This window comes from Amblyraja radiata, chromosome 19 (assembly GCF_010909765.2).
Source record: "Amblyraja radiata isolate CabotCenter1 chromosome 19, sAmbRad1.1.pri, whole genome shotgun sequence".
NCBI lineage: Eukaryota > Metazoa > Chordata > Chondrichthyes > Rajiformes > Rajidae > Amblyraja > Amblyraja radiata.
Genome location: NC_045974.1, coordinates 23,898,783 through 23,970,871, shown reverse-complemented (window position 1 = coordinate 23,970,871; position 72,089 = coordinate 23,898,783). Strand labels below are relative to the sequence as shown.

The following is a 72,089-nucleotide window of genomic DNA, read 5'->3' as shown; positions in this document are numbered from 1 at the left end:
TTCACGCACTGCCGAAGTCCTTGAGGGAGGAAGTGTGTTATCGTAATCAACCAATGAATCTGTTTGTAGAAAAACACAATGGTATTTTTTAACAATAACAACAAAGAAATTAAATTGCTCCCCTGGGCTTAAATTAAATATTTGCAGTCTGTAAAATCTTTTCTGCAAATAAAACAGGTTTTGCCAACGGCTTATTATAAAATTTCTGAACGGTCTTTCCCCCGACCATCCTGCTGTAGCCAGGATGTGGTCTATAGGCACGTCCATTCTTTTAGCCGTCGACGTGGATGCTGCCCTGGTGGACTGAGATTTGTACATGTTAGTGTTTATCCCAGCAGCTTTTAGCACCTGCTTGAGCCATCTCGCAATGGTTTGGCTCGTCACCCGACCATAAGGTTTTTTATGACTGACCCACAAGGCTTTTCATCTCCCTCGAATATTTTTGGTTGTGTCTATGTAGGATAGTAGGTGGGTCATGGCACATAACCGTGGTTCTGGCAGGTAAGCCCGGAATTCCACGACTGGATTAGGTGTTCCTGGTCTGCTCTGTTTGATCAGTCCCTGGATAACGACCGAGATCTGGTCTGGAGCTGTGAGCATGCTGTCCAGTCGCAATGGGTGTAGTGACTGGACCCTCTGTGCAGATACAAGTGCCATCAACATGAGTGTTTTGAGCATAGATGGTTCCAGGTTGAGGGATCTGGCTGGTGGCCATCCCCTGAGGTATGTCAGGACCACACTGACATCCCATATATGGGTGTACCTTGGTCTAGGGGGTTAGAGTTGTAAATACCCTTCATTAGTTTGACCACCAACGGGTGGGACCCCATGGCCTGTTGTCCTGGAGCTGGTTTTAAATAGACAGGCAGCGCACTTCTAGCTGTGTTGATGGCTCTGTAGCTGAGTCCTTCATCGTGGTGAAGGTTCGCCAGGAATTCCAGTACGTTGGTAACTGTAGCGGTTGAGTAGGTGGTCCCTGTATCCAAGCAGTACTTCTCCCATTTTTTTGATGCTGGACAAGTGCTGTTTTTTAGTGGATGTTCGGAGGGATGCTGACATGGTGTCGACGGTTTGTTATGATAATCCCAGTCCCAGAAGTGGTTTGTGCAGAATCTGCAACCCAGGAATTTGATTTTTTCATGGCACGGGTGGCTTGTGCCCGATACTGGGTATTAATAACTCTGGGTCACTGGGGAATACCATCGGAGTTTCAACAACCATGTCATGGAGTATTGGGAACCATGGCTGTGTAGGCCAGTCGGGTACTATCAAAATACCTGAAGCAGAGTCCATTTGTATTGTGCGCAGTCCCCAACTGATGAGGCAGAAGGGAGGAAATGCATAGAAGAAGAATTTCCCCAATCCAGCGCGAACGCATCTACCGCTGCTGCCTCAGGGTCTGGTTCCCAAGCGACATACATAGGTACCTGGTGATTTAGCCTTGATGCAAATAAATCGATATCTGGTGTGCCATATTGCTTGATAACTTTTGCAAATTTTTGGGGGTTTAACATCCATTCGATGTTGTCATTAAATTTACGTGACCTGGTCTCTGCCACTGTATTTAGCTTACCTGGCAAGTAAGTTGCTGATAGCCAAATATGTCTTTCGACACACCATTGCCAAATTGTGTTGGCCAACTTGTCGCATGATACCGATTTTATGCCACCCATATGGTTAATGTAGGCCACCACCGTAGTATTATCTATTTGTAACCGTACATGCAAGTGATGCATATTTGTGCATATGCTTTTAAACCATAAAAGTCACCCAACATCTCTAGATAATTAATGCCCAGTGTAAGTGGTAACGATGACTCTGGGTTAGTCCATCTACTACTTGTGCTGGATATAGAGTTAGTTGCTCCCCAGCCTTGAGCACTGGCATCTGTTTGGATAACTAACGTAGGGTTAGTGATGATAATAGGGCTGAAACTATGCCAAACGTTTTTTGCCCACCACTGTAGTTCTGATATTGCTTCAGTAGGTAACTTCATGACACGATCATAATGACCTGTATGTCGTTTTGGTGCCTGTACCTTTGCTCTTTGTAAGTTTTGACAGTGCAAAGGTCCGAATCATTAAATTGTTGCATGATTGTGCCAATTCAACTGTTTTGTCTCTTGGCAATGTTACAGTCACGTAGACTGAATTAATTGTGAAGCCCAAGTAGTCCATGATTGTGGATGGCTTCAACTTAGATTTATCTGGATGTAAGACAATCCCAGGGTTTCGAATAACTGTTTGGTAGCTGATACAGCTAACATAGTCAATTCCATGGTCTTGCCTATTATTTAAGATATCATCAAGATATGCCATGACAATATGTTTTTGTCTTCTGAATATTGCCAGAGCTGGTTTTAGTATCTTGGTGAATAATCTTGGGCTGATGTGAACCCATTGGGTAACGCTTTAAACTGGCATAGCTGCCCCATCCAGGTAAATTTCAGATATCTGCGATGATCCTTGTGAATGGTACTAAATAGTAAACATCTTTAAGATCAATGCTTGCCATGAAGTATCCTTTGGAAATTAGTTGTATGGCAGTAACAAGCGTTTCCATTTTGAAATGTATATACTTAACAAACATATTTAGTGAAGTTAAGTCAATGATGATGCGACATCCACCATCTTTTTTTGGGTTTAGTGACGAATATTTGATACGAATTCCAAGGGTTCATGTTTTCCCATGATACCCTTTGTAATTAGTCTCACCAGTTCAGCTTGTCCCTCTCGTTTCTTTAACGGAGAGGGAAAATAACCTCTTGGGTGAATGTTGAACAGGTGCCAATTTTTCTAGTATGAATTGTATTTTGTATCCACTAATGCCATTGAGTATATACTGATCACTCGTGATAGACTCCCGTGCTTCTTAAAACAGGTGTAATCTCCCCCTGTTAGTATTAAGCCCCTATTTTCTATATGCTGGTAGGAACCAGACCCACCTACCTCCATGGTTATGGGTATTGTTCTGTTTCCTGCCGGTCCAACGAGTCTTGCACGTCGTCTGACGTGGCGGTGATGTTGGGGGGTGGCGCATTTTCCATGGGGTCCGCTCTGGGCCCTGGTCTAAAGAAGACTTCCGGGGATAGAATGCGGACCCTGAGCTTTACACCAGTCCCATATGGTAGACGTCGACTGATGGACGCGATGGGGTGCTGCTGCTTAGGAATTATTGTTTTTGGTTTGCTCGTCCCGGGGCTTGCCCTCATGAGACCGAAAGTTTTTCAAAGCCTCTTCCATATCCTTCATATGCTTTGTGAGGTTTTTGCCAAAGAGCAGTGGGTCTGGCTCAGTGGCTGGGGTATGCACAACCCCGCAAATTTAGGATTTTATGGCAGGTTTTATGATTTGTTTACGAAGGTTGTGGTCATCTCCGTATTTGTCCACGGAACGAGCAAACGATGTGATGGCTGACGTCAGGAGCCTGAGGATCCGCTGCAGTTTTCTAAGGCCTTATTGACCACCTCTCCTGTAGGGGCCTGTTGGAGAGGTGGTTAGTTTGGCCTTTAACGGCCTCCTGCACGTGGGGTTGCCACGTAGCGGTCCACCTAGCGGTCCACCTAGCAGCTCTTCCTGTTCCTGCACCCCTTGCATACTCCTGAGATCTTCAGCCATTGTCCCCTCTTCTTGTCCAGCCCAGTCCTGGTCACCAAAGCTACCCTCGGGTAAGGAGGAAGCAATGGGCAGTGCACAAGGCACTGTGGAGGGAGTGCCTGAACTCCCCCTGCGAGAGCGCCCCTCACGAAGCGCGTCTCGCTGGAGCTCCTGCTCCAGGAGCCGCTCCAAGCGGCTCAGGCGGCTGTCTCTCCCCCGGGCGGGTGGAGAGACGTCCCCGTCCGACAAGTCGGAAGCCACCGGCCGGACGCCTCGTCCGTGGCTTTACTTCCAGCCCGCTGCTCAGGCGCTAGCGGGCTGGGCTCGGCACGGTGTCGGGGAATAGCGGAGCGCCCGGTAAGCGGTCCTACTGCCTTGTTGCTGCCCCCCCCCAGATGGAACGCTCCTCCGTGGAGTCGAGCGGGGAACAGGTCTTTTCAGGCGGCTGTCTCTCCCCCGGGCGGGTGGAGAGACGTCCCCGTCCGACAAGTCGGAAGCCACTGGCCGGATGCCCCTTCCGTGGCTTTACTTCCAGCCCGCTGCTCAGGCGCTAGCGGGCTGGGCTCGGCACGGTGTCGGAGAATAGCGGAGCGCCGGGTAAGCGGTCCTACCGCCTTGTTGCTGCCCCCCCCCAGATGGAACGCTCCTCCGTGGAGTCGAGCGGGGGACAGGTTTGTCCAAGAGCCTTTCTTCTCTGCCTGAAAGCAGAAGGCTCCCTGTGAAAGAAAACCCGACCTCAGAGCTTACCTGACGGTCCGTTCTTTCACCTGTAGCGGGAGCGCCTGACTCCCGATGCGGCCGCTGTTGCACTGCTGAACGTAATGCCGCGCATGCGTGCTGAGCGGGCTCTTCACGTAGTCACACGTGACTCCGAAGTAAAATCATGAGGGCACAGTCTTTTATGCAAGGTAGGGGAATCAATAACTAGAGGATATAGGTTTACGGTGAGAGGGGAAAGATTTAATATGAACCTAAAGGGCAACTTTTACACACAGATACTTTTTTTAGACTTTTAGAGACACAGTGTGGATACGGGCCCTTTGGCCAACTGAATCCCCGCCAATGAGCAACAACCCCGTACACGAGCACTATCCTACACACTAGGGACAATTTTTACAATTTACAGTCTAGTTAACCTACAAACCTGTACGCCTTTGGAGTGTGGGAGGAAACTGAAGCACCCGTAGGAAGCGTCCGATTTGGAAACTCCAAACTGCTGAGAGTGTTCTTCCGTTCGAAACATCAGGCCGCCGTTGCGGCGACTGCGGAGGCCTCAATAGGCCCCGACCACAGGTGAACAGAGGAAGAGGACTGAACTTTGGTGCCTTCCCTCACAGTGGGAAACGTTGATTCCGCTGTGGGGGGATGTTTATATGTTTTATTTTAAATTCTATAGTGTTGTGTTTATCGTATTTGTGTGCTGCATGGTAACTCAAATTTCACTGCACCAATTGGTGTATGTGACAATAAATGTCCTTTGTTCCTTTAAAACCCATGCGAACATACAAACACCGTACAGACAGAATCCATAATCCAGGATCGAACCCGGGTATCTGGCGCTGTAAGGCAGCAACTCTAAACCTGCACCACTGTGCTGCCCTGGTCGGTATTTGGAACGAGCTGCCAGAGGAGGTAGTTGAGGCAGATACTATAACAACTTTTAAAAAGGCATTTGGACAGGTGCATGGATAGGAAACGTTTGGAGGGATATGGGTCAAATGTGGGCAGATGGGACCGGCGTAGATGGGTCATCTTGGTCGTCATTGGCAAGCTTGGCCAAAGGGCCTGTTTCTGCACTGCATGATTCTATGACTCTCTGACTCACTAACTCTGTGATTTTACTTCGGAGTCACGTGAGTGACTACGTGAAGAACCCCGCCAGGACGCATGCGTGTCATATCGCTACACGCATTGCGAAACGTCAGGCGGGGTGGAACGACGTTCCCCCGCAGCGGCAGTTTAAAAAGCCGGAACCAGCAGGTAAGAGTTACTCTGCGGTCTTTTTGTGTGTTTCCTATACCAACTTACAGGTGGGAAGCATGGACAAGTCTAAGGAAGCAACAAGGGCTGCGACAAAGCTGGTGGGGGAGGACCGCGGAGTAGCGGGCAGCCAGCAGCGGCCAGCGGCACTTGAATCACCGATAATGGGATCAGCTGTGCCCGATGTCGCCTCCGCACCGGCCAGATCCACTCCGCGGCCGGGCGGTAAGGCAAGACAAAAAACTAACAAAGTCGTGGACTCAGAGGAGTCCGACTTTGAGCAACCGCGGGCGGCCAGCGACCGTGAGCGCTGGAGCCGGATGGAGCGGTGTGTGGAGCATTTGCTCCAACGTGACAGGCTCCGGGAGATGGAGTCGAGTCACTGTGGGCTCTATGGAAAACCCACAGCAGCTGCTCTTGTAGGGCTGCACAGTGCTTCTCCCTCATCAGAAGGGAGCACTGGGGGTCAGTACTGGGCTGATCCTGAAGAGGGGTTCGCAGAAGAAAAATCAAGTGTGCAGGGAATGCAGGAACGAGAAAATCTGCTGGACATGGTGTCCAACTTCATACAGCCAGACCAGACTGGCCAAAACCTGGAGCAAAAGCTTGCTGCCAGTGTAGACTATATGTCTTTTAACCAGCTACAAGAACAGGCTGTATTGGACACCACGTCAAGACACCTGGCACCGGGCAATTGTATATCCCTGAATGTTCCAGTAGTCAATACTTGTATATGGAAACATATTGGAATAGGAGTTAGAGGCATGGATGTCAAACTCCAAAAGGTATTAAAACTCCTAACAGCAGGGATAACAGCATTCGCCCGCACAGTGGATGAGAAGGACATGTCCCAGGACCAACAGGATGCACTGGCATTGCTTTGCAACACTCAATACGAGATAAATAGCATCAGGAAGAATGCCATCCGACCCACTTTAAATCCGAAATTCGCGGGTCTGTGCAAACCTGGGAACATAAAACCACCAATACTACTATTTGGAGGTAACCTATCGAAGCAAGTCAAGGAGCTCGATGAGGAAGCAAAAACCCTGGGACTCATAAAAGGGACTTCATCAAAAACCCACTACAGCCACAGACAGCATCCCTACCCACCCACCAGTAGAACAAGACCGACTGGTGAAAGCTCGAAGGTCCGGTACACCAAACATGAGTCTTTTTTAGGCCATGGCCCAGGCCGGCCTTCTTGGAAGATACGCGAACCTCCAACATCAACCAAACCACAAACCCAGACACCACCGCCTCAACATCAACGAAGGATTTACAAAAAGAAGTAAACCTGCCACTGGTAACTATGGAGGTAGGTGGGTCTGGTTCCCTACAAAATACAGGGAGCATGGAGGTTGGGGGGAGATTACACTCCTTTCTGGATGCATGGAGTATGTTAACTACCGATACTTATATTTTAAGCAGTATCCAGGGATATACAATAGAATTTATACACAAGTACAGCCCTCCAGTTCAACATATACCGAACCGAATGTTCGTACTTTCTGGTAAAGAGAAATCAGAAGCGCATGCTGAACTGGAGAGGCTTTACGCAAAAGGTGTAATTGAAAAATCCCAACACGAACCGCTAGAATTCGTGTCCAATATATTTACCAAAAACAAAAAAGATGGTGGTTGTCGCATCATCATAGATCTGACCAAATTGAATACATTTGTACAATATATTCATTTAAAAATGGAAACCTTTGTTACTGCTAAACAATTGATTTCCAAAGGTTACTTCATGGCTAGCATCGATTTAAAAGATGCTTACTATTCAGTGCCTATACGAGGTGACCACAGATGTTTCTTAAAATTCAACTGGATGGGACAACGTTGGCAGTATAGAGCGCTGCCAAATGGATTAACATCAGCCCCCAGACTGTTCACAAAAATTTTGAAACCAGCCCTAGCGTTTCTACGGAAACGAAAACACATGGTCATGGCATATCTAGATGACATACTTATTGTGGGCAAAACTTTAGGAATTGGCCAAACAAACTGTAACAGCCACAAAACAGTTATTTGAAAAACTGGGGTTTATTATCCATCCAGTTAAATCTAAATTAACGCCTTCCACTACAATGGACTATTTGGGGTTCACCATTGACTCAGTTCACATGTCGGTGACTTTGCCAAAGGGAAAGGCTATAGACTTAATAGAGGCTTGCAATAACCTCATTGACATCAGTAAACCATCCATCAGATTGGTAGCAAAAGTAATTGGCAAAATGGTGGCTGCCTTTCCAGCCACACAATTTGGACCTTTACATTACCAAAATTTACAGAGAGCAAAAATACAAGCACTCAAAATCAATGCTGGACCAATGAAGCTACCAATCAAAGCTATAATGGAACTAAAATGGTGGATAGATAACATTTGGCTTTGTTTCAATCCAATCATTATCAGCAACCCTTCAATGGTGCTACAAACTGATGCCAGTGCACTTGGTTGCGGTGCCACCAATTCCATCTCCAGCTGTGGAGGTAGATGGACTGCTCAGGAGGCATCATTATTACTCACACTGGGCATAAACTACCTGGAAATGTTGGGTGCATTCTATGGCCTAAAGTCATATTGTACTGGGTCATATCACCAGCATGTTAGACTACAGATTGACAATACCACCGTGGTAGCATATATCAACCACATGGGTGGAAACAAATCGACATCATGTGACAATCTGGCTAATACAATTTGGCAGTGGTGTATCCAGAGAGATATTTGGATATCAGCTACTTACCTACCAGGTAAACTAAATTTAGTGGCAGACACCAGGTCACGCAAATTTAATGAAAACACCGAATGGATGTTGAATAAAAAAGTATTTGCTGATATTACAGCACGATATGGAACACCAGATATCGATCTATTCGCATCCAGGCTTAATCACCAGTTATCAAATTATGTTTCATGGGAACCAGACCCTGGGGCAGCGGCGACAGATGCATTTTCGCTGCATTGGGGGGAAATTGTTTATTTACGCATTCCCTCCTTTCTGCCTCATCAGTCGGGTATTAAGGAAAATACAGCAGGACTGCGTCTGGTATTTTGGTAGTACCCGATTGGCCTACTCAACCATGGTTCCCAGTGATACTGAACATGGTATTAGAACCATGTATCACCATCCCGAATAGACCAGACTTGTTGGTTCATCCCGTAACAAGGGATTCAGATTCAGATTCAGATTCAGAAAACTTTATTGTCTGTCGTAACAGAAAATCTTCTTTGACGTGGCTCAACATACAACCAGGACAATGTACTGATAAGCAGTCATACAACACAGATTTCTGCGAGCACACACAGTGTGTATAGATCTTAAAAGCAAGTATAAAGATTAAAAACTGTAAATATAGACAAGATAAAAGTTGTGGATACGTGTAAAGTGACAGTGCGTCAGGGTTAATTTGTCCCTTGTTCATTTTTTATTTAAACTGTTTATGGCAATGGGTATGGATGAGTTTTTGTGGATGTTTTTCTTGGATAGGGGGACTTTATATCAGCGGCCTGATGGCAGAAGTTGGAAGGACTTGTGCAGGGGGTGGGTGGGATCCTGTGTAATGAGGTTGGCTTTCCTTTTAACTGCCTGGGTGTGGAGTACTGATAATTGATTTTGAGTTTTGCCAGTTATTTTGCTTGCTTGATTAATGATCCGGGAAAGCTTTGATTTGTCTTTGACAGAGGTGAGGGTGAACCAGGATGTGATGTTAAAGGTGAGTACAGATTCTATAAGTGATTTATAGACAGCTGTTAAAATGTGCTGTCTGACATCAAAGCTCCTGAGTTTCCTCAGCAGGAACAGGCGTTGCTGTGCCTTCTTGTACACAGAGTCTGTGTGCTGGGAGAAGGACAGGCGGGTGTCAATCTCTGTGCCCAGGTATCTAAAGGCCTCTACCTGCTCAACTGTCTGCCCATTCAGCCTCAGATGTTCAAAGAGAGGTTGGGGGGAAGATGTTCGCCTCCCCCCACAACACAGCTCCTTGGTCTTGTAGATGTTAAGCTCCAGAGAGCTCTCTTTGATCCACAGCATCAGGGTGTTGACCTGCTGATAGTAGGCAGCCAGAGAAGTGTGATCCTTGATGTGGGCCACCAGGGCCATATCGTCTGCATACTTAAAAAGGGAAATGTCACTGTTATTGTTTGTTATGTTGTTTGTGTAGATGGAAAATAAAATCGGTGATAAAACACAACCCTGGGGGACACCAGTGTTTAAAATCATGTTCTTGGATTTAAAACCATTTACCACCACATGCTGAGGCCGGTCCTGCAGGAAGTCTTTTATCCACAGGATAAGTGATGGGTTGACTTGTAGATCCAGATGGTGGTGACCGTGTTGACTGTGTTAAAAGCGGAAGAAAAGTCCATAAATAAAATCCGTGTGTGGGGGTGTGGGGAGTCCAGCTGTCTGCTAACTGTGTCCCGGAGAGTCAAACAGGCATCCTCCACCCCACGCCTTGCCTTATAGGCAAACTGGAGTGGGTCAAGCCTGTCCACCACCATAGCAGTGAGGTGATCACTTACCACCCTCTCCATACACTTGGAAAGAATGGATGTGAGTGCCACCGGTCTGAAGTCCTTCATCTCCCTGGCGTTAGATTTCTTCGGCACCGGTATAAGTGTGGACTCCTTCCACATCCGTGGGACACAGCTGGAGTCAAGGAGATGCTGGAATAGCTGAGTGATGACATCCATAGCCACCCATGCCATAACTATTTGAATTTATTAATTTGTAGAGTTTAAAAATACCTCTACTACAGCTGGGACTGACGGACCGAACAGTGAACATGATTTTGGCGGCCCAAAGACAGTCCACCAAAAAACAGTATCTGGTCTATATCAGGAAGTGGGAGATGTATTGTAACAAAAACAGCATCACCTACAGAGATATGAACATCCCGTCTGTTCTGGAATACCTGGCAGGCCTCCATTATGATGAGGGGCTCAGTTATAGTGCCATCAACTGCGCCAGAAGTGCCTTATCAACTTATCTATGGCAAGGAACAGAGCGTCACTCTGTTGGAACTCACCCACTGGTAACAAAACTTATGAGGGGAATTTTTAATACCAATCCCCCAAGAACCAGGTACTCCCAAATATGGGATGTGAGTATTGTCCTGAAGATGCTCAGGAATTGGTCTCCAGCAACAGCTCTGTCCTTACATAGACTGACATTAAAAACAGTCATGCTAATGGCATTGGTCACGGCACAAAGGGTACAGTCATTACATAAATTAAGACTGGACAACATGACTTCTTCATCTGAAAATATTACGTTTCATATTTATGAATTAGTGAAGCAGAACAGACAGGGATCAGCAGGCCTCAATATAGAATTTAGGTCTTACCCAACAGATGATCGTCTCTGTATAGTAAGACATTTGTCGTTATACATGGAGAAAACGAAAATCATCAGAGGCAATGAGAAGGCACTTTTAGTCAGCCATAAGCAACCACACAAAAAAGTGACGGTCCAGACCATCTCAAGATGGCTGAAACAGGTTCTAACACAGGCTGGGGTGGATACTAATATTTTTAAATCTCATTCCACCAGGGCTGCAGCTACATCGGCAGCTTGGCAGTTGGATGTACCAATGGACCAAATCCTCAAGGCAGCAGGATGGTCAGGGGAAAAAACATTCCAACTATTTTATAATAAACCAGTCATGAAACCTGGAACGTTTGCAGAAACAATTTTAAGTTCTGTAATTTAATTTACCCCATAAATAGGGGTTATAATTTGTGTTAATAAATTTCATGGATTTTAATGTCGGATTCATGTCTAAATTATGTTGACACAATTCCTCCTACAGTCATTAAGGCAGATGTGATGCATGGACTCGTTTCCACGGCATGAAATCACAGAGCTTTGAAATCTTCACGTAGTCACTCACGTGACTCCGAAGTAAAATAGTAAGATTAAACGAGAACTTACCAGTTCGAAGTTTGATCATTATTTTATGAGGAGTACGTTGAGGGAATACGTGCCCTCCGCTCCCACCCATGATCATATACTCAACTGGTATTTCTTTCTCTAATCTTACTATGTTTAAGTCATTACAGTTATCTGTGATTTCACACCGCTGCTTTGAAGAATGACACGCATGCGTCCTGGCGGCGTTCTTCACGTATTCCCTCAACGTACTCCTCATAAAATAATGATCAAACTTCGAACTGGTAAGTTCTCGTTTAATCTTACTATTCTATGACTCAATCACTCGATGACTATGACAACAATCCCTCCAAAGTGGATGCACAAATGGAGTTGGCATGATCGGACAACAGAATAAATGTCATTGGATCAGCCCTTCACAATATGACTCATCTAAGAGGCACAATCTAATTGGACCGTCCCTAAGGCTAATATGTCCTTGAATAAGGAGAGCATGAGGAAGGATTATCTTGCAAAGAAAGACTGAGTGGAGACAGAAGAAACTGCAGATGGTGGTATTTTGTTCAAAACACAATGTGCTGGAGATTTCAGCAGGTCAGGTAGCATCTGGGGAGCGAATAGACTGGCGACATTTCCAATTGGGACCATTCTTGAGTCTGAAGAAAAGTCCCGACCCAAAACGTCGCCTGTCCATTCCTTCCCCAGCCACTGCTTGGCCCGCTGAGTTCCTCCAGCACTTTGTGTTTTGTGGAAAGATTGAATGGTTTGCGCATACAATCTCTGGAGAGTGAGAGTTGATCTTGGGGAATTTTGATGGGTCTTGATGGTTTGTCTCATAAGTGAAGCTAGAACTGGAGCCCATGGTCTCAGAATAAAGTGTGATTTAGCACAGGCAAGGAATACTCTCAGAGGTCTATGAATCATAGGCATTCTCATTCTCATGCCCATTCCTGCCCCTCCTTCAACCTCTTTCACAACACAGTGGTGCAGCGGTAGAGTTGCTGCCTCACAGTGCCAGAGAACCCGGTTTGATCCTGACTACGGGTGCTGTCTGTGCAGTGTTTGCACGCTCTCCCTGTGACCGTGTAGGTTTCTTCGAGGTGCTCCGGTTCCCTCCCACAATCCAAAGACGTGCAGGTTTGTAGGTTATTTGTCTTCGGTAAAATTGTCCCTAGTGTGCAGGATAGAACTAGTGAATGGGTGATTGCTAGTTGGCATGGACCCGGCGGGCCAAAGGGCCTGTTTCCATACAGTATCATGACCATCTAAAGCCCAAAGTTTAAAACCATATGCAGTACACCATTCATGGTCTCACCATCACCCCTTAAATATTGAATCAAGTTTTCTTTAGTCCGGTACTTACTCACTATGCAATGAAGGCTAATGTTTAATTTGCCATTTTAATTACTTGCAAACAAAGAACTCACAGTTCTACCTACACACCAACTCATATTGCTTAATTAATAGGCTGCTTATTTATACAGTATTTCCTATCAAAGCATAATCTCTCACATTTCCCCTCATAATACACGATTTGAAATCTTTCTGCCCACTCATTTGAATGTAATGCTTCTTTTTGCAAATGTTCTGCATTCCTTTCGCAACTTCCTTTCCCACCAAAAGGACACAAAGTGCTGGAGTAACTCAGCAGGTCAGGCAGCATCCCTGGAGAATGGGGATTGGTGACATTTCGGGTCAGGACCCTTGGCTCGCCTGTCTATACTTGGAGGTAACCTTACGATCTCCTTGTATATTTTTGCTGGTTTATACATACCATATTTTTCCATCTTTGTCTGATCATCTTTGACTGTTTCTGAAGCTTTGAATTAGCCAACTATTCCTGTTCTTTGCAATCTTCCTTTAATTTTTTAATCTACCTTAACCTCCTAAATTTCATAGATGAATCACTTTTCCAGTGTAGTATGTTTCTCAGTACTATGTGTACTCTTAAAGATCTACCTTATCAACTATCTATATAGTGATACAGTAGATATGAATGAATGAACGAATGAATGAATGAATGAATGAATGAATGAATGAATGAATGAATGATTGAATGAATGAATGAATGAATGAATGCTACTTCATTATCACATGTAACATGCCACAGTGAAATTCTTTGTTTTGCATACCACACACAAGTATGTAAAGAGTCGCCACGTATAGGGCGCGGACAAGGTAACAAAGTGATCAATGTAGTCTCAATGGTCACTCCTTGTCGCGCCGGCACCCCACACCGGGCCCTTTTGTTCTCTTGGCAGCACTTCCTCCACCGACCTCCAGCACCCTAATAACTGGTTTCCTAATCTACATTAAGCAACCCATCTCTCAATTGATGTGCAAATAAATAGAGCCCCCCCATCCCCAGGGCACGAAGGGTGAAGGTGGCCGGGCGAGGAGAGGGACGACGGTTCGCGGGAGGATCCGGACGGAGGCGACGGCTGCAACGGGCCTTTATGGCCAGCTGTAGCTGGGACTGTAGAAATGGCGCCACAACCTGGCGACTCTTGTACATGGACTCAGTCGGCTGTTTCAATGCATTCAAGTTCAAGTTCAAGTGAGTTTATTGTCATGTGTCCCTGATAGGACAATGAAATTCTTGCTTTGCTTCAGCACACAGAACATAGTAGGCATTTACTACAAAACAGATCAGTGTGTCCATATACCATTGTATAAATATATACACACATGAATAAATAGACTGAATTTAATCTGGGATTGTACCTATTTAGAACAATAAAATCAGACTAGTTTGAAGAAGGGTCTCGACCCCAAACATCACCCATTCCTTCTCTCCAGATATGTTGCCTGTCCTGCTGAGTTACTCCAACTTTTTGTGTCCATCTTAGATTTAAAACAGCATCTGCAGTTTCATCCTACACCAAGAAATTCACTGTACCTTTGTACACATGATAATAAAAGAACCATTGAACCATTGAAGGTGGACAAAAATGGTGGAGAAACTCAGCGGGTGAGGCAGCATCTATGGAGAGAAGCAAATAGGCGACGCCTCGGGTCGAGACCCTTCTCCATAGATGCTGCTCACCCGCTGAGTTTCTCCAGCATTTTTGTCTATCTTCGATTTTTCCAGCATCTACAGTTCTTTCTTAAACATTGAACCATTGAAATGTCTTTAATTAAATATAGGATTTATATTTGGATTAAATATTGTCAATCTCAAAGTGAGTGCAAAATTCTGTCATATTATGATCATATTTCCCCAAATGACACAACAAATAATCACTTCTGATGACCATTAATCAGATGTAAAATGACTGAATTGGTTCCACAATGTTTGAACTTGTGAACCAATTCTAGCATCATCGAAGGATGGTTGGTTCTTTCCCAGAGATAACCCATCATTCTGCCTTCGCTGTCTTTCAACAGCCAGTGTTTCACACATTTGTAGGGCTCTACATCCACCAGAGTGTGGAAATGATCGCGCAGGAGTCACTCTGTGTTAATGAGTCAAGTGTTCCCACGGGTAATGTAGTTCCTCAGATGTGCGCCAACGCCAAATGGGAGAATTTGGATCCGATCCTCATTAAACCAACAAAACACCCCTTGAATTCATACACCACCACCTGGAGAAACCCAGGCTTCTCCAAATGGTACCAGAAGCTAACATGCTTATGTAAGATGTAACTAAGTGCGTATGTAGAGTGAAACCTGTACTGTACTCTATACAAAAGTGAATTTCAATGTACCTTGGTACATGTGACAATAAAGTCAAGTCACTTCAAGTCAAGTCACTTTTATTTATATAGCACATTTAAAAAACAACTCTCATTGGCCAAAGTGCTTTACATTGGTATAAGAATAGTATAACAAACAACAGTGGTTGTTGGTATCATTGAACCATTTGGGCTGGCACAGTGGTGCCAGCAGTGGAGTTGCTGCCTTACAGCGCCAGAGACCCAGGTTCAATCCAGACTATGGGTGCTGTCTGTATGGAGTTTCTACATTTTCTTCCCTGTGACCGTGTGGGTTTTCTCCGGGTGCTCCGGTTTCCTCCCACACTCCAAGGATGTACAGGTTGGTAGGTTAATTGACTTCCGTAAAATTGTAAATTGCCCCTGGTGTGTAGGATAGTGCTAGTGTACGGGGTGATTGCTGGTCGGCGCGGACTCGGTTGGCCATAGGGTGATGATGGGTGTACGGGTCGAGCTGCCGGAGGAGGTAGTTGAGGCAGGTATTATCGCAATGTTTAAGAAACATTTAAGCAGGTCCATGGCTAGGACAGGTTTAGAGGGATATGAGCCAAACACAGTGTAGATGGGAAAGTTGACTGGTGTGGGCAAGTTGGGCCGAAAGGCCTGTTTCCATGCTGGGAGAAGTGAGGATTTGGAAGGAAATGTGGACCTTTTGTTTCTCCACTATTTTTAACCTTTTAATCGATATCATGTTTAGAAAATTGAATGAATGAATAAATAAGTTTATTGGCCACGTATTCACATACAAGGAATTTGGCTTGGTGCTCCGCCCGCAAGTGACAACATGACATACAGTGACAGTTAGGAATGATACATAAAACATTAAACATTAATAATAAAACATTATTGATTAAACAAGTGAATTAAATTAAATACCAGAGCAAAAGGAGGCCACAGATTTTTGGTTATTGTGTGGGAAAATGCTGTTTTTATGTCTGGCTGTGGCAGCTTTGACAGCTCGGAGTCACCTTCCAGAGGGAAGTGATTCAAAGAATCATAGTGGCCAGGGTGAGAGGGGACAGAGATGATCTTACTGGCCCTTGCAGTGTACAGTTCGTCAATGGAGGGAAGGTTGCCCTCCATTGGGTAGCCAATATCCTTCTCAGCTGATCGGACGATTCGCTGCAGCCTCCGGATGTCGTGCTTGGTGGCTGAGCCAAACCAGACCATGATGGAGAAGGTGAGGACAGACTATACGATGAGCGTATAGAATTGGACCATCATTGCCTGTGACAGATTGTGTTTCCTCAGCTGCCGCAGGAAGTACATCCACTCTTGGGCCTTTTTGACCGCGGAGTCGATGGTGGCCCCCCTACTTAAGGTCCTTGGAGATGATGGTTCCCAGGAACTTAAAATACTCCACAGATGTGATTGTTGATGATGAGTGGGTTGAGTGGAGGGTGAGCTCTCCTAAAGTCTACTATCAATTCCACTGTCTTAAGAGCATTGAGCTCCAGGTTGTTGCGATGGCACCAGGATGCCAGCTGTGTCAAATCCTGTCTGTAAGCAGAGTCTTCCCCATCCTGGATCAGGGTTGTGTCGTCCGCAAACTTGAGAAGCTTGACAAAGGAGTCAGTGGAGGTGCAGTCATTGGTGTAGAGAGAGTAGAGGAGAGGGGAGAGTACGCAGCCTTGCGGTGCTCCTATGCTGAGGGTTTGCGGATCAGAGATGTGCTTTCCCAGCCTCACATGCTGCTTCCTGTCTGTCACGAAGCTGGTGATCTGCCGACAGAGGGGTTCAGGCACAGTCAACTCGGAAAGTTTGGAGTGTAGTAGCTCTGGTACAATGGTGTTGAATGCAGAGCTAAAATCAACATACAAAACCCTCGCATAGGTCCCCAGGCGGTCTAGGTGCTGGAGGATGAAGTGCAGGCCCAGGTTAACTGCATCATCCAAAGATCTATTGGCCCGATGTGCAAACTGCAGAGGGTTCGTGATGTAAAATTGTAACACAAATTTATTTTCTTCCCAGACTAACTGTGTTAAAAAGCATACCAGAAGTGGGATGGTGACACAGTAGCACAGCGGTAGAGTTGCTACCTTACAGCGCCAGAGACCTGGATTTGATCCTGACTAAGGGTGCTGTCTGTACGGAGTGTGTACGTTCTTCCTGTGACCACGTGGGTTTTCCCCGGGCAGTCTGGATGCTCCAGTTTCTCCCCACATTCCAAAGACCTGGAGGTTTGGCTTTGGTAAAGGTTGTTAATTGACTGTAATAATAATAATAGATGGGATTTATATAGCGCCTTTCTAATACTCAAGGCGCTTTACATCGCATTATTCATTCACTCCTCAGTCACACTCGGTGGTGGTAAGCTACTTCTGTAGCCACAGCTGCCCTGGGGCAGACTGACGGAAGCATGGCTGCCAATCTGCGCCTACGGCCCCTCCGACCACCACCAATCACTCACACACATTCACACACAGGCAAAGGTGGGTGAAGTGTCTTGCCCAAGGACACAACGACAGTATGCACTCCAAGCGGGATTCGAACCGGCTACCTTCCGGTCGCCAGCCGAACACTTAGCCCATTGTGCCATCTGTCGTGTGTAGGATAGTGCTAGTGTACGAGGTGTCGGCAGTGCGCCGAAGGGCCTGTTTCCGTGCTGTAAATCTAAATTAAACCAAAGTATTAACAGTACATGGGAGAGATATAAAGAGAGGCCACAGATGCAAATAACCCAACCACTTTACATATGGCAATTTAAGCTAAACATTTTTTTTCTGGGCATCAATAATAACATATTGTTTTATGCTATGCCAAGATCGGAAATGACTTGCTATTTTGGTGAGGTTTAAAAAAAAAATCTCCTTTCATTTCTTTACAGATTTCTTCTTGTCACTGTCTATTCATTTCACAGACCCTCGCTCTGCAATAGCACCCTCAAGCCAATGTGGTTAACACCACACTGCAAACCCAGCAGAACACTTGTGGGCGAAATGACGGATGAAAGCTTGAGGTTAATTCCGTGGATGTATTAGGAACATTGATTAATACACAAAGTATTTCAGACTTATGTGATGGTTTCATGACTTTCCAGGTTTGCTTTGGGATGATGCATCACCTGCTAACTGCATCATCTCTGGAATTTCATCACACATGCAGAACATTAATATTCAGTGAGCAATGACATCCCACAAGGGTCCTTGATGTCTAACAATAAACTATGACTTCCAGAATGGCACCATCTACCACGATGAATCAGAGGGAACAGTTGTGCCATTGTTAATCCTCAGATTTATCTCTCTCTGTTAAGTTTATTAGCAGGTTATTATCCAAGCTGTCAGAAGAGGTTAGGCAGGCTAGGATTCTATTTCTCGGAGCACAGGAGGATAAGGAGTGATCTTATAGAGGTGTATAACATCGTGAGGGGAATCGGGAAAAATGCTCAGAATTTGTTTACCCAGAGAAGGGTAATTATGAACCAGGAGATATAGGTTTAAGATGAGAGGGAAAAGATTTAATAGAAATCTAAGGGGAAACTTTTTCACACAGAGGGTGGCGGGTATATGGAACGAGCTGCCAGAGGAGGTAGTTGAACCAGGTACAATAACAAGTGCACAGGTACATGGATAGGAAAGGTGTAGAAGGGTAAAATGCAGACAGGTTGGACTAGTGTAGATGGGGCATCTTGGTCGGCCGATGGCACATGACCTATTCATGTTTAGGGTGGCACGGTGAAGCAGCGGTAGAGTTGCTGCCTTACAGCGTCAGGGATCCGTGTTCGATCCTGACTATGTGTCCTCCCTGTACAGAGTTTTCACATTCTCCCTGTGACCACGTGTGTTTTCTCCTGTGGCATCAGTATCCTCCCACACTCCAAACTAAGCCAAACATAGATTGGACAATTGTTTCGTTGAACACCTTCACTCAGTCCACCCGGGCCAACGTGATCTCCCAGTAGCTAAACACTTTAACTCCCCTTCCCATTCCCATACTGAACTTTCTGGCTTGGGCCTCCTCCATTGACAGAGTGAGGCCAAATGCAAATTGGTGGAACAGCACCTCATATTTTATTTGGGTAGCTTACAACCCAGCGGTATGAACATTGATTTCTCTAACTTCAAGCAACCCTTGCATCCCCTCTCTCTCCGTCCCTCCCCACCCTAGTTGTTATACAGGTTTCGCTGTCGGCTTGGTGAGTTGCAAGTTTGTGTAACTCGTTTTCACCTCACCCACAGCTAACAATGGCCTGTTTCCTTTGTCATCGTTATTTTTTCATTAATTTGTTCTGTATCTCCCTATATCACCATCTATATCTCTCGTTCCCCTTTTCCCTGACTCTCAGACTGAAGAAGGGTCTCGACCCGAAACATCACTCCTTATTCCTTCTCTCCAGATTTCTCCTTACATGGATTGGAAAGAGGGATGTGGGCCAAATGCGGGCAGGTGGGACTAGTGTAGATGGAGCACCTTGGTCGGCATGGGCAAGTTGGGCCAAAGGGCCTGTTTCCATGCCGTGTGAGTCTGTGCCTCTATCTATGATTCTATAAGTTAGAGGGATATAATTGACACCAGCCATAACATATGACACCAAGACTGGACAGAAGAGTTAGAAAGAATAAAGTACAAAAGAACAAAGTGCTGCCGGAACTCAGCGGGTCAGGCAACATCTCTGGAGAGATACGCAGATCGGGAAAGGACAAAATATGCTGGAGTAGTTCAACGGGTCAGGCAGCATCTCTAAAGAACAGGGACAGGTGACGTTTCGGGTTGGGACCCTTCATCAGGCTGATTGTGGTGGGGGCAGAGGGAAGAAAGCTGGAAGAGAGGTTGGGTGGGATAAAGCTTGGCAAGTGAGAGGAATAGATCGATTAGATACACAGAGTCTCTTCTCCAGAGTAGGGGAATCAAGAACCAGAGGACACAGGTTTAAGGTGATGGGGAAAGATTTAATAGGAACCTGAGAGGTAACTTTTTCCACACAATGTGTGGTGGGTGTATGGAACAAGCTGCCGGAGGAGGTAGCAGAGGCAGGTACTATCGCAACGTTTATGACACATTTAGATACATGGATAGGAAAGGTTTAGATGGATATGAGCCAAATGCAGGCAGGTGGAACTTGTGTAGATGGACATATTGGTCAGTGTGGGCATGTTGGGCTGAAGGACTAGTTTTCAAGCCGCATGTCTCTATGGCTCGAAGGGTTATAGGACAGAAATAGGATTGAATAAACATAATGTCCTCCATTCCAGAAATGTCAAATGTCAAAGCTTCACAAATGGCACCGGTCTTGCTGAGAGGAGCTTTGAAATCCATGGGTGTCCTAACTTGAAGCATTAAAAGTCTCTTGCTGTGAAGGCCATTATTTCAGCCGCCTGTATCATTGTGACCATTTGCCATGGCAGGGACTTCTTCTCATTAAGACTTGAAGCCTCATTGAATTTACAGATGCAAGCTGAGCCATTAGTGGTTCAGTTTGAAACTACTGATATCCTTTGGCTGGAAACCACAGGGAGCGGATTCAGTGGGGAGAAGGGGGGAAGGGTTTGGCATTCACCTCAGGTGACATCAATAGGATCTGAGGCTGTCCAAGTGTTTAAAATGTCAAGGAAGTTCTTATAGTGTCAACGTGACACCGTTCTGTTTTGTTTTAAGTTGAATCTACTCAAAAAGTGAGCCAGCATCATCAGAGACTCGCACCACCCTGGCCACACTCTCATATCAATCCTGCCATCAAGAAGAAAGTACAGGAGCCTGAAAACTGTAACATCCAGGTTCAGGAACAGCCATCAGGCAACGAAACACTACAATCTGTAAATAAACTCCGAAGTACATAGACAGGGGCATTATATCTGTCTTTGCACTATTAATGTTTGTTTATTTATTTGTTTTTTCGCTATTGCTTGGATCCAGAGAGAACTAGCCAACTGGATAGAAAATTGAGCTTTAGGCCTTAAATAGGGCCTTCGGCCCACCAAACCCGTGCCAACCAGTGATCACCCTGTACACTCGCACCATCTTACACGCTAGGGTCAAGTTACAATTTCACCAAAAGCCAATTAACCTTTGGTGTGCTGGAGGAAACCGGAGCGCCCGGAGGAAACCCACACGGTCACAGGGAGAACGTACAAACTCCCCACAGACAGCACCCATAGTCAGAATTGAACCCGGGTCTCTGGCGCTGTAAGGCAGCAACTCTACCCCTGCGCCCCTGTGCCACCCTGGTGGGTATTTGTAATGGAGCTGCCAGAGGAGATAGTTCAGGCAACATTTAAAAAAGTTTAATTTATAACAACATTTAAAAAGCCAAAACAACTCTACTGCTCCGCCACTGTGCCACCCACTCTTGACTCTTTTGGCTCTTGAATATATTATTTTAAAAACACCCAAGGCAAGGGGTGACAGTCAAAGAAAGCCTTACTCATATTAACCAAATTTCACAGACACATTATTTGCTATTGAGCAAAACCAAGTGTTTTTAACATCATGGAGACACATCCTTCCTGCCTCTCTCTCTTTCCTGTGACCCTCTGCCCCCCCACCCCATTGCATGCACATTTCCCACACTATCCCACCCCTCCTTCCCCCTCTGTGTAACTCAGGGTAGAAGCCAATATTCACACAGCAAGATCCCACAGACAGCAAAACCCAATGGTGCATGCACTAATAAAGCTGTAAAGTTGCTGGGCAGTTTTCCAGTGGATTGGTGACTGATTTAGGCCCCAAATCTATGATGGCAATTACAATTGGAGACAGTGCTGCAGTAGTAATTTAGTTTTAATGTCTGCTTAATTGAAATTAAAATCATTTTCTTAGAGCCATCAATTCAATCAGACCAGATGAAGTCATTGTGGATAATATTTACTGGAACATGGGCTCGAAAAGATTTTCAAAGTTGCTTCAGAAAGTGAATACAATATTAATTCCTTTCTGGTTTTAGACCAGTGTTAGATTTTACACCGAGGTGTTCCATTAAAGATAAATAGCAGATGTGATTTGAGTCTTGACAGTAAAAATCTTTGATGCCTCCTTATGTGCACCCAAGAACTTGACAGCCCCTTCCAATGTTCTCGACAAGACTTCACGTTAAAAATCAAACATTACGCATCCTAAAACAATGCTCCCCGCGCACTTGGGAAGAGCGTTCAGAGATGTACTTTGTTGCAGTAGCTAGCTATGGCTCACTGACTAACACGTTCATCCAGCGTCTGGGGTGCTGGGGCAGAATATTCAGCCCCAGAATCTTAGATTAGAACAAACCTGTGCTTCAATTCGCAGGAAGGAACTGCCAACCGAAGATGGATCCAAAATATTGGAGTAACTCAGCAGGTCAGGCAGCAGATAGACACAAAAACCTGGAGTAACTCAGCGGGACAGGATGTGTAAGGAAGGAACTGCAGATGCTGGTTTTAACCGAAGATAGAAACAAAAAGCTGGTCAGGCAGCATCTCTGGAGAAAAGCAAGGTGACCCGAAACTATCTTTAATTGGACTTTTTCAGACATCAATGTTATATGTTGCACTAAACGCTATTCACTTTATCCTGTATCTATACTCTGTGTACGGCTCGATTGTAATCATGTATAGTCTTTTCGCTGACTGGATAGTGCGACAAAGAAGCTTTTCACTGTACCTCGGTATAGTACCTTTGGACTATCTTTAATAAGGGCCAGAAACAAAGGCCAGAGATGAAAAGACAGAACGTGTGAGACAAATGGATTGAAAGTTGTGAATTGTGAAGCTGAAGGAAAGAATGTAGGTGGAAGGAGCGGGAGTGGGGGGAAATAGGTAGGTCCAGGTGAGGCACAGGAGAGGGAGGGGGTAGTGGGAAATATTCAGGAGGGGCGAAGAAGGGGCAGGGTTTTGTAGTTACCTAAAATTGGAGAAATCAATGTTCATACCATGGGGTTTAGTTTAGAGATACAACATGGAAACAGAACCTTGTGTTTAAGAAGGAACTGCAGATGCTGGAAAATCGAAGGTACACAAAAATGCTGGAGAAACTCAGCGGGTGCAGCAGCATCTATGGAGCGAAGGAAATTCCTTCGCTCCATAGATGCTGCTGCACCCGCTGAGTTTCTCCAGCATTTTTGTGTACCATGGAAACAGAACCTTCAGCCCACTGAATCCAGGCCAAACAGCGGTCCCCATACACTAGCACTATCCTACATACGAGGAACAATTTACAATTTTATACCAGTGCCAATTAACCTACAAATCTGGAGTGTGGGAGGAAACCGAAGCAACCCGAGAAAACCGAGAGCACCCATAGGCAGGATCGAACCTGGGTCTCTGGCGTTGTAAGGCAGCAACTCTACAGCTGTGCCGTAAGGCCACGGTACAGGTTGTAAGCTGCCCAAGCTGAATATGAGGTGCCGTTCCTCCAGTTTACTTGTGGCCTCACTCAAGAGCGGAACTCGCTATCAAAACATGGAGGGGATGGGGGACACAATTTTATGGCGGCCACGTGCGTATGCGCACACTCACACGCACGCGTGAGGCTTCGGAGGCTCAATCCAGCGCTAAAAACGGAGATTTTAAAATCGGGATCCCAAAAACTTGGGGGGGATGTCCCCCACCTCTCAAAACATGGGGGGGACGTGTCCCCTCTGCCCTCCCCCCCCCCCCGGGTTTTCCGCCCCTGGCCTCACTCTGGAAATGGAGGAGACCCAGGACAGAAAGGTCGGTGTGGGAACGGGAAGGGGAGTTAAGATGGTTGGCAATGGGGAGATCCAGTAGATCTTGGCGGACCGAGCACAAGTGTTGTCGGGCGAGAGTATTACCCTGTTGATAGTGCGTTCTTGAGAATAAAGTGTTAAATGGAAGCTACAAACATCCATTCTCACAGATGGTATTTTGGATTTGCTGCAGACTTTGCGATCTTGAACCACAGAAGGAACTGCAACTATACATTTCTTATATATAGCCTTGAAGGCACAGGAACTTTAACAATCTGTTTCATGAGAGTACTGGAAATGTTCAAAAAGGGAAGTGTGATCAACTTGTAGGAAATTACAGTAGTTAACTTTCTCAAATTAGAATAAGCCAAACAGCCCTATTCACCAGAATGTGCTGTAACTGTTGGGAGACACATTTTACAAATGTGGTTTAGAACATAATTCTCATTCTCATTTTCAAATTGCTCATCTCTATTGCCTTCTGTTAATTTTAGTTGAGAGATACAGCATGGAACCACCTACTCAGTCGGATCACAGAGTCTGTGCCGACCAGCGAACACCCTGCCCGCTAGCACTATCCTACACACTAGGGACAATTTACATTTTTTCTAAACCAAAGCTAAATTAACCTACAAACCTGTACATCTATAGACTGTGGGAGGAAATCAAAGCACCTGGAGAAAAACCTTGCGGTCACAGGGAGAACGTGCAAACTCCGCACAGATAGCACCGGTAGTCAGGATCGAACCCTTGCTATGAGGCAGCAACTCTATCGCTGCTCCACAGTTCCACCCCTGGTTAAGCAATATTCGACTTTAAATTTTACTTCGGAGTCACGTGAGTGACTACGTGAAGAAGCCCGCCACGACGCATGCGTGTCATATCGCTTTCACGCTTGCGAAACGACAGGCGGGGTGGAGCGTTCCCCCGCAGCGGTAAGTTTGAAACCGCGACCTGCAGGTAAGTGATTTACTCTGCGGTAGTTTTTGTCCCCGCGCTGTTATTACACAGGGGGGGAAGCTGGACAAAATAGTGTCCACAAGTGCTGCGAGTGAAGCTGGCTGGGGAGGACCGCTGAAGTTGCGGGAGCCAGCAGCAGCTGAAGGCACAAGCCCTGTAAGGAATCAGCTGTGCCGATTTCTGATCCCGCGCCGGTCAAAACACCACGGCCGGGCGGGAGACTATTCAGAATGGGGCCGTCGACTTTTGACAAGTCGATAACGGCAGGAGGCGGGGTGGAACGACGTTCCCCCGTAGCGACAATTTAAACCAGGACCTGCAGGTAAGAACTGCGGTCTTTTTGTGTTTTCCCATGCTGATTACAGGTGGAGAAACCAACGGGAAACAAAGAACACAAGGTCTGCGACAAAGCTGGTGAGGGAGGACCGCGGAGCAGCGGGCAGCCAGCAGCAGCCAGCGGCACTTGGATCACCGATAGTGGGATCAGCTGTGCCCGATGTCGCCTCCGCACCGGCCAGATCCACGCGGCCGGGCGGTAAGGCTAGACACAAAAACAAACAAGGTCGTGGACTCAGAGGAGTCCGACTTTGAACAACCGCGGGCGGCCAGCGACCGAGAGCGCTGGAGCCGGATGGAGCGGTGTCTGGAGCATTTGCTCCAACGTGACAGACTCCGGGAGATGGAGTCGGGTCACTGTGGGCCCTATGATAAACCCACAGCAGTACCTCTTGAAGGGCTGCACAGTGCTTCTACCTCATCAGAGGGGAGCACTGCGGGTCAGTTCTGGGCTGACCTGGAAGAGGGGTCCGCAGAAGGAAAGACAAGTGCGCAAGGGGTGCTGGAATGAGAGAACCTACTGGACTAATAAAAGGGACTCCCAACAAAAACCCACCACAGCCAAAGACAGCACCCCTACGCACCCACCAGCAGAATTGGTGAAAGCTCGAAGGCCCGGTACTCAAAACATGAGTCTTTTTTAGGCCATGGCCCAGGCTGGCCTTCTTGGAAGATGCGGGGACCTCCAACGCCAACCAAACCGAAAATCCAGACACCAGCGCAACAACAGCAGCGAAGAACCTACAAAAAGAAGTAAACCTGCCACTGGTAACTATGGAGGTAGGTGGGTCTGGTTCCCTACAAATTAAGGAAGCATGGAGGTTGGGGGGAGATTACACTCTTTTCTGAATGCATGGAGCATGTTAACAACCGATACTTACATCTTAAGCAGTATCCAGGGATATACAATAGAGTTTATACACAAGTACAGCCCTCCAGTTCAACATATACCGAACCGAATGTTCGTGCTTTCTGATAAAGAAAAATCAAAAGCTCAAGCTGAACTGGAGCGGCTTTACGTAAAAGGTGTAATTGAGAAAACTCAACACGAACCATTAGAATTCGTGTCCAATATATTTACCAAAAACAAAAAAGATGGTGGTTGTCGCATCATCATAGATCTGACAAAATTGAATACATTTGTACAATATATTCACTTCAAAATGGAAACCTTTGTTACTGCTAAACAATTAATTTCCAAAGGTTACTTCATGGCCAGCATCGATTTAAAAGATGCTTACTATTCAGTGCCTATACGACGTGACCACAGATGTTACTTAAAATTCAACTGGATGGAACAACTCTGGCAGTATAAAGCACTGCCAAATGAGTTATCATCAGCCCCAGGCTGTTCACAAAAATTTTGAAACCAGCCCTAGCGTTTCTACGGAAACGTAAACACATGGTCATGGCACATTTAGATGACATACTCATTGTGGGCAAAACTTTGGAATTGGCCAAACAAACTGTAACAGCCACAAAACAGTTATTTGAAAAACTGGGATTTATTATCCATCCAGTTAAATCTAAACTAACGCCTTCCACTACTATGGACTATTTGGGGTTCACCATTGACTCAGTTCACATGTCGGTGACTCTGCCTAAGGGAAAGGCTAGAGATTTAATAGAGGCTTGCAATAACCTCATTGACATCAGCAAACCATCCATCAGATTGGTAGCAAAAGTCGGGTATTAAGCAAAATGGTGGCTGCTTTTCCAGCCACACAATTTGGACCTCTACATTACCAAAACTTACAGAGAGCAAAAATACAAGCACTCTAATTGAATGCAGGTCACTTTGACAGACCTATGAAACTACCAATTAAAGCTAAAATGGAACTAAAATGGTGGATAGATAACATCTGGCTTTGTTCCAATCCAATCATTGTCAGTAACCCTTCCATGGTACTACAAACTGATGCCAGTGCACTTGGGTGGGGAGCCACCAATACCATCACCAGCTGTGGAGGTAGATGGACTGCTCAGGAGGCATCATTATTACTCGCACTGGGCATAAACTGCCTGGAAATGTTGGGTGCATTCCATGGCCTAAAGTCATATTGTACTGGGTCATATCACCAGCATGTTAGACTACAGATAGACAATACCACCGTGGTAGCATACATTAACCACATGGGTGGAAACAAATCGACATCATGTGACAATCTGGCTAATACAATTTGGCAATGGTGTATCCAGAGAGATATTTGGATATCAGCCACTTACCTACCAGGAAGACTAAATTTAGTGGCAGACACCAGGTCACGCAAATTTAATGAAAACACCGAATGGATGTTGAATAAAAAAGTATTTGCTGATATTACAGCAAAATATGGAACACCAGATATCGATCTATTCGCATCCAGACTTAACCACCAGTTATCAAATTATGTTTCATGGGAACCAGACCCTGGGGCAACGGCGACAGATGCATTTTCGCTGCATTGGGGGGAAATTGTTTATTTACGCATTCCCTCCTTTCTGCCTCATCAGTCGGGTATTAAGGAAAATACAACAAGACTCTGCGTCTGGTATTTTGGTAGTACCCGATTGGCCTACTCAACCATGGTTCCCAGTGGTATTAAACATGGTATTAGAACCATGTATCACCATCCCACATAGACCAGATTTATTGCTACATCCCATAACAAGGGATAGCCACCCATGCCATAAACATTTGAACTTATTGATTTGTAGAGTTTAAAAACACCTCTACTACAACTGGGACTGACGGACCGAACAGTGAACATGATCTCGGTGGCCCAAAGACAGTCAACCAAAAAACAGTATCTGGTCTATATCAGGAAGTGGGAGATGTACTGCCATAAAAACAACATTACCTACAGAGACATGAACATCCCGTCTGTTCTGGAATATCTGGCAGGCCTCCACTATGATGAGGGGCTCAGTTACAGTGCCATGAACTGCGCCAGAAGTGCCCTGTCGACTTACCTATGGCAGGGGACAGAGCGTTACTCTGTTGGGACTCACCCACTGATAACAAAACTTATGAGGGGAATTTTTAATACTAATCCCCCAAGAACTAGGTACTCCCAAATATGGGATGTAAGTATTGTCCTGAAGATGCTCAGGAATTGGTCTCCAGCAACAGCTCTGTCCCTACACAGACTGACATTAAAAACAGTCATGCTAATGGCATTGGTCACGGCACAAAGGGTACAGTCATTACATAAACTGCATAAACTAAGACTGGACAACATGACTTCCTCAACAGAAAATATTACGTTTCATATCTATGAGTTAGTAAAGCAGAACAGACAGGGATCAGCAGGCCTCAATATACAATTTAGGTCATACCCAACAGATGACCGTCTGTGTATAGTAAGACGTCTGTCGTTATACATGAAGAAAACGAAAATCCTAAGAGGCAATGAGAAGGCACTTTTGGTCAGCCACAAGCAACCACACAAAAGAGTGACGGTCCAGACCATCTCAAGATGGCTGAAACAGGTGCTAACACAGGCTGGGGTGGATACTAATATTTTAAAATTTCATTCCACCAGGGCTGCAGCTACATCAGCAGCGATACAGTTGGATGTACCAATGGACCAAATCCTCAAGGCAGCAGGATGGTCTGGGGAAAAAACATTCCAATTATTTTACAACAAACCAGTAATGAAACCTGGAACGTTTGAGTTCTGTAAATTAATTTAAACCCATAAAAAGGGGTTATAATTTTGTGTTAATAAATTTTATGATTTCAATGTCGAATTCATGTCCAAATTATGTTAACACAATTTCTCCTACAGTCATCAAGGCAGACGTGATGCATGGACTCGTTTCCACGGCATGAAATCACAGAGCTTTAAAATCTTCACGTAGTCACTCACGTGACTCCGAAGTAAAATAGTAAGATTAAACGAGAACTTACCAGTTTGAAGTTTGATCTGTATTTTATGAGGAGTTACGATGAGGGATTACGTGCCCTCCACTTCCACCCTTAATCATATACTTAACTGGTATCTCTTCTCTAATCTTACTATGTTTAGTCATTACAGTTATCTGTGATTTCACACCGCTGCTTTGAAGAATGACACGCATGCGTCGTGGTGGGCTTCTTCACGTAATCCCTCATCGTAACTCCTCATATAACACAGATCAAACTTCAAACTGGTAAGTTCTCGTTTAATCTTACTATTTATTGCTGTTATTGTCTCCTAACCTGGTGCTAAGACACCAACCTTTACCTCAATGTCAGCAAGACAAAAGGGATTGGAATCGAATTCAGGAAGTGAAGTGGTACACATACCCTGGTATACATTGATGGCACCGATGTAGAGATGGTTGAAAGCTTCACGTTCTTAGGAATAAATTTCACCAGCAATTTGGCCTGGTCCAGCTAAATTCAAGCAATTGGCCAAGAATTACACAGAGAGTGGTGAATCTGTGGAATTCTCTGCCACAGAAGGTAGTTGAGGCCAGTTCATTGGCTATATTTAAGAGGGAGTTAGATGTGGCTCTTGTGGCTAAAGGGATCAGGGGATATGGAGAGAAGGCAGGGATGGGATACTGAGTTGGATGATCAGCCATGATCATATTGAATGGCGGTGCAGGCTCGAAGGGCCGAATGGCCTACTCCTGCACCTATTTTCTATGTTTCTATGAAAGCACACCAACCAATGCCTCTACTTCTTTAGAAGGCTTATGAAGTTAGGCACGTCCCCAAGAACCCTCACCAACTTCTACAGATGCACCGTACAAAGCATTTTATTGGGATGCATCGCAGCATGGTACAGCACTGCACCCGTAGTCAGGATCGAACCCGGGCCTCCGGCGCAGTGAGGCAGCAACTCTAACGCTGTGCCACCAAGCCACCTTTCAGACTAAGTTTCATCCAGTTCAGAAACACAGCATAGGGTCTCATTCAAGGGACTGCATCAGTAGTATCTATTTATTAGTGAGTTCTTTGATAACATTCTACCAGTATATTAGCGCTTTAACAACATTTCCCAGCGAGGATTGATGTGAATTATTATCCTCCACTTCTGTAAAATACTACGTAAAATAAACTAATGTTTTGACATTGAAACAATTTGTCTGCAAAGTGGGATTTTTTTTCGACATGCCAACTGATTTGTGGAAGCTTATTTTTAACTTTAATTTTCAAATGGCTTATTTAGAGTGTGAATTAGATTCATTAGAGCTGGAAGTCATCAGTACTTGTGAAATGAACTTATAAGCAAACTGCTCCAGCAGCTTAAAATAAAAAGATGCTCTCTGTAACATGACACTTTGAACATCCTGCATTATCTAACCCAACGGCAAAGAAGCAGCAGATAGACACAAAAACCTGGAGTAACTCAGCGGGCCAGGCAACATCTCTGGATGGAAGGAATGGGTGAGGTTTCGGGTCGAGACCCTTCTTCAGCCTGAAGGAGGTTTCTTTACAGACAAAGTAACAGCAGTAGTTTGTACAGCAGTAACACTCCCTCTTCTCCCCTCTCCCATCAGGCAAGAGGTACAGAGGTGTGAAAACACACACCTCCAGATTCAGGGACAGTTTCTTCCCAGCTGTTATCAGGCAACTGAATGGTCCTCTCATCAGCTAGAGAGCGGTCCACAACCTCCCATCTACCTCATTGAACTTTCCTTAATCGGACTTTATCGGGCTTTATCTTGAACTAAATGTTACACCATTTATCAATTATCTGTGCATTGTGGACGGCTTGATTGTAAGCACATATAATCTTTATTTGACTGGATAGCATGCAAACTAAAGCTTTTCACTGTACCTCAGTACATGTGTCAATAATAAACTAAACTTAGCTAAAGTAAAATAAAATAAAATAAAATCAAATAAACTAAATTAGACTGAACTAAACAAAACTATCAGTCTGCAGAAAGGTCCCAACCCAGAATGTCACCTGTTCATTCCCTCTACAGATGCTGCCCTGATCCACTGAGTTCCTCCAGCACTTTGTGTTTTGCTTGTAATGGGTCTGACTATATGAGAAAATATCAGATGCTAACACATAAGTCTGTCTCGGAAAATATTGCTATAATCAGGAAATTACCCACATTCTTGAGTGGCGCAGCAGTAGAGTTGCTGCCTTACGGCGCCAAAGACAAAGGTTCGAGCCTGACTACGGGTGCTGTCTATATGCAGTTTGTACGTTCTCCCCGTGACCGCGTGGGTTTTCCCGGGGTGCTCCAGCTGACTCCCACACTCTGAAGACATGCGGGTTTGTAGGTTAAATGGCTTGGGTAAAAATTGTAAATTGTCCCTAGTTTGTGTAGGATAGTGCTAGTGTGGTGGGTGATCGCTGGTTGGCGTTGACTTGGTGGGCTGAAGGGCCTGTATCTGCTCCGTATCTCTAAACTAATTTAAACTAAACTTAAATTCTTTATCCATTCAATTTCCAGCCAAAAGTGAATGATTCAATTGAAATAAAATGAGTGTAGAAAGATTAACTCAACCCAGAGCCTTGCCTAAGCATTCACTCTCTTTTAGGTCTGTTTACACTGATGACTCATGTATTGTGTTTCTTGGATGGCATCGTGTTCGAGAGCTATTTTAGTTTCCCAGTGTTAGTCATTTGACACTTTAGAGTCACCCTACGAGTGTGTACATTCTGTCAATGCATTAGAATTCTTCCTGCACAACGCTTCAAGCCAAGTTGAAATTCAAGCGTTCAATGTTTGAATGTGGAAAGGATGTTTTCACTAACATAGAAACATAGAAGATAGGTGCAGGAGAGGCCATTTGGCCCTTCGAGCCTGCACCGCCATTCATTGTGATCATGGCTGATCATCCACAATCAGTAACCCGTGCCTGCCTTCTCACCATATCCCTTGATTCCGCTAGCCCCTAGAGCTATATCTAGCTCTCTTTTAAATTCATCCAGTGAATTGGCCTCTACTGTCTTCAGTGGTAGAGAATTCCACAAATTCACAACTCTCTGGGTGAAAAGTTTTTTTCTCATCTCAGTTTTAAATGGACTCCCCTTTATTCTTAGACCGTGGCCCCTGGTTGTGGTCTCCTCCATCATTGGGAACATTTTTCTTGCATCTAGGTTGTCCAGTCCTTTTAGAATTGTATACATTTCTATGAGATCACCTCTCATCCTTCAAATTTCCAGTGAATACAAGCCCAGTCTTTCCATTCTTTCCTCATATGACAGTCCCGCCATCCCGGGGTTTAACCTCGTGAACCTACGCTGCACGGCCTCAAGTGGGAGAGTCTAGAACCAGTGGGCACATCGGCGGTCATTCGAAACGAGTATTAGTACGAGTCCTCTCATGGAGGACGCCTGTGCGTGACTTTGTTTAACGTGGGGAGACTGGTGCACAGACAGCCAACACACGGTCCTTGACAGATCTGGGTCAGAATCCAGTGGCATGGAATCCAAGACGACCGGAGACCCTTTTCTGCTGCAGCCTTCATCCGCCTTCCCAGCCGTTGTAACGCTCCACTAAAGTCAGCCATCATCCTCCGCCTGTTCCACAATTGAGGTCTTGGTTGGATTGCTCTTTGCCAGAGACCTCCCCCTCGACCTTACCACCATGGGTGACCCTACCAGGAACATAGCTCCAGACGGCATCGCTCTCAGGATCTCAGGACCACACAAGCTTCTCCACCACGACAAGGTGACAATCCACAGAGTGGGCACATCCTCATTATAAAAGGAATTACCTTCAAATCATAGGTTCAAAATGGAGGTGAGGATGAATTTCTTCATCAGAGGGTGGTGAATCTGTGGAATTCATTGCCACAAGTGGCTGTGGATGCCAAGTCAATGGGTGTTTTTAAGGCAGAGATTGATAGGTTCTTGATTTAGAAGGGCCTCAAGGGTTATGGGGAGAAGGCAGGAGAGGGAAAGATAGATCAGCCATGATTGAATGGCAGAGTACACTCAATGGGCTGAATGGCCTTATTCTGTTCCTATGTCTGATGGTCTTATGTTAGAGAGTAAGGTAGTTGAGTTTAATAAGTGGAAAGGAAATATTCCTTAAAAGGAGCGTAAGGAATAATAGAGCCGCTGCCTCACAGCGCCAGAGACCTGGGTTCGATCCTGACCTTGGGTGCTGTCTGTGTGGAGTTTGCATGTTCTCCCTGTGATCTTGTGGGCGTCCCCCAGGTACCTTGGTTTCCTCCCAAGTCCCAAAGACATGGAGGTTTGCAAGTTAATTGGCCTCTGTAAATAGCCTGGTAGTGTGCAGGGAGCAGAAATGTGTAGGGATGAGAAATCGAAGCACCCAGGGATAATCACGTGGTCACAGGGAGAACATACAAACTCTGTACCGACGGCACTCGTAGTCGGGATCGAACCCGGGTCTCTGGCGCTGTGAAGCAGCAGCTCTCTTTGTTCTATGTTCTAAGACTAACCCAGAATGCCAACTTGGTCGGCATGGATGAACAGGTTGGGCCAGACAGGTTGGGCCAAGATGGGTCTCGACCCAAAACGTCACCCATTCCTTTTCTCCAGAGATGCTGCCTGCCCCGTCGAGTTACTCCAGCTTTTTGTGTCTACCTTTGGGCCGTAAGACTTGATTTCACGCGGTGTAGCTCTGTGACCATCAACCCTGCACTTGCCGGCCTATCTGCTACGTGTGGTTTACTGGCCCCCTGGGCCATAGGATATGATGAGAGACAAGTGGAAAAAAAGTCTGGAGACGGACCATTAAAAAGGCGTTTGAACTTTGGGACGGATTCGGATACGTGAAGGTTATTAAAGTGGAAAATGGCCCCGAGTTACTCATTAACACTTAACTGTTTGCTTTAGTTCACTGGGCAACCCTGCGTGGCGCCTGACTATTTGAAGAGCTAGACAAATAGAAAAATATTTGACAGTTACTTTTGAAGCCAAGCTGTTTAGGACTTTGTATGTTAATTACATTTCTGCTGACATTGCAGAGGAAGGAATTATTTTAGCCTGAGTTGCCACACTAAGTGTCAAGGTGCAGAGTGAAGGATTTATTCCAACCCGTTACGAATACAGCTCTTGCCTCATGGTCCTGTGCAACTATCTGGTGCCGTCTGCACTGGGTTCAGGCAGCGCATGTGAAGGGTTGCTCTAAAATGCCCTGTGAAGGAAAAATAATCACCTTAAAGGGCCGGTCCCACGAGCATGCGACTCCATGCGGCAAGCGCGACCTAACGTGGTCGCTTGAGCCGTACGGCCTCACGGGGCCGGTCCCACTTCGATCGCCGGAGTCGTATGGAGTTGTGCAGAGCTGGTCCCGACATCGCGCGGGGCTCCGAAAAACTGACCGTGTTCAAAAATTCTGCGCGGCAACGGCCTGCCGGCCCGCAGCCACCTCGACGCCGTACGCACCGCCTCGACGGGCATGCGCAGCGTCTCGACACCGTACGCAGCGTCTTCCCGCGGACTTCGCTCGATCTTCACGTCACTCACTCGACCTCCGTGCGGCCCCCGCTTCCGGTTTGGTCGTGCTCACTGCATGCAGGCACATGCTGGTGGGACAGGCCCTGTACGGGGATCACTCGATCTCCACGCGACCCCCGCGCGGCCCCCGCTTCCGGTTTGGTCGCGCTTGCCGCATGCAGGTCGCATGCTCGTGGGACAGGCCCTTTACTCTCAGGACTTTGATCTGCAATAGACAAGGGACTCTTGATACCAAGAGGTAGAAACATTGAACTGCAGATGCTGGTTTATACAGAGGATGGACACAAAGTGCTGGAGTAACTCAGCGGGTCAGGTAGCATCTCTGGAGAGAAAGGAAGGGTGACGTTCTTCTGCAGACGAAGGGTCCCGACCCGAAACATCACCCATCCTTTTTCTCCAGAGATGCTGCCTGATCCATTGAGTCACTTCAGCATTTTGTGTCTATCCTGATACCAGGAACATCATTCATTTAGTAGAAATAAAGAACTGCAGATGCTGGTGCATCACAGCATGGTTTGGGAACAGTTCCATCCAAGACTGCAAGAAATTACTGAGAGTTGTGGACGCAGCCCAGAACATCACACAAACCAACCTCCCTTCCATTGACTCCATCTACACTTCACGCTGCCTTGGCAAGTCCACCTGCATAATTAAGGACCAGTCTCACCTCAGTCACTCCCTCTTCTTCCCTCTCCCATCTGACTTGGCCTCCACGGCCGTCTGTGGCAATGAACTCCACAGTTTCACCACCATCTGGCTAAATACATTTATTGTCATCTCCTTGCTAAAGGTACGTCCTTTTATTCTGAGGCTATGGCCTCTGATCCTGGACTCTCCCACAAGTCCCTGTACAAACAAGGGTGGACTACAATAATGCAGAGGACTTGCATTTCTATTATGACTTCCACAAATTCAGGGCATCCCGATTAAGTGCTTCACAAGTGCAGGCACTGTTAAGCTATAGGTGACTGGGGCACCAAATACTATATACAGTGTGATCCGCAAAATGTCAATAATGTGGTTCGGATGAAGTGGTGACTTTGGGCTGATATTTCGAATAGCTCCCAAGCATGGAAACAGGCCCTTCGGCCCATCGACTCCACGCCAACCTGCTAGGGGATGAAATACATTGTTCATTGATTGAATTGAATTGAATGATAGATACAGCATGGAAACAGGCCCTTCAGCCCACTGAATCCACGGCGACCAGTGATCACCCATTCACACCAGTTCTATGTTATCTCACTTTCTCATCCACTTCCTACACATCAGGGAGCAATTTACAGAGGGCCAATCAACGCATAAACCCGCACGTCCTTGGGATGTGGGAGGAAACTGGAGCACCCGGAGGAAATCCCACATGGAGAACGTGCAAACTCCACACACAGACAGCACCTGAGGTCAGTATCAAACCCGGGTCTCTGGCGCTGTGAGGTAGCGGCACTACCCGCTGCGCTACTATGCCGCACTCATTTGCAATCTTTCTCCATTTGGATAATAATCCACCTGATGATTCCGCTCTCCGCACGAACTGACACTTTCCCTCATTAAGTTCCGGTTGCCCATTCGCCCAACCTGCCTTTAACCTGTCGATAGGCTCAAAATACTGGAGTAACTCAGCTGGACAGGCAGCTTTTAACCTTTAGCCTTTAACCTGTGGCAGGGTCCGAGTTCATCACTGTCGCACACCCTCCTACATATGATCACAGGACTGTGTAGAAATGGAGGTGTAGTTAAGACCATGATTCAGATCAGCCGAGATCTTACTGGTCCGCTCCAAATGTTGAACATCCTACTGCTTTCACTAGGGCAGATTACAAACCAGCGGCATGACTATTGATTTATCTAACTTCAAGTAACCCTTGCATTTCCTCTCTCTCCGTCCCTCCCCCCCCCCCCCCCCTCCCAACCCCCCAGTCATCCTACTAGTTTCATTGTCATCCGGCTTAATTTCACTGTTTGTATCTACTCGTTTTCATCTTTTCCACAGCCAACAATGGACCATTGTGGGCTCTACCTTTCCTTGATCATCATTGCTGGCTTTGATTTGTTCTTTTCATATCTTTCTTTCGTTTGTTCTTTGTACCAGAACAAGGGGTCACAGTTTAAGGATAAGGGGGAAATCTTTTAGGACCGAGATGAGAAAAACATTTTTCACACAGAGAGTGGTGAATCTCTGGAATTCTCTGCCAAAGAATGTAGTTGAGGCCAGTTCATTGGCTATATTTAAGAGGGAGTTAGATGTGGCCCTTGTGACTAAAGGGATCAGCGGGTATGGAGAGAAGGCAGGTACAGAATACTGAATTGGATGATCAGCCATGATCATATTGAATGGCGGTGCAGGCTCAGAGGGCCGAATGGCCTACTCCTGCACCTATTTTCTATGTTTCTATGTACCTTGCCATAGCCTCAGAATAAAAGGATGTACCTTTAGAATGGAGACCGGGACAAATTTCTTTAGTCAGAGGGTGGTGAATCTGGGGAATCATTGTTTCAGAAGGCTGTGGAGGCCAAGTCAATGGATATTTTTAGGGTGGGGATTGATAAATTCTTGATTAGTATTATTCTTATTGGTTGTCAGGGGTTATGGAAAGAAGGCAGGAGAATGGGGTTGAGAGGGAAAGATAGATCAGCTGTGTGTGTTCGCAGAAGTCTGTGTTGTATGACTGCTTGTCAGTACATTGTCCTGTTTGTATGTGGAGCCACGTCAAAGAAGGTTTTCTGTTGCGACAGACAATAAAGTTTTCTGAATCTGAATCTGAATGTGTAAATGGCAGAGTAGACGTGATGGGCAGAATGGCCTAATTCTGCTCCTATAACTTGTGAACTTGTGAACCTTTTCACATCTCTAGTTTCCCTCTTCCCTGATTCTGAGGAAGGGTCTCGACCCAAAACATCGCCTATTCCTTCTATCCAGAGATACTGCCTGAGCCGCTGAGTTACTCCGCCGTTTTACGTCTATCTTTAGCCTATAATGAAATTCGTAAATGCTCTGTCTTCCGCTCATTTACTCTACCAATATCCCTTTGCCACTTTCTGCTCTCTGCACTCACTCTTTGTATCACCCAACGGGTCTATCATCTCCTTGATCTAAGCTAATGACAAGCACAGTGAAAAACCTTGGCTCCAGTACACTTCCCTGGGGCATGCGGAGTCACATCTGGACCATCCAGTCTACAGAGCACCTCGCTGTGTTGTTATTGCCACTCAGAGAAGATGACCCTCTCCCCTGATAAGGTCAGGGGTGAGGGTGGAGACTGAGACCACCCCAGAGTAAAGTTCCCAACAGATTCCAAGACCAAACTAGTTTTTTTCCCTTCTTAACAAAGAGCTTTTATTACACATTCACAGTTTACAAAGTACCGCGTTAATCAAAACAGCTATTCAGGCAGTTTGCAAAACACCAACCATCAAATGACAACATTGTCAGGACCACAACAAGGAGCTTTTATTCAAATAATCACAGTTACAAGTACTGGAAAGATCAAATGTTTTATTGTCAAATGTCCCAAACAGAACAATGACATTCTTACTTGCAGCAGCACAACAGAATATGTAAGCTGTAATATACTCTGTAATATAATGGTACTATACCCATAGTACTCTGTAAACAATAAAATAAAGAAGAGAAAACAGTTCAGTATAGACAGAACTTTATTTTCTTCTTTATTATATTGTTTACAGAGTACTATGTAGAATATATATATATATACACTCAACTTTTTCGACACAAAACGTCACCCATTCCTTCTCTCCAGAGATGCTGGCTGTCCCGCTGAGTTACTCCAGCATATTGTGTCTACCTTCCGTTTAAATCAGCACCTGTAGTTCCTTCCTACACACACACACACATACACACACATGTGTGTGTGTGTGTGTGTGTGTGTGTGTGTGTGTGTGTGCGTGTGCGTGTGTGTATGTATATATATAAAACTATATTATGTATAAACAATGCACTCAACCCCCCATGGCGACCGGCGTTCACAGAAGGCCTCCAGATTCCCCTTGGACACCGCATGTTCCCTCTCCAGGTATAAGTGGGCACGGATGTAGGGCCGGAAGAGGGGCCGGAAGAGGGGCCGGCCGACTCAGGCACAACCCTCCACTGCCCGCTGCCTGGACCCGTGAATGGCCATCTTGGCCGGGCCCGGGAGCAAACCGATCACCCCCTAACCTTCCCCTCCCGCCACGGACCGACCCTCCCCCCCTCCATCCCGTGTGACCAAAGATCAGGAGCGTGGGGCTGTAATGCAGCCAAACCAGCCTGAACCTTAGCATCAGTCACTCATTTCTTAGCAAGCAAGTAATTCCTAAAGGTGCAGGTTGCTGAGTTTTCTGGCTGCTTGTTCTCGCTCCAAATTATGCTGATGATTTGCACAGACGTTAAATATTTGCTCTGGCTAATCACTTATTTACTTGCCACTGGGTCCCTTTGGAAAGGAAATGAAACCTGTGATTCGAGGACGGGAGTCTGTGGGACTGTTGGCAATAATTTGGCTGTTGCGAAACTTTCTGAGTTCCTTGTCATGTTGTCCAGAGACTGGGGCAGTGTTATTTTAACCTGTCAGCAGGCAGGAAGTGCAGGGGATGGGGGAGTATTGCCTGTGTACGGGTCTGCGTAATCTCACACCCTGCTGATTGTAACAAATCAGTAGTCTAAGCCAATGTGACTCCTGAAATTGTCAGAGACAGGCTGGCTATGTACCCTTCATCTTGTTTTTTTGTCAAAATAAACTTTATTCACAATAAAAAATAGATATAAAACAAAAACCATGAAAAACTCATAGCGTCTGTTTATTCAATAGTGTCATACTCAGTAGTGTTTGGATTTTAGTTTAGTTCAGCTTAGTTTAGAGAGACAGCATGGAAACAGACCCTTCGGCCCAGCAAGCCCATGCCGACCCTCCATTAGTAATGATGTCAGGGGCTATGTGGAGAAGGCAGAAGAATGGGGTTGAGAGGGAAAGATAGATCAGCCATGATTGAATGGTGGGGTAGACTCAATGGGCCGAATGGCCTAATTCTACTCCAGTAACATGAACTTATGATTACCCATTCACACTAGTTCTATCCTGCACGCTAGGGACAATTTACAGAAGCTAATTAACCTACAAAACTGCACATCTTTGGAATGTGGGAGGAAACCAGACCGGCTGGAGAAAACCCACGCGGTCACAGTGAGTCTGTAGAAAGGTCTCGACCTGAAATGCCACCCATTCCTTCACTCCAGAGATGCTGCCTGCCCTGCTGGGTTACTTCAGCATTTTGTGTCTACCTTCATAGTAGATTCTGGTGGTGAGAATGTAGGTACAATAAAATGCTATAGTGTAGCCTTCAGTTTAAATTGCAGCTTGATGGCTGGCATAGGTTCGCTGGGCCGAAGGGTCTGTTTCTGTGCTGACTGACTCTCTGATTCTCTATTGCCGACCTACATGGACGATACAGCACTGGAGGTTCCCTGCAGCCTATCCAGGAAACCAGCCCCATGGTTGACAAGGTCTCCTCTGAGACATCAGGCGACACTATTTTTAGAGATCAGCAGGGGAGCCAAGAGATAAAAGCCTCTTCCAATGTTGCATTTAGCTGATAGCGAGCACTGATTCTTTTGTTGAAACCCAAGCACTCAGCCCCGCGCTAGATCAGACACGGTTAGAGGAGTTATTTCTATTATGTTCTCCAGCTGAGAGCTGTGTGTCTAAGGAAGGGCGATACCAATTCAAGCCATTAACAAATCACGCTGTATGTGGCACGGTGGCGCAGCGGTAGAGTTGCTGCTTTACAGAGCCAGAGACCTGGGTTCGATCCTGACTACAGGTGCTGCCTGTACGGATTTTCTCCGGGTGCTCCGGTTTCCTCCCACACTCCAAAGATGTATAGGTTTGTGAGTTATTTGGCTTGGTAAAATTGTAAATTGTCCCTAGAGTGTGTAGGATAGTCGTTTTTTTAATAAATTTATAGCGCCTGTCATAATCTCAGCTCATTCCAAACTGCTCCACGGCCAATTAAACATCTTGTAGGATATTAGTTTTGTTTAGTCCAGTTTATTATTGTCACATGTACCGAGCTACAGTGAAAAGCTTTCATTTGCGTGCTATCCAGTCAGAGAAAAGACTATACATGAATGCAAAAAACTGCCCATAGCACGCAGGTAAAGGATAGAGGGCACAACATTGAGTCCAAGATATATCATTGAAGTCCAATAAAGTCCAATTATAGATAGTTCATAAGTCTCCAATGAGGTAGATGGGAGGTCAGGACCACACTCTAGCTGATGAGAGGACAGTTCAGTTACCTGATAACAGCTGGAGAATTGGCTCCAATTGCCATAGAATCATTGTAATCTTCATGGGATATTTTTGTTACAGTCAAAAGATATAATCCATTGAAGCCCATATCAAGTATTGCCTTGAGCTTTAGACTTTAGAGATACAGTGCAGAAACAGGCCCTTTGACCCACCGAGTCCACGCCAACCTGCTACGGTCAGGCAAACGCCTCCATGGCCATGCTGTGAGAACGGAGAGGTTGAGAAGGAGTTTCTTCCCAGAGGCCATTCGGACTGTAAACTCCTATCTCACCAGGGACTAACTCTACTGAACCTTTTTCCTTCCGCCCGCAATATTTAATATGTAAAAGAATATGTGATTCTGGTTGTAGTTTGTTTGGTTGTTTGTTTGTTTGTTTGTTTGTCTTTTTGCACAAAGTCCGCGAGCATTGCCACTTTTCAATTTCACTGCACATCTCGTATGTGTATGTGACGAATAAACTTGACTTGACTTGACTTGACCAGCAGCACTTTCTTCCACACTAGGGATAATTTACAATTTTTTAACCAAAGCCGATTAACCTACTAAACTGTACACCTTTGGAGTGCGGGAGTTAACCGGTGCACCTGGAGAAAACCCACACGGTCACGGGGAGGACGTACAAACTCTGTACAGACAACACCCGTAGTCAGGATTGAACCCGGGTCTCTGGCTACACCACCGCTGTGCCACTGTGCCACTCTGATCACTTCATTTCAATAAGGATGCAACAAAAAAAGGTCCTGACCTGAAACATTGCCTGCCCATTTCCTCCACTGATGCTGCCTGACCCGCTGAATTCCTCCAACACTTTGCGTTCAGCTCAAGAATCCAGCACTTGCAGTTCCTTGTGACTCCATGATGCGTTGGTCGTGGGTTTGTAGTGTGAGATTGTGTAAAACTTACAGAATGTAACAGGGACTGAAGCATTAAAGTGTGAGGGCAGGTTACACAAGCCAGACGTGTGTTCCCTGGGCTGTGGAAGATTATGGGTAATCTAATTGAGATGTTTACGTGATAGAAGGATTTCAAGTGTTGAAGGAGATTAACTACTTCCGCTGGCTGGCGGGGAGTTCAGAGTGAAAGTACATCACCTTAAGACTGGAGTCAGGCTATTCAAGGATGATGTCGATCTAAGCAACATGGCAGCATGGTGGTGTAGTGGTCGAGTTGTTGCCTTACAGAGCCAGAGATCCTGGTTTGACCCTGACTACAGGTGCTATCTGTATGGAGTTTGTACGTTCTCCCTGTGACCTGCGTGGATTTTCTCCGGGCGCTCCGGTTTTCTCCTGCACTCCAAAGATGTACAGGTTTGTAGGCTAATTGGCTCGGTAAAATTGTAAATTGTCCCAAGATAGTGTTAGTGTGCGGGGATCACTGGTCAGCGAAGATTTGGTGGGCTGAAGGGCCTGCTTCTGCATTGTATCACCAAACTAAACTAAACTGCAGATGCTGGTTTACAAACATAAGAGACAAAGTGCTGGAGTAACTCAGTGGGTCAGGCAGAATCTCTGGAGAACACGGTGACATTTCAGCTTGGGACCCACTTTTAGTTTAGTTTAGTTCAGAGCTACAGCACCGAAACAAACCCTTCGGCACACCGAGTCCACACCAATCACCCGTTCACACCAGTTCTATGTTATCCAACTTTCATCCATTCCCTAGGGGACAATTTACAGAGGGCCAATTAACCTACAAATCTGCACATCTTTGGGATGTGGGAGGAAACAGGAGCACCCCTGGAGGAAATCCACGTCGTCACAGAGACAAAATGCAAACTCCACACAGACAGCACTCATAGTCAGGATCTAGCATATGTCACTGGCATTGTGAGGCAGCAACTCTACCTTTTCTCTACAGACTCATAGGTGACGCTTCAATCTGAAGGAGGGACCTGAGGCACCACCTATCCATGTGCTCCAGATACGCTGCCTGTTACTCCAGCACTTTGTTCCTGTGTTCATGAGTTCTCAGAGCAAAAATAGGCTATTCGGCCCATCGTCTACTCTGCCATTCAATCATGGCTGATCTATCTATCTCTCCCTCTCAAATCCTGCCTTCTCCCCATAACCCCTGACACCAGTATTAATCAAGAAACTATCAATATCTGCTTTAAAAATATCCATTGACTTGGCCTCCACAGCCTTCTGCGGCAATGAATTCCACAGATTCACCACCCTCTGGCTAAAGAAATTCCCCCTCATCTCCTTCCTAAAGGAACATCCTTGTATTCTGAGGTTGTGTCCTCTGATCCTAGACTCTCCCACTAGTGGAACCATCCTCTCCACGCCCACCCTTTCCAAGCCTTTCACTATTTGGCACGTTTCAATGAGGCACCCCTTCCATCCTTCTAAACTCCAATGAGTACAGGCCCAGTGTCAACAAACACTCAACATATGTTAACCCAATCATTCCTGGGATCATTCTCGTAAACCTCCTCTGGATCCTCTCCAATGCCAGCACATCCTTCCTCAGATATGTGGCCCCAAAACATCTCACAAAACTCTAAATGCGATCTGACCCACGCCTTATAAAGCCTCAGCATTGCATTCCTGATTTATATTCTACTCCTCTTGAAATAAATGCTAGCATTGTGTTTGCATTCCTTACCACTGATTCGACTTGCAAATTAATATTTTGGGAATCCTGCAGCAGCACTCCCAAGCCCAATTGCACCTCCGATTTCTGATTTATCTCCCCATTTAGAAAACAGTGTCCTTTTTTAATTCAAGAATGCTGCCAGAAAGTACTTCTTCACGGAAAGGGCAGCGAATCTCGCCTCAAAATGCTGCCGCTGACGCAAAGAGAGTTAACTCAGAAGCATTTATAGGCAGCACTGTATGACTGTAAACATTGCTAGATTCATTCCTCGTCTGAAGAAGGGTCTCGACCCGAAATATCACCCATTCCTTCAGTCTGAAGAAGAGTCTCGACCCAAAACATCACCCATTCCTTCAGTCTGAAGAAGGGTCTCGACCCAAAACATCACCCATTCCTTCAGTCTGAAGAAGGGTCTCGACCCAAAACATCACCCATTCCTTCAGTCCGAAGAAGGGTCTCGACCCGAAACATCACCCAGAGATGCTGCCTGTCCCACTGAGCTACTCCAGCTTTTTGTGTCTCTCTTTGATAGATTCATACAATGTGGGAAGAGCCCCTTCTTGTCAAGACGTGACAATGCTGCACTGGATTGTTTCCCTGCAATCTCCCCAGGAATCATAGGAAATGCGGGATTAGGCGGGATTAGGATTTCGAGGCGTTGGGTGGCAATCCTGCACGGTGGCTTCATACCATTGGCCAAGCACACAAACTAAATGTCAGAACCTGTCGGCCCGCTGGTACTGGACAGGTTTACTGGGTTTTTTTCCAAAAGTAAACTGTGTTCCGAATTAATTGAAATCTATACAAAACTAGAACAGAGCAAAACCTCTTCCCACATTCTCAGCGTTTGTCCATTTGTTGGGGTTATATTCGGTAGTGTTCGCCAACTATCGTTACACCAAGCACCCTTGCCACACCTGTGGCCCCGTGGGGTGATATCCCTTCCCTTGTTTGAGGGGCGTCTCCACCACACCCTGCCTCCCAATGTCCAGCAGCGGAAGGACCCTAGACTGTGGTCCTCCCCCAGCATCCCTCAGCACGTACTCCCGCAGTCTGGAGCGGGCCAGTCGCAACGTTCCCCGACGGACATCTCGCTCCGCTTGGAGACCAACAAGTTTCGGGAAGACCAAAGAGCTTCTTTTACAGTGACGTGAAGGAAAAATCTGCTGCCTCACAGCTCTAGTGACCCACGGACGATCCTGGCCAGGAAACACAGCATTAAACGCAGCAGCCCAGAAGTCTGTCGTAGATAGATACCAAATGCTGGAGTAACTCAGCGGGACAGGCAGCATCACTGGATAGAAGGAATGGGTGACGTTTCGGTTCGAGACCCTTCTTCGTATCTTACTTGTCCCAAGCATTGTTTATATTAGACAAGGGCGGAACTTGCTTTATCTTAAGGAATCCCATTGAATTGATTAAGAAGTAGATTACATGAATGAGGTAAGACAGAACAGGACAGAATTCCTTTCAAATGAGATTGTTGCGTAGTGACCAAATGAAGGATTTAACATCAAAAGCAGAGTAAATCAATGGTTCAATGGAGCCTTTATTGTCACGTGCATAGCGCTAGATTATTTTCCATACAAACAGTTCTGTAGAGTACTGCCATACTCCCAATCCTCGATTAGTAAGTGTACACAAACAGTCCACTGAGCCCGCATGCAAGAGGCGCCATGTTTTTGTGCCATTTTCAAAGTCCACGGAGTAGTTCTCATGAGCGGAGCCAGTTCCAGGCGAGCCCCAGGCTGTTGCAGGGCCTCCAGCCATCTCCTTCCTTGGATGCCACACCCCTCTCCTCGCCCGTCCGCCTTTGTTCCCCGGGGGAGCCCCCACAGCCGACCTTCGAGTCCACGGTCAACCAGACCCCGGCTCCCTCTCCTCTCTTACCGGCCTCACTCCCCACCCATCGCCTCCATCTTCGCTGCCTCCATCCTCCCACTCTCCTCTACTTTCCACTCTTGGTGAATCCAAAACTAGGAACTGTAATTATAAACCAACCCTTGGTAAAACCAATGAGGGACTAGAACAAATCAACGTGAAGCAATTAAGAGACTAACTCACAAACTCCCTTTCCCCCAATTGCTCCCTTTTCTCTGTCCCCTGTGTCACAACCAGCAAAATGGTGTAAGCCAGGAAGATGTCAGCTGGCTTGGTGAAATAGTGCCAACTCTTTGGGAACATTAACCTATCAACCACATCCTCTACCGTTTCACCCCGACCTGTAACTATCTCCCATTGCGCAGTCTGTATGGAGTTTGGACCTTTTTCCTGTGATAACATGGGTTTTCTCCGGTTTCCTCCCACACTCCAAAGACAATATGATACGATAGAAATTTTATTTTTTCCCAGGAGGGAAATTGATCTGCCAACAGGATACACGAAACATGAAATTAAAGTGAGGAGTGGAAAGGATTGGGGATGTGCAAAGACATGAAGGTGTGTAGGTTAAATGGTTTTGGTAAAATTATGAATTATCCCTAGTGTGTAAGAATGTGCTAGTGTACTGGGTGATCATTGGTTACGCAGACATGGTGGGCCAAAGGGCCTGTTTCCATGCTGTATCTCAGTCTAAAGTCCAAAGTCCAAAGTCACTTAGTAACAGCAACAACTTTCCTTCGTTAGAAAATACGACAACATGAAGTCTCCAGTGATGGCAGCCCCACCCTGGGGCACAGGGGAAAGGTTCTGTTTCCTTGTATTGAAAGTTAGAGCTAATGTTGGAGTAACGTTGCTGACTTTATGAGTCTGGGCATTAGACCCAGGACAAAACAATAACAACTTTCACCTTCCAACCCCGCAAAGCCTCACATCAGAAAGTTCCTTGGAGCTCTAGAAAATCTAAATGATGCTTATATTAAAATGGAGCTTCCGGTCCAGTGACTCAGCACAGAGATAGATAGAGACATGAAATCATACCGTACGGATTCGGCCCATCCATGCTGATTACGATGTCCCACTAGGGGCAAATTGGATGGCACGGTGGCACAGCAATAGAGACCCAGGTTCGATCCTGACTACAGGTGCTGTCTGTACGGAGTTTGTACATTCCCCCCCTGACCGCGTGGGTTTTCTCACCACATCCCAAAGATGTGCGAGTTTGTCGGTTAATTGGGTTCCGAAATTTTTTTTGTAAATTGTCCCTCGTGTGCAGGATAGTGCTAGTGTACGGGGATCGCTGGTCAGCGCAGACTCTGTGGGCCGAAGGGACTGTTTCTGTGTGGTATCTCTAAACTCTCCCACTTGTTATCCCATTTTCTCATCCACACCCTACATACTAGAGGGATTGATTGAAATACACAGCCGGGAAACAGGGGCTTCGGCCCATCCAGTCCTCGACAGCCATCAATCGCCCATTCACGTTAGTTCTGTGTTATCCCACTTTCACAGTCATCCACTCCCTACACACCAGGGATAATTTTGCAGAGGGCCATTTAACCCCACAAACCCACCACCTTTGGGATGTGGGAGGAAACCGGAGCACCTGGAGGAAACCTAATGCGGTCGCAGGGAGAACTTGCAAACTCCCCATATACAGAATCCCGGATCAGGATCGAAAACCCTGCTGTAATTTGTCAGAGCTGGTAAATGTTCCATCTAAGATGTTTTAATATGAGAATTGAGGAAAAAGGAACTGCAGATGCTGGAATTGTGGACAAAACACAAAGTAGGATCTCAGCGGGACAGGCAGCATCTGTGGAGGGAATGAGCAGGTTCCATTTTGAGTCGAACCTGGCACTATGAGGCAGCAGCTCTACCAACTGCGCCACTGTGCCGCCCACTGTGGTGTTCTTGTACACCAACTTCACAGTTGCCCCCTCCACCAATATGAAGCGCTTTTGTGCATTTTATTCCCTCGCTAGATGGGAATTTTCCAAATTGGTTTTAAAATGTTATCCATTAAATGGCCTGTCAGTGGTGATTAGTGCTCTGCCGTTTTTGTAATGACTGATGGCCTCGTATAACCTCTGCAGCTTTGGCAGCTCAAAGTGGAGACAGCCTCCATTTGCCCACTACTTACAGTTATGGGTTGATGGAGCCAGGCTCTTGTATGCTCCCGACCTCGGGCTAAAGTCAGTCTGGCTACACCCTTGGTGTCTGAAGCTGTAACTCTTGAAACTACTGGACAACAAACGGCAATTAAGGACGGGTTCACTCACCCTCTCCTCCGGCCTATAAAGTCATTAAACAGCTTGGAGCAATTGATGAAAAGGGCTGTAATGGTTTGGAAGCAGTTAACTAGAGAATTAGAGTGGGTAAGGGTGGGGGAAAGGGCAACGGTGGGTCAGAAGCGATTGAATAGCAGAGGCTAAAGAGCAGTGAGACTGAAGGGACATTTTCAGGATAATCATTTAAGGTTGTCAGTTTGAAGTATTTGGCGTAATTTGTCACTTTATAATGATTGCACTCTGCCTCCATCCTTAAAAGCCTTCTTCAGACAAGACTGCCCTCTGTTTAGCACTTTGAACAATCACTGAATGGGAGATAAATAGTCTGAGGCCTCTTTGGTCGGCCTGAAACTTGTTGACCTCCCAGCAGAGCGGGATGTCCATCGGGGAAAGTTGCCGACTGGCCCGCTCCAGACTGCAGGAGAACGTGCTGAGGGACGCACTGAAGCTCGGTGCAGCCAACGCCAAGGCTCTGTGCGGGAGGACCACAGTCTAGGGCCCTAGACTTCCGCTGCTGGACATTGAGTGGCAGATTCCGGTGGGGACCCCCCTCAAACATGGGAAGGGATATCACCCCAGGGAGCCACATCAGTGGCAAGAGTGCCGGATAGAATGATATTTCTGTGAACCCTACCAAATACAACGCTGATTAATATATATATAGCCTGGGAAAATGTCGGGAGAACTTTTCCACAGTTCTTGCTCTGTATATATTTTTTGTTCCGGATAAAGTTTAGTTTAGTTTAGTTGAGAGATACAGCGCACAAACAGGCCATTCGCCCACCAGGTCTGTGCCGACCAGCGATCTCCGCACACTAACACTATCCCACATGCACTAGGGACAATTTACAATTTACATGCATAATACAACTATTATGTATGTTTACCTCACTGACTATTTCTAAACCCCCCCCCCCCCCCCCAAATTCCTTTGACAGGTAGAATAGAAATGTCCCCAATCTCATTGTTTTATTAATTGAACACGCAGATGAACATCCTCAAGGAGTGTAATCAGATGGAAACTGGTTCAGATGCGATAAGAGCTTGTTCAAAGAAGGGGCATATTTTAAAGGAGTGACAGAGATACTTGCAGGGGAATGTGTGAGGAGGTTATTATTTGTCTTTAGTTTTAGCTTGAACCAGGACATCTGCAGATTCAAAGTTTAATATAGTAATTGTGCTGAAACTACCAACCATGTAATGAATATCATCCATTCCGGAGGTTTTATTTTTCTGATGCCATTTAAACTTCACTTGGATTTCAATGTAAAAGTAATTGGGAATGGGGAGCATTGGAACAAAAATTTGCCCTCAGTACATATTAATTTTAATATGATAATGTATGCATGTTGGTAGGTGCAATCAAAACAAAGATCTTTTTATCATTGTTGTGTTATGAATACCACAGAAAATATTATGTACTCACAAGATCACATTAAATAGAATATTATTGCTTAAATATGTAGTTATTGGACTTTGCATTTCGGAAAAGTCCCAGCTGAGAGGAAGACAGCAAAATACTGAAAATATTGACGGTGAAAATGACTTCAGGACAGGTTGTTAGGAAAATGAAAGAAATAGTAACAGAATACTTATGCAGCTGAGAGAGTATAATTTTATGGATGAGAAATTGTGTTCAGCTAATTGATGACTTCTTTGACAAAGTAACTAGCATGTTAGATAACAAGGAAGCCAACGGATGTAGCAAATTATGTTATACAAAATTTGGTCCGTGAAGTGCCCCATAAAAGATTACCGCATTAGATAAGCACCTGTGGACTTGAACGTAATAGGTTTGAGCTTAATGCCCCTGTCCCACTTAGGAAACCTGAACGGAAACCTCTGGAGACTTTACGCCCCACCCAAGGTTTCCGTGCGGTACCCGGAGGTTGCAGGTTGTTGCCAGAGGTTGCAGGTAGTGGAAGCAGGTAGGGAGACTGACAAAAACCTGCGGGAACCGCACGGAAACCTTGGGTGGGGCGCAAAGTCTCCAGAGGTTTCCGTTCAGGTTTCCTAAATGGGACAGGGGCATTATAAGCCCAGAGCTTATGTGGATCTTGGACAAGCAGCAACAAAGAGAAGCAGGGAGAAGAGCTGATTGGCTGAAGCCTGTGGGAAAGGTGAGTCATAGGTGAGTCAGAGGGGGAAAACAGTTTGAAAAGAGCGCCAAAAAGCAGCCAGAATTAGCCCAGAGCTTACGTGGATCTTGGACAAGCAGCAACAAGGAGAAGCAGGGAGAAGAGCTGATTGGCTGAAACCCGTGGGAAAGATGAGTAAGTCACAGGTGAAATACATTTTAAAACTGAGGAATTTGGTTTGTAAATTGGTAAATTAGGCAATTTATCAGTCAATATAAGCAAGGCTGCTCTAAGGGAGCGGCAGAGGCCTTGTGAGTTAAGTATGACTTTGGCTTGAGAGTCTTCGGCGAGGAGGCTGAGGAGAGGAGGCTACGCAAAAAGCTGGAGAGCAGCAGCGAGAACGACCGTTGGCTGGACTTGGTGAGTCTTGAGTGCAGATTTAAAAAGTGGGCAAACAGCACTTTAACAGTCTTTGAGTGCATGTTGGACAAAGCTCATACTTCCAAGCTCATCAGAGGAAGGTTAGGGGTGAGTGTGGGGGTTGGCTGAATAATTAGATTGGAAGATTGGTAAATTAGGCAATTTAGCATCTGATATAAGCAAGACTTGCTCAAGTGGTGCGGTTCTGTCTGGGTGTAGCCCTGTCGAGGGAAGTGCCCTGTGAGAAAGGCGCAAGTCTTTTGCTGCGAGTCTTCGACGAGGAGGCTGAGGGAGGATGCCACACCAAATGCTGGAGAGGGAGAGACGAGAGAAGGAGATGTCAGGCAAGCTGATTCAGTGTAATGCTTGCAGTATGTGGGAGGTCAAGGACATCGCTGGTGCCTCTGGCTGCTACAAATGTGAGAAGTGCATCCAGGTACAGCTCCTGAAGGACCCTGTTGGGGAACTGAAGAAGCAAGTGGATGACCTCAGGTTCATCAGAGAAACTGAGTAGTTCCTCGACAAGTCCTACAGTAAGATTGTTACACCTAAGGTACTGGAAGAGAGAAGGTGGGAGACAGTGAGAAAGGGAGGGAAACATGGAATGCACAGGTCCCCGGGTGTTGTACCTCTTGTGAACAGGTTCACCCACTTAGAAGCCTGTTGGGACAGAAGATGTTAACGCACTGAGTGGCGGAATGCCTTGCGAAGCAAAACGTGTTGTTGAGCCAAAACCAAAGAGGCCGACATCAGGCAACGCCGTGGTAGTTGGAGACTCCATTGTGAGGGGTATGGACAGCGGATTCTGCAGCAACAAACGGGATTCGAGGATGGTGTGCTACCTCCCTGGTGTCAGGATCCAGGATGTCATGGACAGAGTGCAGAAAATCCTCAAGGGCAAAGGTGAACAGCCGGAAGTGGTAGTTCATGTTGGCACAAACTATGTTGGAAAGAAGGGGATGAATATTCTGAAGCGTGACTTTAGAGAGCTCGGAAAAATGCTGAAAAGCAGGACCTCCAGGGTGGTTATCTCCTGTTTGCTTCCAGTTCCTCATGCTGGCGAGAGCAGGAATAGGGAGATACGGTACCTGAATGTGTGGCTGAGGAACTGGTGCAGGGGGCAGGGATTTAGATTCTTAGACCACTGGGATCTGTTTTGGAGTAATGGGGAACTGTACAAAAGGGACGGATTGCACCTTAACAGGTGGGGAACCAGCATTCTGGCAGGCAAGTTTGCCATTGCTACACAGATGGTTTTAAACTAAATAGGGGGGGGGTGGGTGTCAAATGGGATAGTCAAGGAAGGAGTTAAAGGGAAATGGAGTACAGGGATAGTTAATGACCCCAGAATTAACGGGAAAGATAGCTCACAAAGGGAGAGGAGAGTATGGCCAAGTGTAATAGGGATCGATGTGAAAGGTGAGATGCGTAAGGAATTAAAAAATATTGTATATGAATGCGCGAAGTATAAGAAATAAAGTAGATGAGCTTGAGGCTCAGTTGGAGGTTGGTAGATATGACATTGTGGGGATTACTGAGACGTGGCTGTAGGAGGATCAGGCATGGGAATTTAATATTCAGGGTTATACATCCTATAGAAGGGATAGGCATGCAGGCAGAGGAGGGGGGGGGTAGCTCTGCTGGTTAGGGATGGAATTCAGACCCTTGCGAGGGAAGACAGAGGCAGAGTCACTGTGGATTGAGTTGAGGAATTGCAAAGGCAAGATGACACTAATTGATGACCCCCAAATAGTAGCCCGGATGTAGGGTGTAAGTTGCAGCAGGAGTTAAAACTGGCATGTAACAAAGGTAATGCCACTGTGGTGATGGGGGATTTCAATATGCAGGTAGACTGGGAAATTCAGGTTGGTTCAGGACCCCAAGAAAGAGAGTGTGTAGAGTACCTCCGAGATGGATTCTTAGAGCAGCTTGTAATGGAGCCGACCAGCGAAAAGGCAATTCTGAATTTAGTGTTGTCCAATGAATCAGATTTGATAAAGAGAACTTGAGGTAAAGGAACTGCTTGGAGATAGCGATCATAATATGATTAGTTTTAATCTGCAATTTGAGAAGGAGAAGGTTAAATCGGAAGTGTCGGCGATGCAGTGGAACAGAGGGGACTATGAAGGCATGAGGGAGGAGCTGGAAAGGGATCCAACAGGAATGACAGTGGAACAGCAATGGCAGGAAATTCTGGGCATAATCTGGAAGATGCAGGATCATTTCATTCCAAAAAGGAAGAAAGATTCTAAGGGGAGTAGGAGGCAACTGTGGCTGACAAGAGAAGTTAGGGATAGAATGAAACTAAAAGAAAAGATGTATAACACAGCAAAGAGTAGCCGGAAGCCAGAGGATTGGGAAACTTTCATAGGACGACAGAAGGAAACAAAACGGGCAATACGGGCTGAAAAGATGAAGTATGAGGGGAAGCTGGCCAGGAATATAAAGAAGGACAGTAAAAGCTTCTTTAGTTATGTTAAGGGAAAAAGAGTAGCAAAGTCAAATGTGGGTCCCTTGAAGGCAGACACAGGGGTGAAATTATTATGGGGAACAAGGAAATGGCAGAAGAGTTGAATAGGTACTTCGGATCAGTCGCTAAGAAAGACACAAGCAATCTCCCAGAAGTACTGGAGGACAGAGGATCTAAGGGTAAGTTAAAAGACTCGCTACAGTATGCACCAGATTGCACAAGTTCAAGCTGAAACTGCAAAAACTCTATACCAGTGGGAGGGGGGGGCTTCGCTCCCTCTGGCTTGGTCTCTCACAATTTCTCACTCCCAACTCTCACCCAATGTTGGCAACCCTGTGGATCTGACGACTGGTTTACGCACTCTTTCTGATCTGCTGAGTGGTTTAGAGGGAGTGTCAGGTTGTAGTTCTAAAGGAGAGTCAGGATCATTTATCTTTGTCTCTACTTTCTTTGGAGAATATGCTCTTACATCTGAACTTGGAATAATACCAAAGTCTGGTAGACATGCATCTTCATCAATACTGTGCTCTTGTACCAGTTCATCACTACCTGGGATCATATGGTCTTCTAACACACACTACAATTTTAAACAAGTACCTCCTGGTACCACACACACTTCAACTACTGTTCCCACCTCCATTTGTTTGTTTTGTAAGAGGGGGCTGAGAACACAGACCTGATCATCTGTGTTGAACCTAGGTTCTTTTTGACTTCCACCATAATGACATTTCTGATCGGTTTGTTTGCGTTCCACTTTCGGAGATATGTTAGATAGAACCAAACGCAGTCTACTTCTGAGTCTTCATTTCATGACAAGTTCAGCTGGCATATACCCTGTGGTCAATTGTGGCGTGGTACGATATTTCAGTAAGAAACTAGCCAGCCATTGCGACATACTGAATTTTGAATCCCCTTCACGAACTTGTTTCTTGAGAGCTCTGACTATCCTGACTGACCTTTCAGCTGCACTGTTAGATGCCGGATGGTAAGTCGGCACTAAGGTATGCTTCATACCATTTAGCTTCATGAAAGTTTGGAACAGTGCAGCATGAGATTGGGGGGGCCATTGCCAGAGACAAGCTCTTCAGGTAATCCATGACACACAAAGATAGACCACAATGAATCTGTGGTTCTTTCTGTTGTGTTTGTACCCATATGTACCACCTCAATCCACTTTGAGTGACTATCTACCAAAACAAGAACATTATTATTCCCTTGTTCACAAAAATCCACATGATCCCTCTGAAAAGGTCTAGTAGGCCAAGACCATGTTTGCAAAGGGGTTTGGGCAGGCCTACTTCTACAACTCTGACAGGTGCTACATTTGTTTGCATTGCTTCTATGTCATTGTCCAATCCTGGCCAATACATGCAACCTCTGGCTGTAGACTTCATTGCTACAATACCTGTGTGTTCACTATGGAGTTCTTCAAGTAAGATAGAAACAAGCACAGGTTTTCAGTACACGTTGTTGCCCATGTGGGTGTTCTTTCTTTTGCAAAAGTACACTGTGCATACTCGCACAAAGGCAGTTCCAAAACACAAGCATGACAAGACGGGGGGGAAAAGGCCTTCACAGCAAAGTTCTGGACAAAGGTGCAGAGACGTGCTATTGATGCAATGGTCAACACAAAGCAAATAAGTGCCAGTTCAATGACTCTACGAGCTAGAACTGTCATCGGAAAGGCCATATTGCATCAGCATAGAGCACCATCACAGAACAAAGCCAAACAAAAGACTCAACAAAACCAAATGCGTGGGATTCACAACCTTGAATAACAGTCGGAGAATAATGAACTTGGACTGTACAACATCTATACTACGATCGGTGGGTCTGGAAAGGACGACTTTCAGACAAAGGTCAAAGAGAACAATTAATACATCACTATGTGCTTTGATACCACTGCTGTTTGCACGATTATAAGCAAAGACACCAATGAATCCAAGTTTAGCAATATGCCTATCACAGAAACAAACATTCAGCTGAAAGCTGGAGAAGTGTTGGAGACATGTGGAGAGATAGTTTGTGATGTACAACACAAAGGCAAGACTTTGAACTTGCCAAAAGTTGTCGCGAGTTATGTCAATAGGCCAACGTTGATGGGCAAAATTTGGCTGCGCTTACTGAAACTGGATTGGGAATCAGTATTCCAAGTCAAAGCACAAATGCAACTGGATCAGTTGTTGCAGAAACATCATGCTATGTTCAATGACAGCTACAGTAGCATAAAGGGTGAGCAAGCACACTTCAGAACTCGACCCGATGTGGAACCTGTCCACTGTAGGAAGCTGAAATCAAAAAGTTGGAACAAAACGGTGTACTGGTTAAAACAGATCGCAGTGATTGGGCTACAAAGCGGACAACACAGTGAGATTGTGTGGAGACTACAACGTGACCATCAACCAGGCAGTAGATGATGAACAGTATCCACTACCAACCTCGCAAGATTTATATGCGGAACATGCTGGTTCCAAGGTAGTCTCTAAGCTAGATCTAATGCCACATGCATATGCTCACCTAAATGTTGATCGTAAGAGCCAGCAGTACCTCACGGTAAACACACACATGGGCTGTATTCCCTATGGTGTGAAGTCGGCACCAAAAATCTTCCAAACTACGATGAACAAGATTCTGCAAGGAACATCACATTGTTTGAGCAATCAAGATGACTTGCTGATTGTGACTGTTACTGAGGAGGAGAATCTGGAGATACTCAGTGAAGTGTTGAAGCGGCTAGATGATCACAATATAAAATTGAAAAGAAGCAAATGTGCATATCTTGGTTTGAAAGTGGATCAACATGGACTAAAACCAGTGACGGAAAGATTGAAGCTATAGCAAACGCACGCACACCACAGAATGCATGGCTGCCAACATTGGGTGAGAGTTGAGAGTGAGAAATTGAGAGGGAGTGTAGCGACCGAGGGGAGGAGGGTGTGGGAGGGGGTGTCCTCACTCTCACTGTAGGGAGCTTTTGCATTTTTCAGCTTGAAATTGTGCAATCTGATGCATACTATAGCGAGTCTTTTAACTTACACTTGAATGCACCATTTATGCTTTAAATTGGATTAGGTATGAATAAGGTTAGGCTAAATTACATTATATGTATATATGTGTGTGTGTATGTATATATATATATATAATCAATCAACCTCGCCCTTTGACTATAGAAACAAGACGAAAATAATGCCACATATTCAATCGTATATGGTTCAATGAAATTAAGATATAGATAGATAGATAGATAGATAGATAGATAGATAGATAGATAGATAGATAGATAGATAGATAGATAGATAGATAGATAGATAGATATATGGAAACAGGCCATTCAGCCCACCAAGTCCATACCGACAAGCAATCTATCCTACACACAAGGGACTATTTACAGAAGCCAATTAACCTACAAACCTGCACTTCTTTCGGATGTGGGAGAAACCGGAATATCCAGAGAAAACCCATGTGATAGTAAGGCAGCAACTCTACTGCTGCGCCACTGTGCCACCCCATTAAATTATTTTTTCTGTAATATATTTATTATGGTGCCACGTCAATAAAGATGAACGCATGATTCTGATTTCTGCCCTTAGTTGGATAACACCCATCTCCAGTCATTGTGTTTTATGGCTGGTTTTCAACCTCTTCAGTCTAAAGGTCTCGACCTGAAACATCACCCATTCTTTCTCTCCACAGATGCTGCCTGTCCTGCTGAGTTTTTCTCGTTTTTAGTGTCTATCTTCAGTTTAAATCAGCATCTGCAGTTCCTTCCAACACTCTTTGTTAAGCGAAACAGGTCCTATTCTCATAATATTATTCACCTCAACTAAGTCTTTTCTTCACCTCTGTTGTTGCAGAGAATACAATCCCAGTTATCAAATCTTTCTTCAAAGTGAAAAAAAAATTCCAGCTTTGCCAACATCTTCATAAATTGCCCCTGGATCCTCTCCAGAGCAATTGCACCCTTTCTACAGTGTGTCATAGTCTTACAGCATGGAAACAGGCCCTTCATCCCAACTTGACCGTGCAGATCATGATGCCCCTTCTAAGCTAGTCCCATTTATCCTCATTTGGCCCATATCCCTTTAAACCTTGTCTGTGCCAGTGTGTGTGTGTCAGTGAAGCGGCAACAACATCCGGAGACTTGGCGATGCCCGGGGGGTGTTTCCTTCTTCCCCCCCCCCCCACGTCTCTTTCCCCCCCCCACCCCATGGGAATGTGGGCCGGCCTAGGTGCTTTGTGTCCAGCTGTGGTTCGGGGAAGGGGAGGGGGTTGGGCATCGGAGCTGAGCCTTAGCCCGAGATTCATCCCCGCGGTTCTGGAGATGCTCACCTGGCTCAGGGCCGGGGTTAAAACTCCATGCGGTGTGGACAGGGCGTCCGACGGACACAGAGCTGCCGGAAGTGAGGGTGGGAGGTGTGAGCGGTGCCTCGGGTGGGGGGGGTCAGTGCTGGGACCACCGCCATGTCTACCCATCACACCATCTGCAGGGGAGAAACTAAACTACTTTTTCTTTCCTCCAAATCATCCCGTGGGCCGGTAGTTTGACAGCCCTGCTTTAAATCAATGCCCTCTAATTCTTGAATCACATATCCCGGGATAAAGACTCTGCATTCACCTTACATATTCCCCTCGTGGTTTTTACTCACCTCTAAAATAATTTTTGCTTTATTTTGAACTTCCAGCACCTGCAGATTTTTGAGCGTGAGAAATTTGTGATCAGCGTGAGAGCGTGAGAATTTTGTGAAATGCGTGACTCTCACGCTCAATGCGTGTGAGTTGGCAGCCCTGAGAATGTGTCTCAACTCTGCTCCTTCCTGGGTATGGTACTGTATTACTCGCGCTTCTTACCCGAGTTAGCAACAAAGCTTGCTCCTCTTCACAAGTTGTTGAAAAAGGATAAAAAATGGGAATGGTCCAAAGAGCAACAAAATGCTTATGATGCATGTAAGAAAAGTTTGACCAGTGATGCACAACTTGTTTACTTCGATACAAATCACGAGTTAAAGTTAGCTTGTGATGCATTTCTTTGTGGGGTAGGAGCTGTGATTTCACATGTAATGGAACATGGACAATAAAGCCTGTAGCATTTGCAACACACACACTTACCAAGAGTGAGCGTAATTATGCACAAATCGAGAAAGAAGCCCTTGGTATCATCTTTGGGATTAAGAAATTCCATCAGTATCTGTTGGGCAGGAAATTCACCCTGGTTACTGCTCATAAGCCACTTCTCACTATTCTTGGTCCTCGGTCAGCAATACCTACAATGGCAGCGTGGAGGATGCAGCGCTGGGCAGTTCCCCAGTCACAGTATGACTACAGCATTGAGTACAGCAGCTCAAAAGAAAATGCTATCGCTGATGCATTGTGGCGTTTGCCTCATGAAGAATCAGATGTGGGCACTGAAGATGCTAGCTACGTGACCGGGTGGGTTTTCTCCCGGTGCTCCAGTTTCCTCCCACATTCCAAAGAAGTACGGGCTTGTAGGTTGATTGGCATTGGTAAAGATTATAATGTGTTCCTAGTGTGTAGGATAGTGCTAGTGTAACGGGGTGATCGTTGGTCGGCATGGACCCGGTGGGCCGTAGGGCCTGTTTCCGTGCTGTATCTCTAAACTAAAGTACACTCTCGGATGATGCTGCCTGATTCGCTGAGTTACTCCAGCACTTTGTGCCCAGTTTTGTATTAACAGGCATCTGACGGTCCTTGTTTCCACCTCAAATCGGCCTCTATTTCATCTCTAAATTTAATCGCTCTAGTTTCTGCATTGCCATCAGCTGCCAAAGGCTTAATTTCTGCAATTTCCTCTCTAAACCTTCACGGTTCTCTGTTAAGATTCCTCTTAAAACCTACCACTCGCACTAAGCTGTAGGCCAGCTGGTCTAATATCTTTTCATGTGGCACGTCATCAAAGTTTCTTTCATTAAACTTCCATGACAAGCCTTGGAATACTTTTGTTTGAATTAAAGGTGCTATAAAAATGCAAAACCTTGTGTTACTGAGCACAATGTATTAACCCATATCAAGGGACCTCCTTTGTTCTCCTGTTACCTTAAGGATCATCTTCTCCATTTCAAGAATGTAATTGAAAGTGCCAACGCAGATATAACCATATAACAATTACAGCACGGAAACAGGCCATCTCGGCCCTTCTAGTCCGTGCCGAACACTTATTCTCCCCTAGTCCCATCTACCTGCACTCAGACCATAACCCTCCATTCCTTTCCCGTCCATATACCTATCCAATTTATTTTTAAATGATAAAATCGAACCTGCCTCCACCACCTCCACTGGAAGCTCATTCCACACAGCTACCACTCTCTGAGTAAAGAAGTTCCCCCTCATGTTACCCCTAAACTTCTGTCCCTTAATTCTCAAGTCATGTCCTCTTGTTTGAATCTTCCCTACTCTCAGTGGGAAAAGCTTATCCACATCAACTCTGTCTATCCCTCCCATCATTTTAAAGACCTCTATCAAGTCCCCCCCCTTAACCTTCTGCGCTCCAAAGAATAAAGACCTAACCTGTTCAACCTTTCTCTGTAACTTAGTTGCTGAAACCCAGGCAACATTCTAGTAAATCTCCTCTGTACTCTCTCTATTTTGTTGACATCCTTCCTATAATTAGTCGACCAAAATTGTACACCATACTCCAGAATTGGCCTCACCAATGCCTTTTACAATTTTAACATTACATCCCAACTTCTATACTCAATGCTCTGATTTATAAAGGCCAGCACACCAAAAGCTTTCTTTACCACCCTATCTACATGAGATTCCACCTTCAGGGAACTGTGCCCAGTTATTCCTAGATCCCTCTGCTCAACTGCATTCCTCAATTCACTACCATTTACCATGTACGTCCTATTTTGATTTGTCCTGCCAAGATGTAGCACCTCACACTTATCAGCATTAAACTTAAACAAAAAGATAATTTCACACAAGTGTAAACAGCAGGAAACCGCACTTTGGGTGAATTGTTAACAAGCTTGTTTGTGGCACGGTGGCGCAGCGGTAGAGTTGCTGCCTCACAGCGCCAGAGACCCAGGTTCGATCCTGACTATGGGTGCGGTCTGTTCAGAGTTTGCACGTTCTCCCTGCGACCACATGGGTTTTTCTGGGTGCTCCGGCTTCCTCCCACACTCCAAAGATGTACAGGTTTGTAGGTTAATTCGCTTTGGTAAAAATTGTAAAGGCCCTGTCCCACAATATGAGTTTACCTAAGAGCTCTCCCGAGTTAAAAAAAAAGGAAAACTTGTGGTAATTACGTAGAATGTACGTCGGAGCTCGTGGATGTCTCATAGCGGCTCGTAATGCTAACGGCAGGTACTCGGGGAAACAAGGAAACTCGTGAAGTTTTTTCAACAGTGTGAAATATTTCCCAGAGTAAAAAAATGCTCGTGATGAGGTACCACGAGTTTGATTTTTTTAAACTCGGGGAGAGCTCTTGGGTGAACTTGCATCGTGGGACAGGCCCTTAAATTGTCCCTAGTGTGTAGGATAGTGCTAGTGTGCGGGGTGATCGCTGGTCGGCACGGATTCAGTTGAACGAAGAGCCTGTTTCCATGCTGTATCTCTAAAGTAAACTACACCTGGCATAGTGGCGAAGGGTGGGCTGAAGGTGTTTATTGTGGCCTGTCTCTTTAAGGCTACTGCATTTAACTGGTGAAGGCATTTCATAAAGTGCTGGTGTCTACCATTGGAAATCTGTAGACACTTGTAAGTCTGAACCTCCAGATCAACCAGTGGCCTTGTTTAACCACTGGTGGATGATGCATGTGTGTGATGAATGCGCCTGAGAGCTAAGACCTTAAAGTACAGAGAGATGGCATCATATATTCTTCATAAACTGGCTTTTGTTGGTTAGTTTACATCCTGTGTTTGTGCATGTGTCTCATGACCATGAGGGCAAATGTGTATATTTGTGTCTCGGTCACTCTCTTTTTGTGCATCAATCTGTGTTTGTTTTTGTGTGTGTACCGAAGATACACACAAAATGCTGGAGTAACTCAGCGGGCCAGGCAGCATCTCTGGAGACAAACAGCAGGTGACGTTTTGAGTCGGAACCTTTCTTCAAACTGAAAGTAGAGGGAGGGGGCAAGAAATGCGTGTATTGTCCGTGTATCTGTGTTTAACTGTATGTATATGTACGTCTGTGGGTCCATGTAACTATCTCAGTGTGTCTTTGTGTGTATGTGTCTGTGTGCGTACCTGTGTGTATGTATGTATGTGGGGTGAGTGTATCAATATGTATGTGTCTGTATGTGGGGTGTGTCCGTGTGCGTGTGTGTGTGTCTGTATGTAGGGTGTCTGTGTGTGTGGGGTGTGTGTGTGTTAGTGTATGTCTGTATGCATACAGGTGTGTGTCTGTATGTGGCATGTGTGTATGTCTGTTGGTATATCTGCATGTATGTATGTGCATGCCCACATGTCTCTCTGTGTTGGTCTGGCTCTTGGTGTTTGTATATGCCTATCATCTGTATGTGTCAACTGGTGCAAGAACTGCATGTGTGCATGTGCGAATACGTTTGCATGCATGTCTCCATTTGTGAGGATGCACGTGTGTGAGTCGGCGTGCATGACTGCAGGCTTGAATGAGTTTCCTGTGTTGTCGGGAGGCCCCAGCACTCGTCATAGATGTCACCACAAACTCTGCTCAAGCGATGCTGTTGTCCTCAAACTCCCTGCCTGATCTTTAGTTTGGTTTATTGTCACGCGTACAGAGGTACATTGTGATGCTTTTTGTTGGATGCCATCCAGAAAGACTATAGGGTGGTACAGCAGTAGAGTTGATGCCTCACAGCGGCAGAGACCCAGGTTCAATCCTGACTACGTGTGCTGTCTGTGTGGAGTTTGTACGTTCTCCCCGTGACTGCATGGGTTTCCTCCGGGTGCTCCAGTTTCCTCCCACATCCCAAAGACGTGCAGCTTTGAAGGTTAATCGGCCTCTGCAAACTGTCCCTGGTGTGTAGGATACTACTAGTGTACGGGTGATCGCTGGGTGGCACGGATTTGGTGGGACAAAGGGCTTGTTTCCACTCTATATCTATACTAAGCTCCAAGAGAGAGACGGGACAAATTGGATGGACTGGATGATTATATTCAGTGCTGTACAGATCTCCGGCTCTCTGCCTGATGTTTAGTTTTATTGTCACGTGTACCAAGGTACAGTGAAGATCTCTTTATTGTGCGCTATCCAGTCAGCAGAAAGACTATACATGATTGCAATCGAGCCGTCCAATGTACAGACACAGGATAAAGGGAATAACGTTTAGTGCAGGATAAAGTCCGCTGTGAGAATCTTCCTGCTTTGCCGTTGTCTCCTCTCACCCATGCCCTGGTCTTCCCCTTTCATTTGCAATCCTTAGTTTAAAAATAGGAGCCACTTCCTCAAACAGGTGCACAAGAATCTGCGGCAGTGGAAGCTGACACATGCCACATCGTACAAGCCAGCCCACATCCACTTCCCCAAACCGCTCACCGAAGTCGGGACCCTTACTCAGACTTTACTGTTACTGCTGTTAGTTTCTAACCATTGAAGCTTCCTTATACCTGCGCAATTTCACATATCCCTGGAGATATGTCACAGTTATACAGTACAGAAACAAGCTCTTTGGCCCAACCTGCCCATGTTGACCAAGATGCCCCATCCAAGCTAATCCCGTTTGCTTGCATTTGGCTCGTATTCCTCTAAACATTTCCTATGCATGCATCTGTCCAGGACCACAGTCTAGGGTCGTTCAGGTGCCGCACATTGAGTCCGGTGGGGACAGCCCTCTCACAAGGGAAGGGATATCACTCCAAGGGGCTACGTGAGGGGATCCTCAACACTGGTGCTCCAGAGAAGGTTGTTTTCTCAGCCCCCTTTATTTACTCCTTGTACACCCACGACTGTGCTGCCATGTATAAACCTAATTCAATTTACAAATTCGCACCACCATTGTGGGCCGGATATCAAATAATGATAAGACTGAATACAGGAAGGAGATTGAGAACCTCATGACCTGGTGTCAGAACAACAACCTTTTTCTCAATGTCAGCAAGACACAGAAGATAGTGATCGACTTCAGGAAGCAAAGCAGTACACATACCCCTGTTTACATTGACCCTTCCTTTCAGTCCGATACAGTTGGGGGATGGGGCCACGTACGCCTGGAACAGGGACAGTCTGAAGGATTCAAACCCAAAATGTCACGTTTCCCTTTTCTCCAGAGATGCTGCCTGATCCGCTGAGTTAGTTCAACATTGTGTGTCTATCTTTGGTTTAAGCACAGTTGTGAACACTACCGAATACGTCGCTAATGAATGTATAGACACTGAAAACATCTGAAGAGGTTTTTTCCACTGTTCTTGTTTTGTATATATTTTTTATTCTGAATAAAGTTTACTTTTGGAAATGTTAAAAAAAGTATTTTAAATGCTGTTATGGTACCTGTCTCAACTACCTCCTCTGCAATTCGTTCATGCACCCACCATATATATCCATGGAGATGGCTCATCAAATAATGGCCAAGACTTGTGTGAGTTTCTATATAGGCAAAATAGTTATTTATTAATAACTTAGTATAATAATACAATCAATCATTCTTAGAATAAATCCCCATTTCACATTAAGCCTCTCTTGACAATGAAATCGGCGACAGTTTCTCACTGGCTACCAAACTACAGCAAGTGCATTGTGTACATACAGTATTGGCTTTCCAGTTTTAAATACAGACTTAGGGGAAAAAAATCCATTGCATTCACGATTAATTTCCCTGAAGAGTCTGCACAGAGGTAACACACTGTATGACTTGCGCATTGTCCAAAATTACAAATTAAAATCCCAAGAAATACTCTGCCCCCACCCCCCGTAACCAAAGAACAGTCTATTCATTCGGAAGCAAGAAAACACCAACACTATGTACACTCACACACACACACACACACACAACCAAGGCCCTCAGTTTACAATAGACAAAATATAAGGGGCTTATCAAGATGCAGTTTTAAATTACACTCTCACATAGATAGATAGATACATAGATAGATAGAGCATATCAATGCAGAACAGTCATAAAGAAAATGTTTTTTTGGCATATACTGTCCTAGTAATCAGTCAAAACATAACATTGGTAATACTTATTTATACACTTCGGTCTTCCAGTCCACTAGTCAGCATGTGAAATGGATTCAATTCAACCAGATACCTCACAAAGAAGTTACTCTCTCTAATATTAAACACTCCATCCTAAATCAGAATCTCAGCCGACATTTGGTTGCGAAACTGGATTTGTATACAGACAATATATACAGGAACATGCTGCGAGATACTCGATAGGGTCACGAGTACACACAAAAAAAACAAAGAGTGTGGCCAGTTTCAGAACTCTCCAAAAGCTTTTTTAAAAAAAAAGACTTTTATCCTACCAGCTTGAATCAACAAAGCCTTCAATGAAGACATATATCTAGCTGTGAGTAGGACGGGAGAAGAGGGCAGGGGTCAGGGGCACAAGGGCTACGCCCGACTTGCCCTTTTGTCCTCTCGTAAGACTGCAAAGCTTTCAGCCACTGCACTTTTCCAACCAACTTTGTGAACCATCGATGGCCTCAAAGTCAAATGTCAGGGGTGGGCGCCCTCTTTCACAACAGGCTGCTTGGTCAAGATCAGTTGTCTTTACCAGAGCCAGTCCGATCCCTTCATGTGTCAGTGATCCGACCGTTAAAATTTTTCCTGCCCGGTTTCACCCATGGGCGTTTAGCTTCTGGGTCAAGTGGATTGCAGTGCGTCGAGCTGGAAGACATTGTGGTTGGTGGGAGTGCTGAAGTAGAGGGGCTGAGCGGTCACCCGGTTGTCACAGGGGCTGCTGAGGCCCAGGGTCCGTTCAAAGTCCAGCAGCTGCCCCATGAAGTTGAAGTTGGGGGAAATGTTGGACTTCTTCATCTTCACGATGTCGTAGGCGTCATTCATGGACAGGTTGAGCTTCTGCATCAGGTAAGCCACGGTCACGGTGACCGAGCGGCTGATGCCGGCCAGGCAGTGCACCAACACACCGCAGCTCTGGTTGCGAGCTTCATCTGAGGAAGAATCAAAGAGAAACACAAAGACAAGGTCAGCGGCAGTCGCAGCATAGACGACTCCAGCGGGTCCAACAAAGCTTAAAAACATTCACTTCATGATACTTCAAAGATACCGCGCGGATACAGCCCTTCGAGTAGGTGCCAACCAGCGACTAACCTTGTACACTAACACTATCCTACACACTAGGGGTCATTTACAGAAGCCAATTAACCTTCAAACCTGAACGTCTTTGGAGTGTGGGAGGAAACCGGAGCACCCAGAGAAAACCCACGAGGTCCCAGGGAGAACGTAGAAACTCCATACAGACAGCAACTGCAGTCAGGTTCGAACCTGGGTCTTTAGCTCTGTAGAGCAGTGCCGCCACTGTACCACCCGTGCAAAACTAGTCAAGTTAATTATGTTTGATAACGTGACACAGTGGCGCAGCTGGTAGAGCCATTGCCTCCGCACCAGAGACATGGGTTCAATCCTGACCTGGAGTGCCGGCTGGGTGCGGAGTTTGCACGTTCTCCCTGTGACAGCAGGGCTTTCCACCAACCACTCTGGTTTCTTTCCACATCCCAAAGACATCCCGATCCGAAACGTCACCTATCTATTTTCTCCAGAGATGCTGCCTGACCCACTGAGTAACTCCAGCATTTTGTGTCTATCTTTTCACTGTAAATCGGTGCATTTAACGAAAATACATGCAATCCTAACAATTCCAGAGGATTTGCAAAAACATGTGCTCCCACAGCTATTGAGGCTACATTTTACTTCAGCTCTTCCCCCTCCTCACGCCTCTCAATCAAAACTTCCACTTAAGTCTCAGCTTCACAGACACGTCAGAATACTAGTAACTTATAGAAACAAGGAACTGCAGATGCTGGTTTACAAAGAAAGAAGCTGTGTTGGAGTAACTCAGCGGGTCAGGCAGTGTGGCTCTGGAGAATGTGGATAGGTGACCCGTCTTCAGATTTGTGATTTAGTTTAGTCTATTGTTAAGTATACCGAGGTACAGTGAAAAGCTTTCTTGTTGCGTGCTGTTCAGTCCGCAAATATACCATAGAGTCTGAAGAAGGGTCTCAACCCGAAACGTCACCCATTTCTTCTCTCCAGCAATGCTGCATGTTACTCCAGCATTCTGTGTCTATCCGCAAAAAGACCACATGTGATTACAATCAAGCTGCCCACAGTGTACAGATACAGGATAAAGGGAAAAAGATTTAGTGACCAGAAAAGTCCAATTAAAGATGATCTGAGGGTCGTTGTAACTCCGGATTTTGGCCCACCAACAGCATCATTTATGGGTTTGAAGAAGAAGAAGAACCTGAAATGTCGCCTATTCCTTTTCTCCAGAGAAGCTTCCTGATTCCAGCACTTTGTGTCTATCCTCAGCATAATTTACGTTCAGGTTGGTTAGGAAATGCCTTGCAAAAATAAAATAATTTCACAAACAGTGAAATGTGAAGCACTGCGTTGGAAACCCAGTGACTGCAAAGGTCACACTGCAACTTTGAAAAATGTATGTGGAATCCTCTTGCGGTTTTGTGTGGGTTACGGCCGACAAAACAAAAAGTGCATTTAGTTTCCACTGCTCAGATGTCTGTGCGCAAACCTTTCAATAGAAAGTTTGCAAGATGGCAGTGAATGTCTTCTGTGTCGAGCCCTCTCTGCCTCTAGAGTTTATTAACTTATTCTCCCAACAGTTGCGCCTGTCCTCACAATAGAGGCATTCAGACGCTTCAGGAGAGAGAGTCACAGGGGACAAGGCCCATTAACAGGAACAGGATGTCAACATTGCCTGAAAATGGTTTCCTTTGTCGGAGGAAATGCATTACAATGCCTTTAGATTAGTTTCTCTGTGGCTTCTAGCCGAAATTCCTTCCGCCCCGACTCAAATTAGCCCTAAACGGCAGGACGCGCCTCGGGGATTGTAATTACATTGGTTCTGGTTAAAACTATAACTATGCTGTCTGCACATAAAACTGCGGAGATCCTTTTAGAACTTGTTTAATGCTATCGATTGCAATCCATTTGGTCTGCCAGCCATATTTTTGTCAAACAAAATTGCTTAAGATCTCACCATTCAAAATGGGTGGCACAGTGTTAAGAGTTTGATCCTGACTACGGGTTATGACCGGGCAGAGTCTGTACATTCTCCCCGTCACCTGCGTGGGTTTTCCCTCGGGTTCTCCGGTTTCCTCCCACACTCCAAAGATTTACAGGTTTGTAGGTTAATTGGCTTTTGGTAAAATTGTAAATTGTCCCTAGTGTGCAGGGATCGCTGGTCTGCCAGGACTCGGAGGGCCGAAGGGCCTGCTTCCTTGCTGAATATCTATAAACTAAACACTCAGAACAGGGTACATTTGAGCTGTGCAATTAAATGCAAGCTCATTTATTTTCTGGCCTGGTTTATGCCATTGTGGATGTTAAATTTTGATGGCTGAAAATTGGGTCACAATAACAGAAAATATCACTGATAGATATATTGATATATTAAAACGCATCCTTTATGTTGTGTGCCAACTTTCAAGTTAATGGGGGGACCACCATAATAGGACACAGTGGAGTATTTTGTATATTCCAAGTCCACAAGTATGGGCAGCACAGCGGTAGAGTTGCTGCCTCACAGCGCCAGGGACCGACCAGTGTTAGATCCTGACTACGGGTGTTGTCTGCACGGAGTCTGTACGTTCTCCCGGTGACCTGCGTGGGTTTTCCTCGGGTGCTCCAGTTTCCTCCCACACCCCAAAGACGTGCGGGTTTGTAGGTTAATTGGCTTTGGTAAAAATAAAGGTAAATTGTCCCTAGTGTGTGAGATAGTGGCAGTGTACAGGGCAATTGCTGGTTGACGCAGCTCAGTGGGTTAAAGAGCCTGTTTCCACACTCTCTCTAAACCAGACTAATTCCCACAGTTTGTGCAGATACACTCCAATCACTGAATGCCAAATGGGAACATGTTGACACAACATAAAGGATATGCTACACCCTTCCCAGAATTCCGGTACAAGCTTATTCCAATTTCCCTTTTCTTTAGTAATGACAAGAGTTGTGGAAAATCAAACGTGTTTTGTTTGGGTTAGCAAAGGGTTACTTGTTCTTATTACAAACTGTGAATTGTTGTCATTAGTATGGACCAACAATATAAACATCTAGGTACGACACTAAAAGCTGGAACAACTCAGCGGGTCAGGCAGCATTTCTGGAGAAAAGGAATAGGTGATGTTTTGGGGCGAGACCCTTCTTCAGACAGAGAGTCAGGAGAGAGGGAAACGAGAGATATAGAAGGTGCATAGAAACAAACGAATTAAAGATATGCAAAAACAACGACGATGAAGGTGGAGCCCACGCACAATGGTCATTCATTGTTGGTCTTTCATTCATTGTTGGCTGTGGGGAAGGTGGTAGAGAGTTACACAGTCAACAGTACGACAGTGAAACTAGTTGATGACTAGGATGGGGGGGGGGGGGAAAGAGAGGGGGAAATGCAAGTGTTATTTGAAGTTATAGAGAAATCATTATCACACTTCTGGGTTGAAAGCTGCCCAAGCAAATAAATGAGGCCAATTTGCATTTGGCCTCACTCTGACAGTGGAGGAGGCCCTGGACAGAAAGGTCAGTGTGGAAATGGCAAGGTGAGTTAAAGCTTTTGGCAACTGGGAGATCGCCTAGTTACATCTACATGTACCCACTATACAAGCTTTAAACATTGCAACCCACATTGCTGCACAGAAGTAGAATTATAAACCATCCTTACCCACCCAATTAAAATCAAAACAAAAATTGCCGATGCTGTATATCTTAAGTAAGAACACTAAACTGTGAAAACACACAGCAGGTCAGGCAGCATCTGCGGAAAACGAAACAGGGTCCAGACTAGAAACATTGGCTCTCTGCGTTCTCCAGAGATGCTGCCAGACTCGCTGAGTTACTCCAGCATTTTGTGTTTATCAAATCTCACTGTACCAATTGGTGCATGTAACAATAAATGCAACTTGAATTTGAACTATCTTCTGTGTAAACGAGCATCTGCAGTCCCTGCCCAGACATACAAGATTGACAATCGCGAAGAAAGCAACTGGTTGGAGAGATTTCTAACAGGGTTTCTTACCTATGAAGGCAATTGCTTCTGGGAAGAATTGGGACAGGTTCTGACTCCAGTGGTCGGAGATGGGGATTTGCTTGTATTTAAATTCGCCTGCGTTCTCAAACAGGTTGGGGAGGTTGGGGGTGACGTTGAGGATATACTTGATCCCGTGTTCCTCCAGAGCGTCGAGGTTGGTGGAGTCCTTGGCGCAGCCTAGGTACAGATAGGGCAAGATCTCGACCGGGAAGGGAGGCTGGTGATTGTTGGACAGAGGACTGCCCTCGCACTCGGTGGCGCTGCTCGGTGCGTCCGACTCGATGTCGGAGGAGTCGGAGCTGATGCGGAGGCCGCCGAGTCCGAGGACGGGCACGGTGGGGGAGATACTGCAACACAGGCTCTCCAGGTTGGTCTCACAGTGTGCTGGATACTCCGCCTGGAACTTACTGAATCCACCTGTGGACACAAACAACACACAGCAACAGCCGCATTACAACCAGCCCGCTGCCTCAGAACTGCTCAGCACACACAATTAAACACCTTTGAGGCTATTTGCCCCATTTCTGCTGTACTAGCCCTTTCACTCTCCATTTTCTAATGTTTTCTTTACAATATGTACCAAATAATTAAGCACTGAGGCCAATCACCCTCTAACTGCCATACTAGCCCCTTCCACTCTCCACATGATAATCTTTCCTTGACAGTGTATCCAGTGTAGACTGGATTTGGAAAATGGCAGCAAACATGTCACCTCTTGCATGCGGGCTCAATAGACTATTGCTGTACGAAGGTACACAAAAATGCTGGAGAAACTCAGCGGGTGCAGCAGCATCTATGGAGCGAAGGAAATAGGCAACGTTTCGGGCTGAAACCCGAAGGGTTTCGGCCCGAAACTTTGCCTATTTCCTTCGCTCCATAGATGCTGCTGCACCCGCTGAGTTTCTCCAGCATGTTTGTGTACCCTCGATTTTCCAGCATCTGCAATTCCTTCTTAAAAACTATTGCTGTACACTTGCTAATTGGGGTGGTATGGTGATACTCAACTGGACTGTTTGTAAGAAAATAATTTCTCTGTGCGTTTACACACCGTGCAAATGACAATAAAGCACCATTGATGAACCATTGAATATAGAGCACTCTTTGAGGCCATCTGCCCTCTTCCTACTGTACTAGCCCCTTGCACTCTCCACTTGATAAGTGTTTTCTTTACAAAATGTATCCAATTCCCGGTTAAAAAGTTGCTGTGCCTTTTTCTAAACCCCCAATCAAAGCTCCACTAATTTGTAGAAACAATCTCTACTTCCTCCCCTTCCTCTAGTACATTTTATTACATTGTACGTTACATAGATACATAGACAATAGGTGCAGGAGTAGGCCATTCGGCCCTTCGAGCCAGCACCGCCATTCAATGTGATCATGGCTGATCATCCACAATCTGTATCCCCGTTCCTGCCTTCTCCCCATCCTCGATTCAGCTAGCCCTAAGAGCTCTATCTAACTCCCTCAATGCACAATAAATTCCCCATTTCGGGGAATAATACACACAATTTCATCTGTTTGGGGTAAGGATACAATCAGGATTTACATGTAACAGTCAACACAGATTTACTCACAACGTAAAGTGCATTAATCTACAAGGTCGCCAAGTGCCTGGAAAATTAGCCCAATTTCTCTTTCAAAAGAGGGCCAAGTTTTCAGAGCTGAAAACGGCTATAATGATTCTACTTTTTAAATAAAAAGCATTCTTTTTTTTTCAGCTATTAAATAAAACAAAATTATATTCCAGCATACGGTTGGTGCAGAGGATATTTTTACCTTCCAAGCAGAACACTTTGCAACCTTCGTCCCTTAACTTTCTCAGTAGGAGGCCGAGCACGGAGGTGGTGTAGAGGTTTTCGTTCCACTCCGCCGAGTTCTCGTCGTACAGGAGGATGATGTCGGTCTTGCAGCGGCGAGCGAAGCGTTCCTTGTCTTCGTGGTTGGAGATGAGGGACTTGACGGGGAAGTTCCCTTTCCTCAGCCTTCTTAGCATCAGGCCCGGGATGGCCACGCTGATGGCCGCCTCGATGTGCGAGGACTCGTACAGCTCATGGGCACGGCAGTCCATCAGCAGCAGGCTGTCGCTGCCCCGCACCAGCTGGTCGTGGAGCCAGCCCGCCGCCTTGCAGATCGCCATTTCCGGGCAACAGGGAAATTTCTCTAACATGGGGGCAGAAATCACTGAACGATCATCAGCTGAAGCAAAACAGCCGCCGCCAACCTGTCGACTTTATCAATGGAATAAACTAGATACCTCCCCTACCACAAACAACCTTCCTTCCCTACTTTGCAAATGAAACCTGAATTGCTAAAAATGAGTCCAATTCCCTATTTTGCAAATAAACCCTAAATTGTAAAACAAATTCTACTTTGCAAATTAAAGCCAAGAAAAAAGGCAAAATCAATTTTCATCTGCACAAAAATCGGCTTGAAAATAATTGCAAAATTGAATCCTATTCCCTACTTTGCAAATAAGACCTAAATTGCAAAAAATGTTCTGCTTCAAAGCAAAGAAAAATTAATTATCAGCTGAACAAAAATCGTCCTTAAAACAATTGCAAAATTAGTCTGCTTCCCTACTTTGAAATAAAACCTAAATTGTAGAAATGTTCTACTTAAAAGCAAATTGATTTTCAGCTGCAAAAAAAAAAAATTGTCTTTAAAAGAAAATTGTATTTCCCTCAAGAAAGAGCGAGGCGGGTTGCATCTATAGGCTGCGAGATGTGAATGGCAGGGCGCTGTTGGCTGCCTGTGTTTTTCTCAATGACCCTGGCTGGCGCCGCGACGCTCGGCCCGCAGCCGCCACGCCGCTTTTCTTCAATAGAAACAGCCCGCCGCCTCGCCCCGCCCACCGCAGATGGATACATTGCACCGGCCAATCAGCCCTCGCCCTTGTCTTCTGTCGTCACCGCGTTGCCGGGGTGACGACCCGGATTGGAGTGTGTGTATGCAAACGAGCTGTGGAAATGCCATTCACAAAGGAGAGAGAGAGAGAGAGAGAGAGAGAGGATTTGTTTTCCTTAATTGGATGCAGGAATTTCCGTTCTCTCGATCCCTTGCTCTCAAAAAGCCCCACTCACTCAGGAGGGGAGGGGACGGAGAAGGAGAGAGAGAGAGAGAGAGAGAAAGAAAGAAAGAAAGAAAGAAAGAAAGAGAGAGGGCAAAAGAGGGAGCAAACATGTAGGCAACATTTAAGCAACATTTTCAACTTTATATCCTTGTACTAAATGCTGTCCCCTTTATCTGTTCACTGTTGACAAGATTCTTGTCAAGTAAGGGTGTCCAGGGTTATGGGGAGAAGGCAAGGGAATAGGGTAGGGAGGGAGAGATAGATCACTCATTATTGAATGGCGGGGTAGACTCGACGGCCTAATTCTTCTGTAGTGTTTATGAATTTATGGGCGGCTTGATTTCA

The 72,089-nt window shown here is 45.6% G+C and overlaps 1 protein-coding gene across 2 annotated transcripts; it reads right to left on the bottom strand.

Annotated features, from left to right (window-relative positions):
• Positions 1 to 63,029: 63,029 nt before the first annotated feature.
• LOC116984014 (dual specificity protein phosphatase 6-like) lies at positions 63,030 to 71,504 on the bottom strand. 2 transcript variants are annotated; one of them, XM_033038044.1, is made up of 3 exons: positions 70,451 to 71,495; positions 68,663 to 69,091; positions 63,030 to 64,565 (listed from the first exon to the last, which is right to left on the bottom strand). In XM_033038044.1, the coding sequence occupies exons 1-3, from the start codon at positions 70,839 to 70,841 to the stop codon at positions 64,258 to 64,260; spliced, it is 1,128 nt and encodes a 375-aa protein (XP_032893935.1). In that variant the 5' UTR covers positions 70,842 to 71,495; the 3' UTR covers positions 63,030 to 64,257. The 2 variants fall into 2 exon arrangements, with proteins under 2 accessions (XP_032893935.1, XP_032893936.1); XM_033038045.1 differs by lacking the exon at positions 68,663 to 69,091 and having other exon boundaries at positions 70,451 to 71,504.
• Between the last annotated feature and the right edge of the window lie 585 nt (positions 71,505 to 72,089).

What these genes read in the sequence shown, in the direction of transcription:
- LOC116984014 (XM_033038044.1), bottom strand. Translation starts at nt 70,841, where the DNA reads ATGTTAGAGAAATTTCCCTGTTGCCCGGAAATGGCGATCTGCAAGGCG. An exon ending in CAAAGTGTTCTGCTTGGAAG is followed by an intron (nt 69,092 to 70,450) that starts GTAAAAATATCC and finishes TTGTGTCCACAG; the next exon opens with GTGGATTCAGTAAGTTCCAG. An exon ending in AGAAGCAATTGCCTTCATAG is followed by an intron (nt 64,566 to 68,662) that starts GTAAGAAACCCT and finishes ATTCTTCCTCAG; the next exon opens with ATGAAGCTCGCAACCAGAGC.